The 72089-nt window shown below is 34.2% G+C and overlaps 3 protein-coding genes across 3 annotated transcripts; 1 reads left to right on the forward strand and 2 right to left on the reverse strand.

Annotated features, from left to right (window-relative positions):
- Positions 1 to 4613: 4613 nt before the first annotated feature.
- On the reverse strand, positions 4614 to 31688 carry LOC133194199 (uncharacterized). Its single transcript, XM_061330213.1, has 20 exons — positions 31592 to 31688; positions 30892 to 31196; positions 30503 to 30736; positions 28685 to 28810; positions 27994 to 28130; positions 27728 to 27869; positions 26654 to 26782; positions 26421 to 26535; positions 26044 to 26241; positions 25226 to 25462; positions 23805 to 24028; positions 23592 to 23688; positions 22001 to 22144; positions 13443 to 13550; positions 11641 to 11757; positions 10056 to 10144; positions 8770 to 8895; positions 6706 to 6801; positions 6504 to 6592; positions 4614 to 5375 (listed from the first exon to the last, which is right to left on the reverse strand). The coding sequence occupies exons 2-20, from the start codon at positions 31183 to 31185 to the stop codon at positions 5231 to 5233; spliced, it is 2847 nt and encodes a 948-aa protein (XP_061186197.1). The 5' UTR covers positions 31186 to 31196; positions 31592 to 31688; the 3' UTR covers positions 4614 to 5230.
- Positions 31689 to 34746: 3058 nt separating this feature from the next.
- On the reverse strand, positions 34747 to 39190 carry LOC133194212 (large ribosomal subunit protein uL24-like). The gene is made up of 4 exons (XM_061330219.1): positions 39136 to 39190; positions 38737 to 38912; positions 36132 to 36272; positions 34747 to 34890 (listed from the first exon to the last, which is right to left on the reverse strand). The coding sequence occupies exons 2-4, from the start codon at positions 38902 to 38904 to the stop codon at positions 34768 to 34770; spliced, it is 432 nt and encodes a 143-aa protein (XP_061186203.1). The 5' UTR covers positions 38905 to 38912; positions 39136 to 39190; the 3' UTR covers positions 34747 to 34767.
- A 114-nt stretch (positions 39191 to 39304) lies between these two features.
- Positions 39305 to 45076, forward strand: LOC133198347 (protein O-mannose kinase-like). Its single transcript, XM_061334453.1, has 3 exons — positions 39305 to 39442; positions 40902 to 41165; positions 41338 to 45076. Exons 1-3 carry the CDS (start codon positions 39305 to 39307, stop codon positions 42094 to 42096), a joined length of 1161 nt encoding a protein of 386 aa, XP_061190437.1. The 3' UTR covers positions 42097 to 45076.
- The last annotated feature ends 27013 nt before the right edge of the window (positions 45077 to 72089 follow it).

Raw genomic sequence — 72089 nt, forward strand, 5'->3', positions numbered from 1 at the left:
TTCCTATATATTTCTATGTAAAACTTGGATCCCCCATTGTGGTCCCACCCTACCCCCGGGGGTCATGATTTGAATAAACTTGAATCTACACTACCTGAGGATATTTCCACATAAGTTTCATCTTTCCTGGCCCAGTGGTTCTTGAGAAGATTTTTAAATGATGCCATTATTTTTTCACTAATTCCTAAATATCTCCCCTTGAAAGAGGGCGTGGCCCTTCATTTGAACAAACTTGAATCCCCTTTACCCAAGGATGCTTTGTGGCAAGTTTGGTTGAATTTCGCCCAGTGGTTCTTGAGAAGAAGATGAAAATGTGAAAAGTTTACGACAACGACGACGACAGACAACGGACAAATTTTGATCAGAAAAGCTCACTTGAGCCTTTGGCTCAGGTGAGCTAAAAAGGTTACATCTAGGACACATCTCAAAAACTATTTTGATTATAACTTAAAGACATCCTATACACAGGTAAAATTGCAACGTATGTTCGACACACATTTATTGTATGTTCCAAAACATATGTTCGCCATAAGAAAACGAGCAACATTTGTCAGATCAAAATGTTTCTATACATATGTTCATCATACGTTTAACATATATTGCTTATATGTTTTGTATGATCATATGTTTCACATATATGTTTATGTTCATATGTTTTTCATATGTTGAACATATGAATTTTATTTCTTACTTACATTTATTTATTTAATTATTTCGTATTTCTTGGGATAATTGTTAATAGTTATGTTTGCATATTTATGTACGATCTTGATATGAAAGTGAAAGTAGAAACTTTGTTGAAAGTTATGAGGCACCTTTTTAATATTTTTTAGGTATTTTCTGATATCGCAAAATGATTTTTTGATATCAGCAATTCGAATTTTTGATATCAAAAAATCATTTTCTGATATCAGAAAATATATTTTTTGATATAAAAAAAATAAGCGAGATTTTTTGATATAAAAAATTTGAATTTCTGATATCAAAAAATCATTTTTTTTTTATATCAAAAATTCGAATTTCTGATATCAAAAAATCATTTTGCGATATCAGAAATTCAACTGGATTTTTTGATATCACAAAATCAATTTTTTGATATCAGAAATTCAACAAATATTAGTGTTTAGGCTCATATAGATAATCTATTCTCCCCAAGATTGTTTTCACAGAAGTAGGGCTCCCCCGTGTTTTGGTTTCTTACTATTTTCTATAGATCAGTGGAAAGGCGAACTTGTATATGTTACAAAATGAGGGTTACAAGTTTCGGTGTTTATGATGTAAAGAGAACTTACTGCATGCATAAAGTGTTAATTACTCTATTCATTTCTACTGTCATTTCCTACGAATCTCGTCATTACAACTCAAGGAGGCTTCAAGACTTATTTGGAATTCGGACATTTCAAACTTACCAGCATTGTAAATGCATGTATCAATTTATGTATATACATTTATTTCTCTACATTGATCTATACAAAAATTTTATTAAAAAACACAAGGCTTTAGGCTAGACAATCAACTATGAAGTTATAACACTAATCACAGTAAACATTACATACAATGTTGCAGCGGGATTGGTATTCAAGATAACACTAATACAAGTAAACTAATCGTTGATACAGAATAAGGGTGCATTTATTAATGTAAGTTCTATTTATTTCACTCATATTTTCTGCTATCAAAAAATTGATTTTTTGATATCAAAAATTCGAAAGCATTTTTTGATATTAGAAATTTATTTTCTGATATCAAAAAATCAATTTTCTGATATCAGAAAATGATTTTTTGATATCAAGAATTCGATTTTCTGATATCAGAAAATCTACATTAATTTCTGATATCAAAAATCGAATTTTTGATATCAGAAAATCATTTTCTGATATCAAAAATTCAAATTCTTGATATCAAAAATTATTTTTTGATATCAAGAATTCGAATTAATGATATCAAAAATTCTTTTTTTGATATCAAAAAATACCTCAAAAATATGAAAATGGCGCCTCATAGAAAATTGACAGCCAGAATTATGTAAAAATTTGAAAAATTAACACAGAATTAATGCTTAAGATTTTGTTCTTTTATTTTTTTTATTAAGTGTATTAAGGATGGAGGAGGTCACGTGACGGGCTACAAGATGGACGTGTCTATGTGAGCTCTGTTTTTGACCAAAAAACCTGAATTTATCTTGCTTTATGCACTCGCAAGTGCTTCTGTATATTGTGTATATGTGTTGTATATGTATATTACTGTAAATTCCTTATTTTACGCGAGTACTTAATATCGCGAAATGACCCAAGGGCGTCAAATCACGGGAACAATAATTCGTGAATCGGTGATTTTTCTAGAGATTTTACATACATTAAAGCACCATAAAAATAAAAGCGAGTAAATTTATTTCGCGAGTGGTGCTTCTCGCGTAATTACGCGATAATTTATTCCTAGTGTATATTTAGGAATTTACAGTATATCTAGATGTAAGTTGGGACGGATTCAAGAAACTATCTTAGGACAAATGTTAGTCTCAAGATACCTTCATAAACATGCTCACTGGCCACTTAACAACCATTTAAATGAAGACTAATTAAACACCTCTCTATATATGTAAATGTCGAAATCCACAACGACTCCGAGGAAATAACTTATAATGACAAACAATCAAGGACAAAAGAGTGTAATGTAGACACAAGAAAACTGGAAAAGAGGTTCAGCCATTCAAGGACTGAAATGACAACAGACTGGATCAAAAACAGAGTAATATACAGAAACTATAGTCTAAGACAGACACACTACTAAAGACCCAAACAGTGAGTCACAAAAGACAACTAGTGGGTATTGTTTTTTTAACAAAAAAACACATGTCTCCCCTTCTTTACCAACATTAACAAGTGCAAATATATGATCAGGTCAAAAATAATAATGCAGTGCATCTCAACTCAAATTCTGTGTACAAAATTTCAAGTCTTCATGTCAAACGCATCTCAAGTAATGGTCTGGTTGTGTTTTTCTTAATTTGACCTTGAAGAAAGTGGTCAAGGTCAAATATTTTGATGCAGTACATTTAGTCTCAATGTTGTCTTTCCTTGTTCCAAGTTTGAAATCTTAATGTCAAAAAGTTCTCAAGTTATGACCTAGACTATATTTTCATGTAAACGATTGACCTTGACTTTATTAATAGGTCAAGGTGAAAAAATGTTGCCATTCACCCTTCCTCTATACCACCTCTCCATGTTCCAAGTTTGAAGTCTTAATGTCAGGGTTCTCAAGTTATGGTCTAGTCATGTTTTCTCTATTTGACCTTGAAGAAAGGGGTCAAGGTCAAAATTTTGAAGCATTGCATCTTGTAACAATGTCTTCTTTCTATGTTACAAGTTTGAAGTCCTAATATCAAAGGGTACTCAAGCTAAGGCCTGGACTCTATTTTGATGTAAAAGATTGACCATGACATTATAATAATTGGATCAAGGTCAAAAATTGTGGTGGCATGCATCCTTCCTTCATACCACTTCTGCATGTTCCATGTCTGAAGTCTTTATAACAAAGGATTCTTAAGTAATGGTCTAATCAAGTTTTTTCCCTATTTGACCTTGAGGAAGAAAAGAGGTCAAGGTCAAAAATTTTGGTGTGTTGCATCTTGTATCAATGTCTTCTTTCTATATTACAAGTTTGAAGTCCTAATATCAAAGGGTACTCAAGCTATGGCTTGGACTCTATTTTGATGTAAAAGATTGACCTTGACCTTATAATAATTGAATCAAGGTCAAAAATTTTGGTGGCATGCATCCCTCCTTTATACCACCTCTGCATGTTCCAAGTTTGAAGTCTTAATGTCAAAAGGTTCTCAAGTTAGGTCAGATCGTGTTTTTTCCCTATTTGACCTTGAAGGCAGAAAGGGGTCAAGGTCAAAATTCTAATGCAGTGCATTTTGTCTCAAGGTCTTCTTCCTATGTTACAAGTTTGAAGTCCTAATATCAAAGGGATCTCAAGTTATGGGCTAAACTCTATTTTGATGTAAAAGATTGACCTTGACCTTTTAAATAGGTCAAGGTCAAAAATGTTGGTGGCGTGCACTCCTTCTCAATGTCATCTATCTATGTTCCAAGTTTGAAGTCTTAATGTCAAAGGGTATTAAAGTTACGGCCTGGACAAAATTTGGATGAAGAAGAAGAATAAGAAGAAGAAGAAGAAAATCGACAAAAACAATATGTCTCCCCTGGAAGGGGAGACATAATTCTACCCTAATCACAGATCCTACACAAAAGACACCAGTCAAAATAGACAAAAGAAAAGTCTACTGTAATTACAGATCCTTTAAAACAGAATTGCCAGTCAAATTAGACAATATGACAATTCTACTTTAATCAAAAATCCCATATAAAAGACATATTTAGTCAAAATGGATGAAAGACAATTCTACCTTAATCACAGATCCTGTATAAAAGAAACACAAAATTCCGGAAGATAAAGGAACTAATTGAAGATTGCCAAGATTAAGTAAATAAAGACACAAACACGAGACAAATAAAAAAATACCAGCTATACATAGACATTAATTAACAAAAGACATAAGCATAACAACAAAGACACCAAGCAAAGTTAGACATAAGACAAAGACTAGATCATTTGGAACATAATTTTTTCAAAGAATTCAACAAAGACAAGTACAATGATTCAAAGTGTGATATTTCAAACATTAAACAATGCTGAGATTCAAATTAACAGGGGCAATTACTGAAATAAAATAAATATCATCCAAGTTTGATGACCTCTAATATGTCATTGCCTTTCTCTCAAATATCTTAATACTCTCAAAGCTTGTGAATTATTTTGTGGACAAGGAAACAGAAAAACCATTACCATCTTACAATTAACTCTGTTATAGTAAGTAATGAATAAACAAAAAGAAATATCACAGAGTTCTTGAAATGAGACATGTAAGGAAAAAACAAGGCATTAATTTCAAATTATCACACTAAACGGCAATTAAGGTATATAATGAAAAGTAATCTTTAATTTGTGTTCCTTGTCGAAGTGCAATTGAATAAACATTAATTATACTGTATAAACTACATCTGATTCACCATCTCAACTGGATGTTGTTCACGCTTCTAATTGCTATCCTCATATTTGAAATGGAAGTATCTGTTTTTCATTAGAACATAAAATAGATAAATCACAACTGATGGACATGTATACCACTGCTGCCTCAACAGAGTTATGCTCCTTGTTGCCTTGACTACCAGATCCTGCCGTCAGCGTAGGCTGGGTGGGCTAGTCGGTAGGCATGGCGTTTCCAAGACTCTTCTGTTGTCCTCTGAATTAACCGTCTAAGGTCCTGCTCCTCTTTTTGTCTTAACTTCATTCTCAACTCTAGGTCTTCCCTGTTTGATTACATATCAAAATGATGTATACTGCATTTATAATGGTGACTTGTTATAAAAATTATTGTTGCTCTTTTTTTGTTCAGGTAAAAGATGTTTATGCATAACAAAATTCTCATAAGCCTTACTAGTCACTGGAGTGAAACAGGTAGGTTTCTTTCTGAGTGACCTTATATTAAAGTTCTCTTTATTTTTATCTGTCCCTTTGTAAACTTGAGGACTTGTACCTATCTCCACTTAATTATGACATGATAAAATATGCCCCCCCACCCCACCCCCTCAAAATCCAACAAACATATTCAGTGAGATATTCTACACAGCATGAAAATAAATGGATATCTAATTTGACTGTTTTTATCCAATACTTGGGAAAAACACCTTTAAAGACCTTCCCTATACAATAAAAAAAATGTATATACATTTCTTTGTAAAATCTGGACCTCTGCTGTGTGCTTTGCCTATCCTTGGGGTCAAAAATTGAACAATTTCAAAATTTCACTACAAAATGCTTCAAATTTGGCATTTTGTAGCCTTGTGAATTGAGAAGATGATTTTTAAAGTTTTCCATTACATAATCTCTTTGTTAAACTTTGGAGCCCTCATTATGACCCCATCCCTAGTCCCTGCCTCCTTCTTTACATTAAGATGCCTGTTAGCGTAAAACAATTTGATTCTTCTAGATATCGAGATGACACTTCCAAAAACATTTCAATGTAAAACTTCAGACTCCTTCTTCAGTAGCCAATTCTCAATCCCAGGGACCTTATTAACTATAAAGCACAACCTAATTAAGTTCTATTATTTCTTTTGCAGTGTTTTATAATTATTTTTTTGAATGGCCCCACTGTATCTTCACTCTCTCTTAATTGTATCTTCATTTGGAAGAGGAATGGCCTCTCATTACAACATTTTCATCATCTAAAAATGCTTAAATTGTGCCAATTTGCCCCATGCATATGGTGATGGGGAAGCAAAAAAAAAAAAAAAGGTCAAAAGTTTACAAATGTTCAGCTATGAACAAATAAAGAGGACTCTTGGATTTAATTTTTCTCATATAATTAACAAACCTGTAGTCAGATGAAAATGGCTCTGAAAGAGATTATGATGAAATTAACAACAGTAACTTACTTGGCCTTCTGAGCTGCCACTGAATGTTCATCATCATCTACTTTTACTTTCACCCTTGATATAATAAAGGATTGTCCAAAGACCTTTGCCTGCAAGAAAATTCATTTTAAAAAGATTAATACTTTTTTTTTTAAACTTTAATTAAAGGACACAATACAGCAAAGCCTCTTCAAACTGATTCCTGTAGAGATTTTTTTGTGACCTCTCCTGAGTTGTAGAAATCCACTGCTTTCTGTAGCGACTCTTCATCTGCCATCAGTGCCCACCCAACACCACTAACACTCCGAGTCACTGGGTCCTGCCAATACCAAAAAATAAATCTCAGTGTTTTAGGTTAATATTATTCAAGGTATGAACACCAACTTATCGTGTCACCTGCAGAGCAGAATGACGCTTAGGGATCAATTTCCCCACTGTCTGTTTGCCTGTCTGTCTGTCACACCTTACAGCTTGAGAACTGTACGAGGTAAGGATTTGAAAAAAATTGTTCATTTATGGCTTGTCATAATGGTTTTTGTAAAATACAATGGTTACCTTAGATGCATCAATGGTTACCTTAGATGCATCATCTATGCAAGTTTAATCATAACAGGCCATAATATTATATAGCTACTCCAAAAACATTACCCTGGTCACTCATCTGGAAAATGTAGCTAGGTCAGATTCAGAATCCAAAGCAAGTCTGAAAGTGTCCATCCCTAGATACATCACTCATGCTAATTTGATTAAAATATGGCTAAAATTACAATGTAACTCATGTGGAAAATCTAGGTCAGATCCAGCATCTGAAGCATGTTGGTTAGTGTACATCTCTAGATGCATCATTCAAGCAAGTTGGTCCAGATAGGGCTTATAGTTACCTGGGAAAGGACCTGTTCCAAAAACCTTAACCTGGTCACTTATCTGGAAAATCTAGGCTAGATCCAGCACCCGAGGTAGGGCTTATAGTTAGGTACCTGCTCCAAAAACTTTAATCTGGTCACACATCTGGTAATCTAGGTCAGATCCAGCATTTGAAGCAAGTGTGGTAGTGTCCATCCCTAGTTTGGTCCAGGCAGGACTTTTAGTTACTTGGGAATGAACTTAAATTGCTCCTAAAACTTTAACTTGGATGCCAATGCTGGGGGTATAACATAAGCTCATCATGACTTTGTCGAGGTGAACTAATAAAAAAAATAAGGCTGAAACAGTTTTAAAAAAAAAAAACATTCACCTTTCTTTTTTGATTATGTTCAGATTTTGCAGTATTAAAATTGTCAAAAATATCAGCACCCCCCCCCCCCCCCATTGTATCGACATACTGACGAGTGTATATTCTATTACTAAATCAACAGAAGCCTAATGGTGTGCATTTTTGATATTTCTTGATGATAACATGAAACTTACTACATACAGACTACTTTGGATATATTAAAATTCAAGGGACCAACACATTTTTTTCAATATAAAAAAAGTTCAAAATTATCGCTGGACTTCGAGGTTTCAACAACAGTGGCATTAGCTGCTTGTAAAGTGTATCATTGCTAGTGTATGCTCGGATTTCCAAAAATACATTGCAAAATTTGGATTTATATCCCATTTTTTATTATGGCCAACATTAATTCATTTTAATTATATGTAAAGTCAAGGTTTTTCATTATTGGGGATTAGCAGCTTACACAAGAATGTGTTCAAAAGTGATGTCAATATAGAATGAGATACCAGAGGCATTACAACAATTTCTGTCTCTGCAAGATCCTCTCAGTAATTATTTCTAATTAAAAAATCTGCAGTGAAAATATATTACTGATGTCAAATCATGAAAATATATCTACTGACACCTCAGCATATGATATGTCAATAACCGTGACAATGACTGGCCAGGAGGAGAAGTTCAACAGAACTCAATATAAAAACCACTCATTATCAGCTCAGTAAACCAATAATTGACTTCAAAATGGTGATAATTCAAATTAAGTGATTTCAATTTAACTGATATTTTATTGCAAAAATAATGAGACTTCGAATTTAGTTTTATTCAAAATAAGCAATTTTTCACAACAATTTCAAGGGGACTAGGATGTACCAGGTAATTGACATTTAGCAGAAATGAATATACTTAACTTTTTAGTTTTGTAAAAGTTTCAAGGACACGACTTTTTGATGTTTTGTTGACAGATATAACAAGAAATTGTCTATGATAAAGAGTCAGAAACAAATTGAAATGTAATTTACATATTAAACAATGTTATTTGTTCAAAAAGGTGGATAATTGTGTGAGACAAACCTTCATCAGACAGACTTCCTGTAGGTTACAGTCAGCATCCATTTCTAGTATGGCCTCCAGTTTCTGTGTAGTGGAGCTAGCAGGGAGATTACTGAGATACAAACACCGGTCTCTGTTGTCTGGTAACTGTAAACACAGGAAAACAAGTTACAGTTTGTAAGTCAAATATTACATTACAGTTTGTCAGTCAAATATTACATTATAAATTGTCAGTCAAATATAACATTACAGTTTGTCAGTCAAATATTACAATAGAGTTTGTCAGTCAAATATTACATTACACTTTGTCAGTTAAATATTACAGTTTGTCAGTCAAATATTACAATACAATTTGTCAGTCAAATATTACATTACAGTTTGTCAGTCAAATATTACATTACAGTTTGTCAATCAAATATTACATTACAGTTTGTCAATCAAATATTACAATTGAGTTTGTCAGTCAAATATTATGTAACATTATACTATGGAAGTCAAATATTATATTACACTTTGTGTCAGTCAAATATTATATTACACTTTGTGTCAGTCAAATATTACATTACAGTTTGTTAGTCAAATATTACACTACACTATGTAAGTCAAATATTATATTACACTTTGAGTCAGTCAAATATTACATTACAGTTTGTTAGTCAAATATAACACTACACTACACTACAAGTCAAATATTATAAAACAGTAAGTCAGTCAATAATTGCATTACAGTTTGTAATTAATTATTACAATACAGTTTGTCAGTAATTCATATAACAGTTTTTTTAATCAGATATAGTACATAACAATTTTATGTCATTAAGATTTTACATAACAGTATGCCATTCAGATATTACATAACATTTTGTCAGTCAGATATGACATAACATTTTACCAGCCTGATATTACATTCTGTCAGTCAGATATAACATTACATTTTGTCAGTCAGATATTACATAACAGTTGGTCAGTCTAATGTTATATTACAGTTTGTCAGTCAAATATTACAATACAATTTGTCAGTCAAATATTATATTACTTTTTGTCAGTCAGATATTACCTTCTGTCAGTCAGATATTGCATTAAATTATGTCAGTCAGATATTGCATTACCTTCTGTCAGTTAGATATTACATTTTGTCAGTCAGATATTACATAACAGTTGGTCAGTCTAATGTTATATTACAGTTTGTCAGTCAGAATTATAACATACATACAGGCCAAAATACTTGCTCCCTCCTAACAACTTCTCTATGATGATCCAGTTCTATAGTGACTGTATATAAATGTAAATGTTCACAGGTTACCTACCTCTAGCCAAGATGGAGCATCAGCTGTTGGTCTATTCAGCCCTGTTATCATTCTCCAATGCTCACTGGACCACACAGGAATCTCTGATCCTTAAGAATGGATTAAAGTTTTTTTCCCTATAATCTCTTTTCTATGTACAGTAAAACATGCTTATAATGAAGTGCTAAGGACAGACAATTTTGCTTCATTATCAAGTAAATTTGTTATATCCATTAACTCAAAGTATTTTATACATTTTAAAGCTACAATGAATTGAAATCACTTCGTTGTAAGCCTCAATTTATTATCACCGTGTTTTAATGTATTCACTTTTTAAGTAGATTTTACGAGTAGTTTTTTCCCAACTCTGTAGTGTTTGTTTCAGATCTGCCCTAAACAGGCTAAAGCTGCTGCAAGTTTTGAAAAAACAGCAGCTTGCATGAAGATCAATTGTGGCCAGCAGGCTCCCACTTGATGCTTTATAGCCTTTGTCCAAATACAACATGGCAGCCAAAAATTGAATTTTGGCGGTCTGTTGTTGGGTTCCTGTTGTTTATATTTGTTGATCATTGAGCCCAACATTAAAATTTCTCTTGAACCCAATCAAATTGTACAAGGTAACTGCTTACAAAACTGCTTAGGAAAACTGTCTTCTCCTCAAGCACAGGCGACCAAGATATAACTGCTAGGGAAACTGATTACTGCTTAAAAACTGCTATGGAAAACTGTTTACTCCAATGGCACTAGCAGTCACAAAAGAACAGAAAAAGCCAAACTGCCTGAAACTGTTTGAAAACTGCTTAAAATTTGCAAAACTGCTAAAGAACTGTCTAATAACTGCCTATATAGGCAGTTCACTTTTCCATGGGGAATTAGCTTTCTTTTCTGTAAGAGTTCTTTATTGGCTGTGTTTTGTATTGAATATAGCACTTCCTGCATCTAACGTGAAATCGTGAATGAAAACCAGAAATGTCTTAATATGACTAAAGTACTGTCACAACAATTTATGTATGTTAAAATATGCCCGCACCAGTGGAGAAAAAGAGAAGGGGCATTTTATGAAAAAAAATTTCTTGTTGAACTGTAATTGGTTGAAAGATTTAACAAATCTGGTTGTGAGCAGTCTCTTCAAGTCCAGTCAAAAGAATGACCCTTCATAGGCCTAGCATTAACCTAGGATTTACATTAGACCAATCCTTTGTCATGGACAGCAGGGTAAATAATAGTGTGTTGCATAATTCTAGAAGAGGACTCATCTAGCATTACAATTTAAAGTGAAATTGCTACTTGTGAAGGAGTACTGTACATGTAAATGCATTTTCATACAATAAACTTAATCTAATCTGGGAACCCAGAACCCATTGGACATGAATTAGAAAACTACATATTACTCATTGTAATCTTGTAAACATGACCGTGTTTCTTGTATGTTTGTTTGTTTCTTCTATGTCAAGATTAGATTACTTTGAATAAGTTAAAAATATAACAAAATCACGTACAGGTTCTTTTTAAATAATCTTCTCGTGTATAAACACAATTTATAACAATTTATAAAAACAAAAATTACAGAATATGGTTTAAATCACCAATAGTAACATGTATATACCTGAACCTTTCAGAACGGCACAAATGGTTAGGATGTCAGTGTAAGTCAGCAGAGGGGGTTTCTCAATGACGTAATCTGTCTTAATCCGAACGCTGTCCAACATCTGACCAATGTCACCTACAAATTACATATTATAGAGTCTCCACACATTCAGTAGAATCTTATAAGGGGTCTTACACCAACATGCTTCAATGTATAGTATATGTTAATTGTATAAGAAATAAAAAAAGATTTTATTCCAATTAAAGCAAATTTCTTTAGTTATTAAAAAAAACAAAACATTTTGATTACCAATATAAGTTGGGAAATTTTTACAATCAATTTTTTTCAATGAATGGGGAAACAATATCTGAGGGGGGAAATTGCATCATTATTAAATGGATTAGTGTTCATTTTAAAAATTTCTACACAATTACTGTGTAAGGGTTGTCCAAAAATTCTGTAGACTAATGTCACAATAATTTTGTTTGAACCCAGTGTCATAAATTAATGAAACTTTGTACATGTACAAAGATTAAACCAACAGTAACAATAAATTCTAAGGCACAGATATGGAGTAATTACAAGTGTAAATTTAATATTTCACTGTCTTACAGGTGTCTAAAAAAGCAGTGCAGTACCCAAAAATTGCAATTAAAAATTGTGGCCCGACACTACCCAAGGGGGCCATGATTTGAACAATTTAGAATCTTCTCTACCTCAGGAAGCTTCCATATAAATTTCATGATTTGAATAATTTAGAATCTACACTACCCCAGGATGCTTGCATATAAGTTTCAGCTTTTCTGGCCCAGTGGTTCTTGAGAAGAAGACAGATTTTTTCCATTATATTTCAATGTAAAACTTGGATTCCCTATTGTGGCCCCACCCTACCCCCATGGACCATGATTTGAACAATTTAAATCTACACTACCCCAGGATGCTTTCACATAAGTTTCAGCTTTTTTGGCCCAGTGGTTCTTGAGAAGACTTTTTAATGACCCTAGCCTATATTTGTCTTTTCTTGATTATCTCCCCTTGGCCCTTCATTTTAACAATATATATTTCCCTTCACCTAAAGATGCTTTGTACCAACTTTGGTTAAAATTGGCCCTTTGGTTCTTGAGAAGAAGATGATGATGTGAAAAGTATACAGACGGACAGACAGACGGACGAAGGACAACAGGTGATCAGAAAAGCTCACTTTTCAAAATTAATAATAAATTCATATCATGATAATTTATTGCACACTTATAACTAGAATCCTTATTATATGATAAAAGATATGAGCTCAGTCTACGGAATTTTGGGACAACCCTTGTATATGATACAAGATAAAATCATTGTAGCACGGAGTGGATAGTTCTTGCCTATATACCCCAGCTCAAGCAGTTATTGTAGGGTAGAATAGACAGTTCTTATCTATAAAACCCCAGCTCAAACAGTTATTGTAGGGTAGAATAGACAGTTCTTGCATGTCCCCCTCCCCCTCAATAGCAGTCATTGTAGGGTAGGGTAGAGAATTCTTGTTTGTGTTACCCTCCCCCCCCCCCCCAGCAGTCATTGTAGGGTAGAGTAGAGATTTGTTTTCATCCGTGTTGCCCCCCCCCCCCCCCATCCCCAAAGCAGTCATTGTAGATTGTAGGGTAGAGGAGTGATTTATTATCTGTGTTGCCCCCCTCCCCAGCACTGTAGGGTAGAGTAAAGAATTCTTATCTGTTCTCCCCCTACCCCAACCCCAGCAGTCATTGTACGGTAGAGTAGACAGTTCTTATCTGTGCCCCCTTCCCCCCTCCCCTGCAGTTTTTGTAGAGAATTCTTACCTGTGTTGCCCCCCAGCTCTGTCAGTCGGACCACCAGACCCTCAGGTAGTTTGGGAAGATCACAGGATCCCGGCTGTATCTTGTCTCCTGTCTTCTTTATTTTAAATCCTGTTTGTTGTAATTAAAAGTTAGTGGAGACTGTCAACACTAGTGACAGGAATCAGTAAGAAGGTCATAATCAATGATTGGTTTTCTGTAAAAGACTAATTATGAGTTTTAATTAACACAAAATCAAATATTTTCATGATAAACTACTAAGAGAGAATAATTAATTAAAACATAATGTTTCCTATGCAAAAAAAGTTTTTTCTTTGGTGGTTACTGCCAATAATTATAAATGTTCATTTATATAATTAGTTTAAAAAAATAACTCAATGTCACCTTGAAAAAATATACTAAATACAAGTATGAAGGCTGATATATTTATAGGAATGTGCATCAGTGCAGAAAAAGCCTGATGCGCTTTTAGGATATTAGATAGATCAGGACTGGAATCTTGTACTACATATACTGTACATTGGCAAATAATCACGATGGTTTTAATTTCACTATGTTCACAATTCATCATTTTTCCGTGAAATTAAACGCATAGTGAATGCTATCATTAGTTTTTAACAAGAGGCCCAGGGGCCACATCGCTCACCTGAGCACTATGGCTAGGAAAAAGCAGAAATCACTTCAATCTTGAAAGGTTGAAAAGTTTAAATATAAAAGTGGTTGGGGGGGGGGGGTGTCATGAATTGAACAAATTTGAATCTACATTATCTGAGGATGCTTCCATTTAAATATGACCAATCATGGCTATGCTGTTCTTGAGTAGAAGATTTTTAAAGATTTAACCTATGTATTCCTATGTAAAACTTTGATCACCCATTGTGGCCCCATCCGACCCCCAGGGGTCATGTTTGAACAAACTTGAATGTACCCTATCTAAGAATGCTTCCATATCATGGACCAATCATGGCTTTGCTATTCTTAACAAATAGTTTTTTTAAAGATTTTTACTATGTGTTCCAATGTAAAACTTTGATCGCCCATTGTGGCCCCACCAGACCCCCGGGGGTCATGATTCGAACAAATTTGTATGTACACTATCTGAGGATGCTACCATATAAATATGACCAATCATGGCTTTGCTATTCTTAACAAATAGTTTTTTTTAAAGATTTTTACTATGTGTTCCTATGTAAAACTTTGATCGCCCATTGTGGCCCCACCCGACCCCCGGGGATCATGATTTGAACACATTTGAATGTACACTATATGAGGATGCTACCATATAAATATGACCAATCATGGCTTTGCTGTTCTTGAGAAGAAGATTTTTACTATGTGTTCCTATGTAAAACTTTGATCGCCCATTGTGGCTCCACCAGACCCCCCGGAGGTCATGAGTTGAATAAATTTGAATGTACACTATCTGAGGATGCTTCCATGTAAATATGACCAATCATGGCTTTGCTGTTCTTGAGAAAAAGATTTTTGAAGATTTTTCCTATATATTCCAATGTAAAACTTTGATCGCCCATTGTGGTCCCACCCAACCCCCGGGGGTCATGAATTGAACAAACTTGAATCTACACTACCTGAGGATGCTACCATATAAATATGACCAATTATAGCTTTGTTGTTCTTGAGAAGAAGATTTTTAAAGATTTTTCCTATATATTCCTATGTAAAACTTCGATCGCCCATTGTGGCCCCACCTGACCCCCGGGGGTCATGATTTGAACAAACTTAAATCTACACTACCTGAGGATGCTTTCAAGTAAATATGACCAATTATGGCTTTGCTGTTCTTGAGAAGAAAATTTTTAAAGATTTTTCCTATATATTCCTATGTAACACTTTGATCGCCCATTGTGGCCACACCCTACCCCAGGGGTCATGATTTGAACAAACTTGAATCTACACTACCTGAGGATGCTTCCAAGTAAATATGACCAATCATGGCTTTGCTTTTCTTGAGAAGAAGATTTTTGAAGATTTTTCCTATATATTCCTATGTTAAACTTTGATCGCCCATTGTGGCCCCACCCGACCCCCGGGGGTCATGATTTGAAGAAACTTGAATCTACACTATCTGAGGATGCTACCATATAAATATGACCAATCTTGGCTTTACTGTTCTTAAGAAGAAAATTTTTAAAGATTTTTCCTGTATATTTCCTATGTAAAACTTTGATTGCCCATTGTGGCCCCACCCTACCCCCGGGGGTCATGATTGAACAAACTTAAATCTTCACTACCTGAGGATGCTTCCACATAAGTTTCATGTTTTCAAGCACAGTGGTTCTTGAGAAGAAGATTTTTTAATGATGCCATTAATTTTTCACGAATTCTTAATTATCTCCCCTTGGAAGAAGGCGTGGCCCTTCATTTGAACAAACTTGAATCCCTTTTACCCAAGGATACTTTGTGGCAAGTTTGGTTGAAATTGGCCCAGTGGTTCTTGAGAAGAAGTCGAAAATGTGAAAAAGTTTACAGACGGACAGACAGACGGACTACAGACAAAATATGATCAGAAAAGCTCACTTGAGCCTTCGGCTCAGGTGAGCTAAAAACAGATGTTTGATATGCAATTCCTTGATAACATTCTATGTATACACGGCATATCTCGTTGTTAATATACTGTAACACTTGGCTACAATTGGTTAGGTTTACCAAAAAAAAAATCATACACTAGGGTTGTCCTAGAAAATCGTAGATAGGGAAAACAGTATATTTTCTCTTTGCTAAATAATATTTCTTTTTCTCGTTATAGTAAAAAGCAACATTTTATGATCACAAATTTCAAGTTTTATGATGGTAACACACTTAATAAACAAGAGGCCCAAGGGCCTCAACAGTCACCTGAGCACAACAATTTAGAGGATCCATAAACTGATAAATGAAGCTTTGTTGCAAAAAAGCAAGAAGAATAGTACTATTAAGATCAACAAAATAATTCTTCTAGTATCTATCTATCTGTCCCCCATTTATCACTTTTATCTTGCAGACTTTTAACAAAATGTCAATTACCTCTCACACTGACCTCACTTGGCCTTTGAAGAACATTTAAAAAGATAAGTTATTTTTGTTTCATTTTTATTTATGTATTATTTCCAAGTCTACCTGATCATTTAGACTAAGAAAGTACTTTCTGTATTATACAATAAATGTTCTTGCATACTTCTGTTATTCTATTAACCTTTCAAATACATTATCTACAGTGATTAATTCTCAAAGGTGAATGGCAAAGAGGAATAACATCACTCAGTAGAATACAAATTAATAGAGCCCTGGTCAGGACCAGAGCACTTGACTAAATGGTCCAGATGTTCAAAATTCTGGTACAAATACTCTTGCTTATTAAAACTTTTTACTCTGTTTGCCTCCAATATGCCCAGGAGCAGATAAGATCTTCAAAGAAATAATGCATTTTCACTATTTAAAACAGCCCTACCCTAACACCAGAACACATGACCTAGGGTCATGAAATTTAGAAATTTGGAAGAAGTACCCTCATCATCATAACTATGCAATTACATGTAGTTGAAGATTTTCAAAGAATTCACCCATTTTCACTAGATTATCAATAGAGCCCCCCCCCCCCCCCCTTCCCCGCCACAGACACAACAGAACCCTGAGACCACAGGTTTTAAAAATTTTGTAATAGCATCCTTGCTCATCATAACTATACACTTGTTTCTTTGCTTTATAACCAGTAGCAGAAAAAATATTTTGAAAGAAATTAAGAATTTTCACTATGTAATCAATAGAGTCCCCTCCTCTTTCACCAGAACCCCTGACTCTGGGGACATGAATTTCACAATTTTGGAAGAGGTATTCTTGCTTATCATAACCATGCAATTCCTTTGTTTAAATAATATCCAGGAGCAGAGAAGAAGATTTTCAAAGATTTAATGCATTTTCACTATATAATCAATAGAGCCCCACCCTAACACCAGAACCCCTGACCCAGAGGCCATAAAAGTCACAATTTTGGAAGAGGCAGTCTTGCTCAACATAACATTGTACTTAGTTTATCTAATACCCAGGAGCAGAGAAGAAGATTTTCAAAGAAATAATGCATTTTCACTATGTGATCTATATAGCCCCACCTAGCACCAGAACCCCTGACCCAGGGGCTATGAATTTCACAATTTTGGTAGAGGACTCAATGCTTATTACAATCATGCCAACAGTTTGACTTCTTGATGTCCAGGAGTAAAGAAGAAGATTTTTAAAGATTGCATTAAATTTGGTGGTTTTAGCCCCACCCCTCAGGCCCCAGGGGGGCAGGGACCATGAAAGTCACAATTTTGTCCCCCTTCACCCATAGATGTTATATACCAAAATTGGTTGGAATTGGTTGAGCGGTTTCAGAGAAGAAGCTGAAAATGTTTAAATGTTAGCGCATGACGCACAGATAAAAACGGATAGCAATAGATCACCTGAGTGACTCAGGTGACCCTAAAAAATGGGAAAATGAAAGAAGCAAGTATTAATCGGCGCACGAAATCGAGGAAAAGAACGAGGGCGCTTTTGATTGGCATTCGGCAGGAATCTGGGCGCACTTGAAAAGTGAAAATTTCATTGATCTGTCACATGAAATTTTAGCATTTTCTTGATGTCACGGGTTCCTATGAAATAGGAAAGGGACATATTTTCCCGATATTATATTTTGATTTGCTAAAAAAGAACGTTAAAATTGGCTAAATGAGTCATATGGTACAAAATGTTACATTTTTAAACACGTTTTTCTAAAAATTTGCTACCTCTGAGTCATCTCTCTATGATTTTGAGAAGTTATTTGTGTGCATTTTAATTCAGAGAAACAAACAAACATTTGTAAAAAATAGAGAGAGGACTCAGAGACGATAAAAAATTAACTTTTTGAGTTAAATATATTTAAAATTACATACATGTACTTTTGTACTGTGTCAGTGTTCTTAACTCAGAGGATTACTATTGTTTAATAATTATTTTGAATCTTTCATTGCAAATTGCAGAATGAAGGCAGATATTAATAATATTTTAACTTGAATGAACATATAAATCCAGTTTCCCCGGAAATTTTTCGATATATTTTTTTTTATCTGGGTACTTAGATTTTGTATATCAGTGGTTTAATTTACATAGAATTGAATATTTTAGTTCCAACTGGATATAGTACGTTGTATTTCAAAATGAAATAAAATTCTTCAAGCTTTAAGCTTTCTTTGATCCTTTACAGGAAAGAAGAGTTTAAAAAGGGGTGAAACTCTTAGATGACTAAATATTATATATATATATATATATATATATATATATATATATATATATATATATATATATATATATATATATATATAAATAAAAATCCAAACAAGAGGCCCATGGGCCACATCGCTCACCTGAGCACATTGGCTAGGAAAAAAAGCAAAATCAGTACAGTATTGAAAAGTTTACAGGGAGGGGGGGTGTTGAATTTTAAACTACCTGATGATGCTTTCATATCAATATAACAAATGGCTCTGTTGTTCCTGAGCAGCAGATTTTTTTCCCATATATTCATTTGTTAAAATTTGATCCCCCATTGTGGCCCCACCCTACCCCCGGGGGCCCTCATTTGAACAAATTTTATTCTACACTACCCAAAGATGCCTCCATATCAATTTGACTAATCATGGCTTTTCTGTTCTTGAGAAAAAGACTTTTTCCTATATATTCCTCTGTAAACTTTGATCACCCATTGTGGCCCCAACCTATCCCCGGGGTAATGATTTGAACAAACTTGAATCTTCACTATCTGAGGATGCTTCCATATAAATATGACCAATCATGGCTTTACTGTTCTTAAGAAGAAGATTTTTAATGATAATTTCCTACATATTTCTATGTAAAACTTTGATCCCCAATTGTGGCCCAACCCTACCCCCGGGGGTCATGATTTGAGCAAATTTGAATCTTCACTACCTGAGTGTCACATTAAAATCATCCTAACATATTTTAAATTTCATGTACATATCCCGTGGGGAACCCCTTCGTTTTAAATGTGTTATTACTGTACATATCCTTCACTGAACCTCAGTTCACTGGACCTTAAAACCCGCCAGTCCGTGCCAGTTAGTTTGGACGCGGCAGTCCAGAGAGGAGGACGCCTTTATCTCCTCTTATATCTTTGTTTTTTACATGTATGTACCCTTGTGATTCATGACAGTGCTTGCTCTGGTGTGATATTATTTTTAACAGTGTAATGGTCCAGCTTTTCTGAGGTAAGGCTTATATTTATAATTCTATTTTAGTTATTTCTTATATATTATTCATTTGTCCTAAAACATCCAGTCACCGCATTTCTCATCATTTTTAGCATGTGTGTTTCCTTTAATTTGATTTCTATCTATAGTAACACGTATTTAAATATTTCAAAGTACGGTGTACAATTTCTGTCAAAATTGTTGTCCGTAAAGTAGCAATTCGCAATATTGCATTTGTGTAAGAGTTGTATGTATAATTTAAACAACTCATGTGTGTGTAATTGAGTCTTATCTAAGACGTGTCCATTATCTATAAATCTGATAATGAGTGTAATGTGTATTTGTGTAAAGCCACTAGAGCTTGTAAGTAAAACTTGTATGTATATGTTGGAGCAGGTTCCATCCATATGTCAGAGTTTTTGTACAACAGTGAGGCCACCCAGTGCCTAAAGTCCGCCCGTGGCGTGTAGTAGATAGGCCAGCCAGCTTTGGAACCTAGAGTCCATCCTCCAGCCTGTGAGGTGGAAAAGCCAGCGGCGAGACGGGAAATTACGACAAACAACAACAATGACATTTGTATATAGTATCATCATTAATTAAACATGTAAATTGTAAACAAAAGCATTTGAGTTGTATTTTAATTAGTTAAAAGATAAATCCGCTCGACAATCTGTGACACTGAGGATGCTTCCATATAAATATGACCAATCATGGCTTTACTGTTCTTAAGAAGAAGATTTTAGAGATATTTTCCTATATATTTCTATGTAAAACTTTGATCCCTCATTGTGGCCCCACCCTACCCCTGGGGGTCATGATTTGAACAAACTTGAATCTTCACTACCTGAGGAAGCTTCCATATAAATATGACCAATCATGGCTTTGCTGTTCTTAAGAAGAAGATTTTGAAAGATATTTTCCTATATATATCTATGTAAAACTTTGATCCCCCATTGTGGCCCCACCCTACCCCCGGGGGTCATGATTTGAACAAACTTGAATCTACACTACCTGAGGATGCTTCCATAAAAATATGACCAATCATGGCTTTGCTGTTCTTAAGTGGAAGATTTTGAAAGATATTTTCCTATATATTCCTATGTAACTTAAGTGGAAGATTTTGAAAGATATTTTCCTATATATTCCTATGTAAAACTTTGATCCCCCATTGTGGCCCCACCCTACCCCCGGGGGACATGATTTGAACAAACTTGAATCTACACTACCTGAGGATGCTTCCATATAAATATGACCAATCTTGGCTTTACTGTTCTTAAGAAGAAGATTTTGAAAGATATTTTCCTATATATTTCAATGTAAAACTTGGATCCCCCATTGTGGTCCCACCCTACCCCCGGGGGTCATGATTTGAACAAATTTGAATCTACACTACCTGAGGATGCTTCCATAAAAATATGACCAATCATGGCTTTGCTGTTCTTAAGAAGAAGATTTTGAAAGATATTTTCCTATATATATCTATGTAAAACTTGGATCCCCCATTGTGGCCCCATCCTACCCCCAGGGGTCATGATTTGAACAAACTTGAATCTACACTACCTGAGGATGCTTCCATATAAATATGACCAATCTTGGCTTTACTGTTCTTAAGAAGAAGATTTTTAAAGATATTTTCCTATATATTTCTATGTAAAACTTGGATCCCCCATTGTGGCCCCACCCTACCCCCAGGGGTCATGATTTGAACAAACTTGAATCTACACTACCTGAGGATGTTTCCACATAAGTTTCATCTTTCCTGGCCCAGTGGTTCTTGAGAAGAAGATTTTTAAATGATGCCATTATTTTTTCACTAATTCCTAATTATCTCCCCTTGAAAGAGGGCGTGGCCCTTCATTTGAACAAACTTGAATCCCCTTTACCCAAGGATGCTTTGTGGCAAGTTTGGTTGAATTTGGCCCAGTGGTTCTTGAGAAGAAGGTGAAAATGTGAAAGGTTTACGACAACGACGACACCAACGACGACAACGACGACGACAGACAACGGACAAATTTTGATCAGAAAAGCTCACTTGAGCCTTTGGCTCAGGTGAGCTAAAAACGTTTAAATACTTTTACGAAATTTAAATTAATTTCTTGCAGCGTGAAATTAAAACCATCGCGACTGGTACTTTTTGAGAAATCGTGAAATTTTAACACTGTGGAATTAAAACGACTTATAGTATATGGCTTATTGATAAAAAATGGAACAACTGATTAAATGAAATAAACTTTTTATGATGGGGTGCTTGGATTATACCAACATTTGACTGATTTTTGATAATAATTCACTTTAAAAGTACATTTGTACAATGACAAAAAAATCCTCCAAACAAACCGAGGTTTTGGGCCAGTTTTGTGTAGACCTCTACCATGTCTGGGATAGTCAGCTGTGAGGCAGTGGTCTGATTCTGTAGATACAGAGTCCTTAATGGGGATTTCCCCCCAATCACAGACACTATAGCGAGGAGACCTGTCTTACCTACAATTACAATATTCACATGACTTAGGATTCCAAAAAGAAATCAATAGTATTACATTTATATGGCTACTTTTGGGATGCTAAAGCAGCTGTAATTTATTTATTTTTTTGGTCTTGGGGTATTTTTCAAAGTTAGACAAAGTACCTCATAATTACTTATATAAAAATCTTGATTTTGGTCACTAATATAGGGAAATCAAGGCAGCCTAGTTTGGTGGTTGTGAACACTTTTTTTTCTGAATCAGAGAACATGGAGAATAAGGATATAATTTCTTATCAAAAGGCATTTCTATAATGTGATAAACTGTATCATAACCAGATACCTAAAAACCTAATGAGACTGGATACAAGTTTAAAGCCTGGATTACTTTTAAAAATAACCCACATAACTGTGCCTGAGATCCTGAGATACAGGAAGTAAGCCTGGGTTGCCTTAACCATATTTTTGTGACTGAGATTCTGAGACAGAGGCATTGAGTTTGAATTGCCTTACCCACATTATTGTGACTGAGATTGTATTTGAGATTCTGAGATACAGATACTATTTTAGCCTGGATTGCCTTACCCACATTACTGTGACTGAGATTCTGAGATACAGGTCTGGATTGCCTTACCCACATTATTGAGACTGAGATTCTGAGATAGAAGTACTGAGCCTGGATTGCCTTACCCACATTATTGTGACTGAGATTCTGAGATAGAGGTACTGAGCCTGGATTGCCTTACCCACATTATTGTGACTGAGATTCTGAGATAGAAGTACTGAGTCTGGAATGCCTTACCCACATTATTGTGACTGAGATTCTGAGATAGAAGTACTGAGTCTGGATTGCCTTACCCACATTATTGTGACTGAGATTCTGAGATAGAAGTACTGAGTCTGGATTGCCTTACCCACATTACTGTGACTGAGATTCTGAGATAGAAGTACTGAGTCTGGATTGCCTTACCCACATTACTGTGACTGAGATTCTGAGATACAGGTCTGGATTGTCTTACCCACATTATTGTGACTGAGATTCTGAGATAGAAGTACTGAGCCTGGATTGCCTTACCCACATTATTGTGACTGAGATTCTGAGATAGAAGTACTGAGTCTGGATTGCCTTACCCACATTATTGTGACTGAGATTCTGAGATAGAAGTACTGAGTCTGGAATGCCTTACCCACATTATTGTGACTGAGATTCTGAGATAGAAGTACTGAGTCTGGAATGCCTTACCCACATTATTGTGACTGAGATTCTGAGATAGAAGTACTGAGTCTGGATTGCCTTACCCACATTATTGTGACTGAGATTCTGAGATAGAAGTACTGAGTCTGGATTGCCTTACCCACATTATTGTGACTGAGATTCTGAGATAGAAGTACTGAGTCTGGAATGCCTTACCCACATTATTGTGACTGAGATTCTGAGATAGAAGTACTGAGTCTGGATTGCCTTACCCACATTATTGTGACTGAGATTCAGGCTATGGATTTGTGTCTTGTGCTTTTTATTTGTAAATAAACTTGCTATCTGTTTTGCTCCTTCATCACTGAACTGAAAATAGACAGAAAAACTATTTGATAAGAGTACACATATTCAGTTAGTTATGATCATTGCATGAGGAAACAACTTCAAGTCCTCAGAGAATTTTTACTTGTAAATGGTTGTACCGTATTATCAGAGACATCTAACACTGCCAGTGGGTGTGTCTTGTTAGCTGCTACTGCCTCCACTAAGACCACTACCCCTGGATCCTCCAATCTGTTTCCTGCTAATTTTAGCATCTGTAGTTTTAAGCCTTCTTTGATGACACTACAGAGTGGTTTGATATCTTTGGCTGACAGTGCACAGCTACTCAGACTTAGAGTTGTCAGGTGCCCTTTACTAGCTCCAGCTGAAATAATTACAGGATTTCAGTATTACACACAATTCTGATTCTCCCCATGGGTCAAGCACTCCAATTAATCCATGTCATCAGTGGGAATTTGTTTTCATTACAATAAAGCACAAAAATCTGTTTCAATATTGCCTCCTGCAAAGTCATCTGTAAATTCAATCTTGATATACAATGTACAACGTCTTTTTTTAATCACATCCGATTTTTTACTGACAATTAATACGAGTGGCATATTGAACATATTTAATCAAGAATATATCTTAACAATTTAAGCTGGGGTGTTTTTGAGTTGCCTGCAGAGCAGTGTCCCTTAAGGATCACATTTTGTCTGTCTGACTGTCTGTCACACCTAATGAAAACTGTAAGAGGTATGGATTTGATATTTCGCACATATATTGCTTGGCACTATGGCTTTTGTAAATTATTACAGTTACCAACGTTGTAACCCTTGAACTTGACCTTTGACCTACTTTTCAGAATAGTTCTTAGTTTTGATATACAGCATATTTTTGACATTTTAGAGGTAAATTTATGCTATTTATAATTAATATGTGCACAGTTAGTCAGAAAATATTATGAAAAATACCTGCCTTACAGATCACATAACTTGACCTTTGACCTACTTTGCAAAAACACTCTGGACGAATAATTTAATTCGCATGCTTTGAATATGTAGAGGCAGGGTTTTGATAGTTAGCATTTATGTCACATGTTTATGAGCTTATGACACTGTACTTTGAAACTGTGTGGTATACAGTTACCACACAAACTGAAATTTAAATATTGTGCAAATGAATTGGGATCAGTATACCATAATGGATTGTTGTAGACTGACAATTGCAGTAAAGACAGTCTGAAATCTCTTTGGAGGATTGTTGACTTAAACACATAATAAAATGATAAAAAGTTATTTTCAATGATTTCAATTTCATTATTCATTTAGCTTTGAGAGTGGGGGAATCATATTTCTAATTCCATCCCAGTCTTTCTATCCATGGATTATTATTATTTTTTTTTTTTTGCAAGCAAATTCATGAATAATAAAGTTAGTAAAAAAATAAATAGCTGACCGCTGAAATATTTACTTGCATCTCTAATGATGCTTTAAAGGAGGCAACACAAGATTCCTTGGAATGCTCTAGTAACAATTATGTTTTATATATCACCCCCTTTCTCTCTCTCTCTCTCTCTTACCTAGAAGTTTTTCTAGTGTGTCCATGTTGGCAATTTTTTGTCCATCTAAGATCAGTGTTGTCAGGTTTTTCTCAATAAACAGGTTAGACAGATTGTACAAATCTGGTATCTTTGACTTTCTAACATTGAGATACTGCAGAGAAGGGAGATCACTGCTGATCAACTCCTCGGGTAAACTTTTCACACCACTGCACAAACCAAGTCTTAGTTTCCTAATTGTTGATGGACTCTCCTCTCCTGACAGTAAGATTTAAAAACTGATTTTTAAAAAAGTACACAAATTATTTTTAAAAAATAGTAAAAAGCTTTATTCTATAGATTGATTTATATTAAAAAAATAAATTTCAAAAAGTTTAAATGCTCATTTACATGTATAGGTAATTTTCACAACTCTGGACAACTGTTGTGTAGTCTTTGTTCAACCTTGTTCTTAAACCAATTACAATTTTAATGTGCATGAGCAAAGATCTACATAAATGATACAATATAAGTTACAAATCAAAATTAAAGTTATCATGTGATATACATAAAACCTCTATTTATTCCAATATTGACTGTAGTACTGTCAACTGGCAAGTAGTTTTCTTTCCTGGTTGTCCGACTTTATCATCAAACATTTTACAGTTACTGACTGGGTCTTTGGACCAAAGCCCGTTTTGTTTGATCCCAGAATGGATTTGTTGCTCAAAGTCACTTCAAGCAATAGATCCATTCAAGGGTCAAACAATATCACTTGTTTGTTTAAGGTATTATACATATTGTACACTAATATGACATGCATGGTGCACTCAATCCAAATTTATTTAAATAATTTTTACCTTTTGTTAATTCAGCGAGGAAATGTACACATTTTCCTGTTAGGCCGTCGTTACTACTGATGTCAATTTCAGTCAGTGGAATCTGTCTTCCTTGGTACAGTGTCTGGAAAGCATCAAAGAATTCATCTGTCAAGTGACTGTCACTCAAACTCAGAATCTGTAAGGAAGGCGGAGCATCTCTGGATGGAAGAGCTATATCTGTGTAAATATTATTGTGTTCATCATATAGTTATTTGTAACTGTCTTTTATAAATCTCTATATTCTTTTGAATTTGCCATTTAAATTATCTATCATAAAAACTGATTTTTATTATGAATAAATGAAAAAGTTGTTAAATGCCTATTTTAAATTTGAAAGCATTTTTGACCCACAATACCTTTGGTATCAACAGTTGTGTCTTTAAACTTGGCACCATCAATGGATAAAACTTGTAAATTTGGGTTATTGGCGGCGACAGCAACAAAATGCAGTAAGTGGGAGAGTGACTCAAACTGTTCAGAGAAAACAGAATCAAAGCTAAATCAACAAATCATTTACATTTATACATATAAGAGATATAAATAAATGACGATTTAATAATTGGTATGAATGGATGACAATTTGTTGTACCTCCAGCCCGTTTACATTGAGTTCATTTAGGGATGTGTTCTGTTTCACTCCATCAAGAAGATGGGCAGCTCCTGTCTTGTTTATTTCACAACCAGCCAGTGCCAGAGAGATCAAGCCACAATTCTCCCTCTGTAAAGTGAATTCTACAGTATCAACAACAAGATTAAAACAGAGCGTCACCTCTTATTGTTGATAAAAGAGTCTGTATACATGTATATATTCTAATTTGTCATCTAAAGATGTATCGATCTGTGTCACTGACATGGTATGCCAGACTGATAACAGTCTTATCTGTTACCCAGTTGTTACTGAAGTCCATTAGGACTAACCTTTAATACTTCCCCCAGACCAGCACCTAGTGCAGTCTTATCTGTCACACAGTTATTACTGAAGTCCATTAGGACTAACCTTTAATACTTCCCCCAGACCAGCACCTAGTGCAGTCTTATCTGTTACCTAGTTGTAACTGAAGTCCATTAGGACTAACCTTTAATACTTCCCCCAGACCAGCACCTAGTGCAGTCTTATCTGTTACCCAGTTGTAACTGAAGTCCATTAGGACTAACCTTTAATACTTCTCCCAGACCAGCACCTAGTGCAGTCTTATCTGTCACCCAGTCCAGCACCTAGTGCAGTCTTATCTGTCACCCAGTTGTAACTGAAGTCCATTAGGACTAACCTTTAATACTTCCCCCAGACCAGCACCTAGTGCAGTCTTATCTGTCACCCAGTTATTACTGAAGTCCATTAGGACTAACCTTTAATACTTCCCCCAGACCAGCACCTAGTGCAGTCTTATCTGTCACCCAGTTGTTACTGAAGTCCATTAGGACTAACCTTTAATACTTCCCCCAGACCAGCACCTAGTGCAGTCTTATCTGTCACCCAGTTGTTACTGAAGTCCATTAGGACTAACCTTTAATACTTCCCCCAGACCAGCACCTAGTGTAGTCTTATCTGTCACCCAGTTGTTACTGAAGTCCATTAGGACTAACCTTTAATACTTCCCCCAGACCAGCACCTAGTGCAGTCTTATCTGTCACCCAGTTGTTACTGAAGTCCATTAGGACTAACCTTTAATACTTCCCCCAGACCAGCACCTAGTGCAGTCTTATCTGTTACCCAGTTGTTACTGAAGTCCAGTTCTGTTAGAGAGGTGTTCTCTTGTAGTCCTGCTAGAAAATCCTTCACATCAGTGGATCCTATGTTTTCTGCTCTGTTTCAGATAATAGGGGAGTTATTCTCAGTATATGTCATCATACATAAACAATATCCAAGCATTTATTTGTATATATTTTCTCTATGTTTAATGTATGAAGTCCTTTATTTTTATGGCTTACCTGAAATTCATCAGTGATGTGTTTGTCTTCAGAGCTGGTCCAACACAACGTGAGAAATAATCTTTTCCAAAGTAATTATTTGAAATGTTGAGATAAGACAAGCTCCCATTATGACTCAGCATCAATCCAAGACATTCCTACAAAATAAATAAGTATAAATAACAAATAAATGTATAAACCTTTCAAATGAAGACCATTGGCCACAATGTCCACCTGTGACAACACTTTCTTTTGACACCAGAATACTGCTGTAAATCACCAAATATTTGTGACACCTTATTTTCACCAGAAGGGTATATGGCATTTATAAGCGAGACAAAATTTTCACGAATTCTAACTACATGTATTGACAAAATTTTCACGAATTCTAACTATTGTCCTATATAATCTTTAATAATAAAAATAAAGGCAAGAAGGAAAATTTCGCAAAGAGACAGTCTTATTACACGAAAATAAAGTTCTCGCAAATAAAAAGTTATTTACAGTATGTAAAAATGTATGTTGTATGTATATGTAGAAAACAACTTATTGTAGTCATCACCATAAAATTTGTTAAACTTGAACCCTGATACTGCCATCTAGAATTGACAGCCCTACGTACTTACAGCACTGTCTGTGTCACTAGAATTGACAGCCCTATGTACTTACAGTGCTGTCTGTGTCACTAGAATTGACAGCCCTACGTACTTACAGCGCTGTCTGTGTCAGTTTTGTTGTCGGAGAGATTCAGACACAGAATAGACGTATTGGTACACATGGCCAGACAGAGACTGCGGAAACTCTGGGGTCCCATGTCATTGTGTGATAGGTCCAAATCCTGTAAATATGCCACTACATATTTAATATATCTGTGTAAAATATTACAATTCCACATATTTAACATAACAATATCTGGAAAATATTTACAACAATTTCAAAGATTTTATCTTGAAATGTATATATACATTTTTTACTACTGAACATGTTGTATAAATTATTTAGTCAAGAATTCTAAATACAGCTTGATGTTCAGTTTAATCTAAACCTCAGTGCATCATAAAAGCTATCTCTTGTTAAAATGGCTAATGAAACATTTCTCTGTGGATTAACTGAATTGAAAGTTCATGCTTTTATGAAGTTCTTTTTTTTTTGGGGGGGGGGGGGGGTAATATATTTATTGTTTCAATATAGAAAAGGACATTTTGACTTAAACTATCATATCTCAAAGGGGCCTGTTTTTACCAAATAAACTGAGGGGGCATTTGGATGAAAAGGACTTGTAGAGGACTGTATATGGAGAGGACCATTTTGTTGACACACATTTTCATTTCAGTGTTAAGGAGAAAAAAATTTGTGACCACATACATATAGCATAATTTAGTATCACACAGAAAAAGTACTTCTACAGTATACGCACTGTAAGCTCTGGGTAAAGTGTGAGCTACACTGGTGTAAGAACAGGAAATATATACATGTACTTCTGACATAAGATTTTACAAAAAGTTCTGTAGCCCTTTTCACAAAAAATCTTAAGTTTTTGCGTAAGATTTTTAACTTAAGAATCTCTTACGACAAATCCTAAGTGCGTTTCACGAACGCATTCGTAGCAGATTGAACTTAAGATTTTACTTACGACAGACTTCATCCCTAGCAACGACTTCAATATGCTTTATAATCCTTAAATAAGTGGGTGAAAATAAAAATAAAACATAGTTTTCAACATTTGTCAGCATAACAAACATCATAGACAACAAATATTGAATGCAATCGTTTGTGAAACAAGAAAGTTTAAAATCTGACGTCACAATCACAAGTCTGACGTAAAAGTAGGTCATACGAATATCTTAAGTGAAACTTACATCGTAAATGTTTTGTAGTGTATTTCATTTAATTTTTCGACATTGATTGTGAAAAAAATATAAAATATTATTGGAAAATGCTTTAAAAAGTTCAATGTAACGTGTATTTTGGTTTTTACGGTTATATTTTTACAATAAAATCGGTTTTAAAATACTTAAGAGAGGGTTGGGGCTCTCGTAAAGTTACGACAGATTTTGCACTTATGACTTTCTTAAGAATTTTTGTGAAAACGATTTTTATCATAAGTTTTCACTTAAGATAAAAATATGTCGTAAGATTTTTTGTGAAAAGGTCCACTGCTCTGATCTTGAATTCTGACCTTTTAATATACTCTATATTAGTGGAAATTTTAGTGAGACACAAATTTAGAGATGTCCTTAAAAAATCAGTTTTTAATATTAGTGAGAATAAATTATCACGATTTAATGGTGTGTAGAAAGATAATGGTAACTACTAATGCAGAATAAAATGTTAGCAATATTTAATTTAGCGATCTCAACGCTGTTGCTAAAAATGCCAAAATTGAATCCTCACTAAAATTTCTGCTTATGGGTATACGGTATACACAGAGGTCCGTTTTTACCTTAACTTTGACGTAGACATTTTGTTCAAGGTAAATACTTTACTCACAAGAAATCTATGGATGAAGCATGAATGAGATCAGCATTACCTGTAAATTGGTCATTTTCTTGAGGAGCTCATACAAGGAGAACCCCTGAGGGAGGGCTCTCTGGAGGCAGAGGGAGGTGACATTCTGGGTGACCAGCTTCAGTAGACTTTGACTCTTGACCAGCTGACAGGCAGAACTAATAGCATCATCAAACAATTGCTGGTCCTTGTGAACCTCCGGTATCAATCGTTCCTCAGATTCTCCTGGAGTGCCACCCTCTTTTGGTTTTGATGTCTGAAAAGTCAGAACAAAGACACTGACAAATGTCATTTTTCATGCAAACTTATGAACAGCTGCTTTAAGTCATAGATATCAAATGATCATTCAACGTCTACTTAATGTCTAATTTAAAAAGGTCAGAAATTAGTAAACCCCCGATCTTCACTTACTGGCATTGTTGCTTCTGTACTCTTTATTTGTTCTTTATTGTCTTCACTGCCTGATGCTTTCTCTGGGAGGACAGATTTCTCACTGGGTTTTAGTTCTCCAGATTGCTCTAATTTTTCCAGACTCTGATTGGGTGGCCTAGACTCTGCTGTATTCTGATTGGTGGACTGCCCACCACTATTAACATTTACATTTGTGTCCAGAGGAGCAGGGCTTGGTGAAGAGGATTCTGTTTTTTCTTTGTTGGAAGTTAAAGTTTCCTTGACTGGTGGACTTTTACTGCCACCGCTTCCCATTACCTGGTACACTACAACATAAACCGTGTCCCATAACTTCATTACAACTTTAATTTTTTTTTAATCAAAATCGGGATTATATGTACAGTATATGTCGTTTTGTTTGTGTTGGAGAGGACAATCTAAGTTAACTTGTGTCCAATCCCATTGATTATGTTTCAATAAAATATGTTTAAATCACAAATCATGATTATATTACGTCATTGTTAGAAAAATTAAGGTTCAGTTCAAGAGTTTTCTCCGGCTGTTGTATGTTTTATGAATTAATCTTTAAAAATAAATATAACTGCCTGTAGCATCTGCATGCTGCAACTCTGTAAACGCTGTACTCGTGGATCTTCCTATACTTTATTCACACTGCAGTGTCTGTACACAAGCAAATCATAATAAAGTAAAGATATCCTACCTCATTTACATATGTCTCTTGGTCTTCACAACTATCATGAAAATTTTTCATGTGTAAACTAAATAATGTCAATAATTTGATAACTGACCACAGCGTCGCAATTGCCAGGGACACGAATGCTGATCCCGAGCCCGATGCAAATTAATTGAAGGTACACGAACTCTATAAGTCGTTCACCAAACATTATCAGTGGTTGATGTTTTCTTCATATTATTATAATTTGATTAAGACACATGCTCAACTTAAAGTTACAGTCTCTTCTGTCCCAGAGAGAGAGAGAGAGAGAGAGAGAGAGAATTCACTTTTGTGAACAAAAATAAAACACGTCCATCATCAAATTAAAAAAATAGCTTAAAAAACTTTCCGAGTCTACTTGTTTCAGTGCAATGAATAATTAACAAGGTGTTTTTGACAGTTTTCAGTTCTACTGAAATAATTATGAAAACATATTAAATTGTCATCAGCAGCAAAGTGACAAATATGATGTAACAACTTCTACATGTACGTACAAAAGCCTATTAGGATCAATCTATGGAGAGAAAAAAAATGAAAAGGGATCAATCTAGGGAAAGAAAAAATTAAATGGCGTTATATTCCTATGATTCAAGTACGCGTATATTTATTCCGGCTTCCTGATATTTTTCGCAGACCTAGCTCTGGTTCTATAACATTTGAACGTGGCCTAAGACCCCCTATAGATGTAGAATTTGGCCTCACTTCCATAATGTTCACTCTTTTATTTATTTATTTTTTAGCATTCTTCGCAGCCGTAGATCCAGGAATTTTTATAGGCGTGAAGCACATCAACTCTAACAAATATCAAAGTCAATTTTCTTACGGATACATGGCTTTTCTTCCAATTTTAAGAGAGGTCCGTGTTTCCGGGGGTGGGTGGGTAATTTTTTCCTTAGATTTAATAACTCTTACGTTCGGAAAGGGGGAGGGTCTACACATGTTTTTCGATTGACAATGAATAGCAGGATTAAAGTGGAATGGACAAATAAATGGAACTATTACTATATGTATTAAATACAAAAATTCTACTAAAACAACGTATAAAGACATATATTTTAGTGACATTATGCAAGTTAAGGATTTTTTTAGACCGATATCCAATGTAAACTAACCGAAGTGATTTCTCCATTTTATAATAGCTTTAAAAAGAATATTTTTTTGTAAAAAAAAAAAAAAAATTCATAAAACAATTTATTTTGCTCAAAGAACCACGCACGCTAACTCCCGATTCCCGCCTACATTTTACACTCAATTAATTCAATATAAACGGCATTTTATTAAAACCTGTTTGAATGCAAAGAAGAGTTCATTAGTAATTGATTATTCATTTTAAAACCAATGTCGAAAAGTTAATTGCATGGAAATAGATGAATGACCCTTGAACCTTTCCGTATGATTAAACTATGGTAAATTCAATGTATAAGATTGATAAAATTTTCTTTTTTACATGTAATCTAATTTGAAATTGGTAATAAAATAACCATTTTTGATTTTTTTTTTGTCTGTACACATATGCCCACCCACCCCTCCCCCGTGAAACAACAAAAGCTTTGGTATAAATTTGTGAAATAAGAAATAACAACCTGTAAAAGGGAATTTTTGTTTCACGGGGGATGTTTAAGAATTTTTTCCCCCGTTGATTTCTATAGTAAAAAAACACAAGTTTTACAGGAATTGTAGAGTTATCTCTCTTTGTTTTCCCAAATAAATTATGTTCGATAAATATCTATATAAATATGAAAAATCGTTCAAATATATTAACTTTTGAAAATTGACTTGGAGGTAGGCGGCAGAACAATACAGTCGTTCGCAGTTCTTCATTCATATATTTTTTTAAAGGGGGAAGGGGCGGGGTATAGATGTTTGTGAAACACTTAACCCCCCCTCCCCAATAATTGGAATTTTTCTTAGTCCAAGGGGCATAACTCTGTCAAAAATTGCTCGATCGTACCCAAAACAGAACTTGACCTAGATTCTGTATACCAAATTTCATTTCAGTATGTGCAACCTCAGCGAAAAATATGAACGGAAACTGTTGGTGGACCGACCGACTGACAGGCAGCAGCAAAGCAATATGCCCTCCCTTCTTCGAAGGGGGGGGGGGAGGCACAATTACGAAACATCCATTTCTGAACCAGGAAGTATATATATTGGGGGGGGGGGGGGTGTCGTGTAATCAAGTACCTTTGTTTGATAGTACTATAGCTGTTTTGCTATATATGTGTTGATAATTTAAATGTATTTCAATTCTTTGAAAACGAAAAAATCATGATACAGCAGTAAGACGTTGAACCATACGAAAAAGGACACTCCAAAGTAGCAAATACAGTGCCAAAAGTCGCATATAAAGCAACCATACTTGCACTGTTGTCAGAAAAAATTATATTGCATCAAGGAAATCATTAACGATTAAATCATTTTATACACATATCAGTTCTAAAACAATGTTTTGTAATTTGTGTAAAACGTACACTGCAAATATAAGTATGAACTACATGTAGATTGCTCCTCTACTGCATAAAATCATCTGAACGTTTGGCCTATGCTGCCTCATTAATGTAAAGCAATAGAAGCAGTTGTCCGAAACCAATATTTTCTCGATTAGCTCTTTACCAGTAATGATATTCAAGCGAGATCACTTTTGAACACAACTTTGTATGTTGAAATTTACAACAGAGTGAAATCCTTTGCAAGTTGGACAATGCAAAAATAACCCTGTTTACAGTAAAAATCAAGCAAGAAAGTCCATGAAAATTAGAAGCAGTGCATGTACATCTGTAAATTCTACCAATTAATTTTTTTCCTTCTTCTCAGTTTTTACAATACATGTTCAAAATAAATGCATTACAACCCCCCAACACAATAAGTTACCAAGTACATATCCTAGCCTCCTAACCTTTATATTCGTTATACCATTACATATCCTCTGTTCTTATTGACAACTGTTGCAACTTATACCATTCTTATCTTTTTGCAACCACAAAATCAAAATTTCTCGGGTTCTAAACCATCAAATCATGACAGCTTTCCCAATGCTATAGGAGGACTGGGGCGTAATTTAAGGAGAATCCTGACAGTGATCAGGATGATTGAGCCCCCTGTACTTTAATGTACAATATATTTCAACAAACAAGAAAAACTGCTTTCTCCCCAATAATTTATTACGATTCCATTGCAACACTTTCTTCTGTGTGCTTGCCCTTATCAGCAACTTGTCTAGAACGAGCCTTTCGGTCCAGAATCCTTTTGCGATCTTTATCAATCTTTAATTTCACTATCACCACCTACAATGAAATTATTACCATGAAATAATGGAGAATGATGAATCAATGCAGTGAGAAAATTTTACACATGTAGTACATTTCTCTGTGACAGTCTCACCGAATCCCTTTGAAGATGGATTGAACGGTTTGATTCTACATCACATTAGAATCTTTGCTTACAATTTTGACAATTTGTAGCCTGGTAGTTCTTGATGAAAACTAATATTCATATACTTCTACTTTTCATTTCTTTGGAAAATTCAGACCCTTTTTGTGGCCTTATATAAAACGATAGTTTGATCAAAGTTGAATCCACTAAATGAAAATTCTATTTTTAATGACCTAGGAGATATTCTCTTTTCATTCAACCATCACCAAGATGGAAAAGGATTGTACATTTTTTCATGGATTGGGACTATGTTGGAAAGGACTATGGCCCTTTTCTTTCAACAAACTTGTTTCCCCTTGATGTTCTGTCATTGTGGCAAGTTAGTTGATATTTGCTCCGCCCCCTGCTTCTACTCAATTGACATAAGTTCAGGACTTTTTCTCTTCATTTTCAGCTGTTATTGTGTGAGAGTACCAACACTTTTTCGTTTTTTAATGAATTTCCATTACTACATTACCTTGGAGGGGTGGAGTCCCACGTGGACAGAATCAATTTCCATTACTACATTACTTTGGAGGGGTGGAGTCCCATGTGGACAGAATCACTTTCCGTTTCTACATTACCTTGGAGGGGTGGAGTTTCACATGGACAGAATCACTTTCCATTACTACAATACCTTGGAGGGGTTACGTCCCATGTGTACAGAAGCACTTTCCATTACTACAATACCTTGGAGGGGTGAAGTCCCATGTGGACAGATTCATTTTTTAATATTATATTACCTTGGAGGGGTGGAGTCCTACATGGACAGAATCACTTTCTGTTTCTACATTAACTTGGAGGGGTGGAGTCTCACATGGACAGAGTCACTTTCTATTACTATATTACCTTGGAGGGGTGGAGTCTCACATGGACAGAATCACTTTCTATTACTATATTATCTTGGAGGGGTGGAGTACTACATGGACAGAATCTTTTTCTGTTTCTACATTAACTTGGAGGGGTGGAGTCTCACATGGGCAGAGTCACTTTCTATTACTATATTACCTTGGAGGGGTGGAGTCTCACATGGACAGAATCACTCTCTGTTACTATATTACCTTGGAGGGGTGGAGTCCTACATGGTCAGAATCACTTTCTGTTACTATATTACCTTGGAGGGGTGGAGTCCTACATGGACAGAAGCTCCATTAGCCTTCTCCCTCTGGATTCTCTCAATATACACAACAAACTTTTTTCGATACACCTGGACGATTTTCCCAACTTGTTGTCCTTTGTAATGACCACGAACAACCTAAATAAAAATTACAGTTTACTAACACCTTGAAAGATTTCTTCACTATCAATGACAATTTCTTTTTTTCTTTGTTCACTAACAGAATTAATATTGTTCTATCTAGAGTTCAAATAGATTGCTAGACCTGTCTAGTACAAATATCAATCTACTAACAAGTTTGACAATGCGACCATTTAGGGTGAGTGCAGTTTTGTATTACAGGTTACAGTCTGACCTTTATATACACTTTAAAAAGTCAGGACAGGAAATCTAGATAAAATTTTGTTTTATATGTTGTATTTATCAATAACATTAAAAACAAATCAATCAAACTTGTATATAATGGACTTTATTTTAAAATTTTCAAGTTGACAGTAGTAGATCTTTATTGAAAATTTTTCAGACAAGTGAAGTTGAAGTTTGGACAAGTAAATGTCTTGGTCACTTGTCCGAATGGACAAGTAGGGAAAAAAGTTAATGTCGAGCCCTGCAAAGTGTCCTTAGTTACTTATTTCAATCTAAAACCCTGACTTTAGGTTGGTTATCATAGTTTGAGCATCCATATACAATACAAGGGTGATTCTGGATACAACAACCTATGTTACTGTGGAAGAAATTTATATTGATCAATGCACAAGTCTGAATTTTCTCTTTGCGCTGGGCATTACCGCAAGAGCTTGCCTTTTAATAGGATATGATGTAAAAATAACTGCTTGTTCAGTCCAATAATGGAAAAAAAAAAAACTACTTAAAAAAATGCCTATGATAACATAATAATCATTTGGATATATTTGAAATCAACATAAAATTAAAAGGTGCTGTAATAAAATAAACTGTGGGTGTAATGAGCCTCCTTAAACAGGTTGGGCTCAGTTCCTTTTTGGGGGAAGTATTACTATAATTATTAGAGGATTATTCCTCTTTTCAGTAATGAAAAACATTACTGTATACGGGAATTTTCACTCGTTTACCCTCTATTCTCGTGTTTGCTTTGAATAAAAGATTAAGTGCAAGAATATTTTCACATCCTCTAAATATTTATAGTCTATTAAGTGTATGTATGCTCAAAACTACAATATTTATCGCTGCAAAATGCTGAAAAAGAGTGATGAAATATTTCTACAATACAAATTTCTTATGGAAGCTTATCTGTGTTAAAATTGTGAGATTGAATACGTTCAACACTTGAAAACTCATTCATGAAATTATTCATTCTAATTTAATTTTATATCATTTCTTTCAAAGACATCGTAAAAATAATTTTTTATACCACTGCTTCTATTACAGATGAAAATAATTCTTTGATATATTAAATTTTAAAACATAGTCTTTCAAAGATGGTTTTAGCATGAATGCCCTTATAAGATTCCACACTTTTCGTATCATTTATCAACAGGGAAAAATAAAGTAAAAGTCATGGATTACTGCTTCATGTGAGCTTAAATTCCTATGCATGTTCAAAAGATGTCACCTCCACGAAAACAAACATTACCATGAAAATTTCCATTTTTGAACAAATAATAATATAACTTATATAAGGGAAATATTCACATCCGTTTGAAGAAGACTCGTGATGTCGTACGATTAAATCTCATCTTACTCCTGTCTGCAGCACTAAAGGACTGAATTTTTTGGTCAGCGAGGTTGGTTTAATAAAGTTTAAACACATCACATCATATTTTTCATGCACTTTTTATTTAATACACAGATTTGGTGCATTATTTTAAAAATATGACGAAAATTCCCGTATACAGTAATGTTTTTCATTACTGAAATTGAAAGAGGTATAAGCCTGCTTTATAGTAACACTTCCTCGAAAAAGGAACTGTGCCCAACCTGTTAAATGCATTTGAATGAAAATTCTCATACTTAACACAGAAAAAAATATTCAAAAAAAAGTGCCAATTGAAAATGTGTTTTGCCTACTGTAAAACTTGACTCCAAGAGTGAACTCGTAACCAGGATCTTGGTTATGAGCTGACTTTGCTGTTTGGTTTTGAGTTGACATGAGTTCGAGTTGACTTGGTCATAAGTCAGTCAGGTTACGAGTTGACTTGATACCTCCTTATCTGCATTCTAACATTACAATATAATTCAAGTTTGAAAAACCACTGAATATACAAGGTTGTACACTTTGATGTCTTGAGTATTTTTACGATAGAAAAAAATGACATTTGGTTTACAGACGGTGCCTTTCTTGTGGCCACTGGGTATTGGATACGACAGTTTTAAAAATCCATTTTCAATTTGAAACATAAAAAAAAATTCCAAATCCTTGCGTGTTTTTATTACATGTTATACGAGACTTTAATGGGATCTTATCATTCATTAGACATTACAGACAAAACTACAGGTTCATGCGACATTTCTACAAAATCATGGTGTCAAGCCTGGAAATCCTGCAAACTGGTCTTCAGGGAGAATTCATAGTTGACACAGGGTTCTTGGTAAAATTCTAACAAAAAACATCTTCGAGATTTACCTGCACTTCATCATCCTTTCTGATGGGCATACTCCTCACGTTGTATTTTTGGCGAAGTTCCTTTGATAGGGGAGAACTCATCATCTTCCTACGAACGTGTGAGGGAGCATTAAAGTGACGCTTTCTGTTCTTCCTCCTTGAGGAGGAGACCATTTTATTGAACTTCATCTTCAGGCCTTAAAAACAAAACATATACATAGTCACCAATGCTGTCAAATCACCCCCCCCCCCTCTTTAATTTTTTCCAGTTCTTATCATAAATATCTTAATCTAGCGCTAATATTGTGATCAAAAACACAAAATAATCTGGGTATTCATTAATTGGAAAAGTTATTTTCGCAGATTTTACTTTATTGCAACATGGATGGTGACTGATTGAGACACAAGACTCACTCGCACCTTGTTTACTTATGGGCCGATAACCGGAAAAGGAACGTATCACGTGATGCTCTTTTAAACCAACTTAACATTTAAAACGGCATTTAAAAATATTGTTAAATAGACTGTTTCAAAGAAATTAATTAGTTTTCATGCATAGAAGCAAATAATTTGTGTATACGATGCTTATATGATTTATCTTGATAGACCATGGCATATAGTTCATCACGTTCAGAAAGTGAAAATAAGATGGTATGAAATCGAAACTAGAGACCACACGACGAGGTTTAAAAAAAAAATAAAGCTGGAAATTTCAACACTCTCTACGGTAATGATATTTTTTTTTACTCTGAAGTAAGAAAAATAATGTTTTTGTTCTTCCTAAACTACTTCGAAATAATATCTTCGCCACTGAAGCATCTGACAGAGCAACAATTTTCCATCATTTTGCAAGGACAAGCATATATCATGACAAGGCTATTCTCTATTGAGAAGTTGATGGCTCGTTTCATACTCCCCCTCAGAGGGAGTATAAAACGAGCCATCAACTTCCCAATAGAGAACAATGACAAGGCCACAGCCTGACACGGCTACATGTATCTAACAGGTTGGGACCAATCGCCCAAATGGGATATAAAAGCCCGTTTGGGACAGCTGTGGGATATAATGTCCCAAATGGGATATAAATTTACAGTGCAAAAAATGAAAATTTTTATTCTGTAAATATCATCAATCAGCATCAACATACTTATAAAGGAATAACTTTTGGTTTACAAGTTTTTCTGTATGCCCACTGTTTAGGAGAATGATCCCTTGGAAGTTCCTAAACTTCTTCGGGATCAATCTAACAAACTGTTGGGTTGCAGAAAAACTTGTATGAAGTTGGTAATTAAATAATGATTTCATGAATATTCATTATCGAAAGACCTCAAATGGCCACACATAAATGACACTCACCAATAAGAAGTGAAACTTTTACTGATGACCAAGCTTTTGTGTGGCATGAAAGCAGTGATATATGCTATTCATTGTGGAATTTATTTCTGCAAAAAGTATTCTGTTCATGCTTGAGCCCTCTTTTGTTACTAAGCCAGTGTTGATGACCCAAAGTTTTGACGACCCAACATTTTGCCTTTTTCCATTTTTCCCATCAGAGCTTTGCATGACTCAGTTTTTAAATTTTGTAATTTTCAAAATTTACTATAATAACTTAATTTTGCTAGAAAAGGAGGGGAAAAAAATTTCTATGCTGAGTATTTTTCTTCTGCAAAATTAACATTAAAGCTAATTGTACCCTATTACTTTAACATATTTTTCTTGAAGGAGGTTATATGTAAACCAAAATGCAAAAAATGTACTTCCATGTGGTTCATTATAGCTTCTTCTAAGTCCTTTGTAGACCAAGTTGCTTGAATAGAGCTGAGTACTTGCAGTCTTACTTTGAATGATCCAAGCAACCTACATATTATTTTCTGATAAGTTTAAATTATTTGGAGTGGGTCCATTTCTTACAATTCTTATCAAACTTTACATGTAACAGGATGGATCAAATTTGTGAGTAACATTGAATGCATTAAACCTTATATCAGCATTTTGCAGTTGTTTAACACTGAAGGCCTCTTGTGATGGGTTATTGATAATGCATCTTAACTTCCATTCAGTGTGATGCATTTAGCAGCAACATTAACATTTTAATTTATTAAAAAAATTAATAGGGAGATGTATTTCTACCAAGCTTTGTAGATCACAAATAATTTTAAAAATAATTTGTTAAATTTTATTTTCAGTTTCAAACTATTTACCTGACGCTTGGTGTCATTGTGCACATACCAATATTGTATTTAGTATGGTATTCATCACATAAAAACAAGCACTCGCTTGAGCCTATTTGCATCCAGAGCATTATACAGGGGAAGGAACTCTGTCGACCCCTCTGTCAGTATGGACAGTTCAGTCTGTACGGGATGCACCAGTGTCGACCCTGGCTTACGTGTGACGACCTACAGCAGGTGGAGAAAATCACCAGAATTGGCAGAGGGCTCGTGAAAGAGGTAATCCCGAACGACAGCTCACTGAGGAGAAATTCTCATCTGAATTTTGTATTAAAGGTTCTATATTCTTTGATTTCTGAAATACATGTTTTCATCAATTTAGAATAGATTTAAAGAAAATGTTGTAAATAAGTTAATAAGCTGGGCTTTGAAGAGTTTATCAATTTTACAGGTGTATGTTGCCAGGTGGAAGGATTTTGTTGTAGCCTACAGTCAACTCACATCTCCACATTACCAAGCAGACTTTCAGCAAGGAATTCAAGTTCTGAAACATTTCCATGGACACCAGAGAATTGTCCAGCTGATAGGTTTCTGTGACAATATTATGATTACTGAATTTCACTCCCTTGGTGAAGCTACCAAGTTTAACAAACATCTAGAAACATTCCCAGAAGTGAACAGTATCTTCAGAAGATTCCAGTTTTGTATTGACTATGTGGAAATTCTCTCCAAGCTCCACTCTACTTCAGATGACAAGGCATACGTGATGTGTGATACAAACAGCTTAGACAAAGTATTTACACAGTATTTACTGTCAGAAGATATGCGACTGGTGCTGAACGATGTGGATTCTGTTGCTATGACAACCAAAGTCAGTGGGAAATGGAGAGGTATCAAATGTGGAAATCGGGAGCTAGATGGTGAGTTTGTGGCTCCAGAACAGAGATGGAGCAGGATTACGGACTTCAATGACAGTGAAATGCAGACTTATGATGAGAAGACTGACATCTGGAAAGTCCCAAGTGTGTGTAATTATTTCCTTGGAAATAGTCTCCAAGCAACAAATCTTCAGATGAGACTGTTAGACATTCATATGGCATGTAAACATGTGAATCTAAGCAGAAGACCTACTGCTCTTCACATTTTGTGGACCTACAGAAATTTGTTAAAACAACTACAAGATCAAGATTTATTTGTAAAAGAAGTTTAGCATTTTTTGTATGTACTGTGTATTTTTTTGCATGTGTACTCTGTATTTTAGCTCACCTTAAAGAAGTTGGGGGAGCTTATGTTAATACCCTTGGTGTCTGCATATCAGGTTAAAGTTTTTGGAGCAAATTTCTTTTCAAGTACTTCTATGTCTTATATATTTATCAAAGATGCATGAAGGATGCTTTTAGTGTGTTTCATTGTACCAGTCAAGGTTTCAAATGCTGCAATTTCAGCTAAAGAATGACCAAATTAATGTTTCTGTAACAGGTTAAAGTTTTTAGAGCAGGTCTCATTTCCAAGTAACTATAAGCCCTATATTGATGAAATCTAAGGATGCACACTACTGGACTTGTTCCGGATGCTGAATCTGACCTACACTTTCCAGATGAATGACCAGATTAAAGTTTTGGGAGCAGGTTCATTCAAAAGCAACTATAAGCCCTATGTTGACCAAACTTGGATGATACATCTAAGGATGCACACTATCAGGCTTATATAACACTTCCGTGGAATATTATACGTCGCAAGTAGAAGTTGTGAACGATTGTATACATGTAGTGGTATAAACCTTTAATTAGAATTCATGAAAACATTTATTGTACAACCAAATTCAGGGAAGTCAGAGAACTTTTTGCCCAATAGAAATCAGAATCAGATGAGTGACCAGGTTAAAGTTTTGGGAGCAGGTTCATTCTAAAGTAACTATTTGCTACCTGGATGAGTTGCATGGATGATACACTAAGGATGCACACTACACTGGACTTGCTTAGGATGCTGAATTTGACCTACATTTTCCAGATGAGCAACCAAGTTAAAGTTTTATGAGCATTTTCTTTCTAAAGTGACCATAAGCCCTATGCAAACCAACTCTGCACTGATGATAAATTTATTGATGCACACTACCAGTGTTGCTTTGGATGTGGGATTTGACCTACATTTTCCAATGAAGTTTTAAACTGGTTGTTTTTGGAGCATGTCCATGACCAAGCAACTGTAAGGCCTACTTGAACCAAACTTGCATGGATGATGCATCAAGGGATGCACACTACCAGAGTTGCTTCAGATGCTGGATTTGACTGACATTTTCTAGATGAGTGACCAGGTTAACGTTTTAAGAGCAGGTCCATTAACAAGAAACTATAAGGCCTATCTGAACCAAACTTGCTTGAATGATGTATCAAGGAATGAACACTCAAACTTGCTTCAGATGCTGGGTTTGACTCGCATTTTCTGGATGAGTGACTAGTTCAAGTTTTTAGATAAGTCAATTCCTAAGTAACTGCAGGACCAAAATTGCATAAATGTTGCATCCAGGGCTGCACACTTCCAGATCATTAATTTAGTGTTGGACTTTACCTTTACTTAAGGACAACATTCGTTGAGGTGAGCTCTGTAATCTCTGATTACCTATGTTTTTGTATGTGTACTGTGTATTTTGTTGAGGTGAGCTCTGTAATCTCTCATTACCTATGTTTTTGTATGTGTACTGTGTATTTTGTTGAGGTGAGCTCTGTAATCTCTCATTACCTATGTTTTTGTATGTGTACTGTGTATTTTGTTGAGGTGAGCTCTGTAATCTCTGATTACCTATGTTTTTGTATGTGTCCTGTGTATTTTGTTGAGGTGAGCTCTGTAATCTCTCATTACCTATGTTTTTGTATGTGTACTGTGTATTTTGTTGAGGTGAGCTCTGTAATCTCTCATTACCTATGTTTTTGTATGTGCACTGTGTATTTTGTTGAGGTGAGCTCTGTAATCTCTCATTACCTATGTTTTTGTATGTGTCCTGTGTATTTTGTTGAGGTGAGCTCTGTAATCTCTCATTACCTATGTTTTTGTATGTGTCCTGTGTATTTTGTTGAGGTGAGCTCTGTAATCTCTCATTACCTATGTTTTTGTATGTGTCCTGTGTATTTTGTTGAGGTGAGCTCTGTAATCTCTCATTACCTATGTTTTTGTATGTGCACTGTGTATTTTGTTGAGGTGAGCTCTGTAATCTCTGATTACCTATGTTTTTGTATGTGTCCTGTGTATTTTGTTGAGGTGAGCTCTGTAATCTCTGATTACCTATGTTTTTGTATGTGTACTGTGTATTTTGTTGAGGTGAGCTCTGTAATCTCTCATTACCTATGTTTTTGTATGTGTCCTGTGTATTTTGTTGAGGTGAGCTCTGTAATCTCTGATTACCTATGTTTTTGTATGTGTACTGTGTATTTTGTTGAGGTGAGCTCTGTAATCTCTGATTACCTATGTTTTTGTATGTGTCCTGTGTATTTTGTTGAGGTGAGCTCTGTAATCTCTCATTACCTATGTTTTTGTATGTGTCCTGTGTATTTTGTTGAGGTGAGCTCTGTAATCTCTGATTACCTATGTTTTTGTATGTGCACTGTGTATTTTGTTGAGGTGAGCTCTGTAATCTCTGATTACCTATGTTTTTGTATGTGTACTGTGTATTTTGTTGAGGTGAGCTCTGTAATCTCTGATTACCTATGTTTTTGTATGTGTACTGTGTATTTTGTTGAGGTGAGCTCTGTAATCTCTGATTACCTATGTTTTTGTATGTGTACTGTGTATTTTGTTGAGGTGAGCTCTGTAATCTCTGATTACCTATGTTTTTGTATGTGTCCTGTGTATTTTGTTGAGGTGAGCTCTGTAATCTCTCATTACCTATGTTTTTGTATGTGTACTGTGTATTTTGTTGAGGTGAGCTCTGTAATCTCTGATTACCTATGTTTTTGTATGTGCACTGTGTATTTTGTTGAGGTGAGCTCTGTAATCTCTGATTACCTATGTTTTTGTATGTGCACTGTGTATTTTGTTGAGGTGAGCTCTGTAATCTCTGATTACCTATGTTTTTGTATGTGCACTGTGTATTTTGTTGACTTGATGCTGATTCAGGTCTCTAAAGTCTAAAAAATTGTTTACACATTTTTATTTCATGATTTTGCTCCTTTTATTAAAACATCAAAGTCGTCTTATTTTTGATTAATTATTGTTCATTGTGTTAGTTTAAAATTTTCCTACATTTTTTTTTCACTGTCTTCTCCCTCTGCTCTGTGAAAATGACAAAACCACATTTAAAATCTATTTTTTTTCTGTCCCTGCTTTCACTAAAAGAGGGGTAAATGAATTTGGGTCCATCTGTCTATTTGTTCGTCTGTCTGTCTGTATTTCAGTCTGTGTGTAACACTTTCATTTCTGTACAATATCTCAAGAAGCCTTTTAGCTTTATACCACAACTCCCTATGGTCCAAAGAAAAGCCCTATAGATTTTGAGGTCAAAGGTCAAGGTCATAAATTCATTTATTCTGTCTGTGTTTAACACTTTCGTTTTCCAGGCAATATCTTTAAATGTCTGGGCTTTTGCAATGAAATTTTATATCATTACTCCTTAAGTATTGCCTAAAGAAGATCCCTTTTGAGATCAAAGATCAACTGAAGGTAAAAAAAAAATCATACATTACAAATAACATTTTCCAGATGATAACTTTAGTTTCCTTTGAGCTTTCTTCAACGAAATGTAATATCACAACTCCCTATGATGCAAAAAAGGGCCCTATCAATTTTGGGGTCAGAGGTCAAGGTCATAAATTCATACATTCTGTTTGTGTGTAACTCTTTCATTTCCAGAAAATATCTTTAAAAAAGTCTGAGCTTTTGCAATGATTTTTTTATTTCACAACTCCCCATGGCCTTAAAAATAGACCCGAAGGTCAAGGTCAGAAATATATATTGCATATATGCAGATAACAATTTTAGTTTTTCTGTAAGCTTTTGCAATGAAACTTTTGGTCATGATTTTTTTAACTTTAAGACCAGAAGCTGAAAGGTCAAGGTTGACCTTTTCTCCACCTGTAATTTTGTCCAGTTTATCCATCTCTTTTTTTCCCTTACGCAGGGGACACATATTCTCTGAATTAACCTTTTTTGGCAAGATACAGAGTAGAAAAATTTGAAAATAAGGCCATCTTAAATTTATTTTCTTGCCCTCTCCCAACTCAGAATAAAGAAATTTGGTAGGAAGGAAGGAGGATTTTCATACTTCACATATGTAATCCTTGTGACGAGACCTTCCTTTGGATACCAACAACGTTGACCCTTTGACTTTGACCTTGGAGTTTGACCTACTTCTGAAAAACGTTAACCTTAGCCATAATTTTTGAACCGTTGGTGCTAGGGCTTTCATACTTCACATATTTCATTCTTGCGACAAGACCTTCGTTTGGATGCCAACAACTTTGACCCTTTGACCTGAACTTTTGCGTTTGACCTTCTTTAGAAAACTTTAACCTTTTCCATATCTATTCAATGGTTGCTGCTAGGGCTTTCATATTTCACAGCTGTATTCCTCGAGACAAGACTTTACTTTGGGTACCAATATATTTGATTTGCATTTGAGAAAGTTTAACCTTTGCTATAAGTTGCCATACGGGGGCATCAGTCTTTCACAAACACATCTTGTTTTTTGTTTTGTTTTGTGTGTGTGTGTGTGTTTTTGTTTGTTTGTTTGTTTGTTGTTGTTGTTTTTTTTAACAGTATAGTTAATAATAGGACGAGAAAACTTTGGAATGAATTTTAAAAAAAAATGTTTCCTGGAGGTTAGAAAACGCTTTGAGTCGGGCCATTAGTTGGTCGCTAGAGGGCAAACATATTTTTTTAAGATGGCCTAATTGTTTTATTATTATTGATATTATTAATCTTCATTAAGAGGATTAGCCCTCATTTAAAAACACAGAATAATTTACGAAATTGTGCACAGAATGTTCCCCATTCTCTATCCAGAGTTGTCTACCGCTACGCTCCCAACATCTCTGTCAACCCTACAAGATTCTTGTAGAAGTTTTAAACGGTGAAATTTTGAAATTGAAATAGTAATTTTAAAATTATTGTAATTATCAATAAAAATGAAAATATATCACTTATTTTAAATCTATCATCCCTCAAAACGATTTATTTCTAATTTTTTAGGGAACTATTTTGCGAAGTAAAACTTAAAAACTTTATAAAAAATCCTTTTAAGGGGTAATAGATTAAAATAAATCCTGTTTTCAGATGAGAAATATAATTAAAATCGATAATTAATACAATTTTTCATCATTTACTATTTTTCCAAGAATCTTGTATTACAAGGTATATGGAAGCGTGAATGCATGTTCCGGAGTAAAGTATGGCAGGCATATGGAACACTGAAGCTGTTTTATATAACATGTAATACGTATATACATGTATATAGGTAGGGATTATATACAATATGTGTCTTTTAATATCTGATGTATAACTGTTTTAATATAACTGTATGATTTATTTTTTAATTTGACAATCATATCCTATTCAGTGTACTTATCAGAAAGGAAAACGATCTACTAAGTTGTATCCAAAACTTTTTTAAAACAATAAAATATTTTTAAAATTATATATTCTCTGGTTCCATTATATTGTGGTTTGTGTGCTGTATGCTGTGGTTAAAAAAACTACTTAACTTTTCTATGTCATTGAATTGAAACATACAGGATCCATGTATATGTGCCTCTCTGGTCAAATTGTCAAGTAACCTCAGCATATAATCTTCACCAAACTGCAATATTCTTTGTCAATGACTTAATTTTTCTCTTTTTTATGCCGATATATTCTTATTATCTCTATCATTCCAAACATAATTTCATCTGCTTACTGAAAAAAAAATGGCTATATTATCAGTTTATGAACCAGATCTGTCATGTAAGACAGTAATTCCCACGCATAATTGTTTGTCTATCTCTATGTACTCTCCTTGGTACCCGAGTAATTAGTAAAAAAGCCATTATACCGGGTACATATACAATGTAGTCATTGATGACACCACCGAACATATTCCGAATGATTAATTGGTTACTGAAGATAACAACTGCATGTATATAACCGGAATTTTTTTTTTATTTTTGTCACTCATTTGTTCTAAATTATAAATCTACGTTCATTTGCTTAGTTCTTAGAGAAAGGAGGTACATATATGTATATGTAACAGGTGGATATGGTGGGAAAGAAGATGGGAGAACAAGGCGTCCAGAGTGCCTATACCTTTAGATACATAAAAATCATATTCAATTTACGAATTTGGTATTTAGAGTGAAGATCTTATTATTGAAATTCATGAAATTATGACAAACAAAACTTTTCTCGGCAAAAATTATTCTATTTTTAAAAAATAATGTATTCTTGGGGTTCCGACCCCTTAGCAATAAAAAATCCTGATCGAGTATCGTTTTTCTTTGAGACTAACACGCTAATCACTATGCTGCACAACTCATGACAAATTATGGAACGCCGCAGCTGCCTTATGTGGAGAACATTCATTATATGCTGATACTTTAACATTATATGCTGATAGTTTGTCATTATATGCTGATACTTCAACGTTATATGCTAATACTTCAACATTATATGCTGATACCTTAACATTATATGCTGATACTTTAACATTATATTCTGATACTTTAACATTATATGCTGATACTTCAACATTATATGCTGATACTTTGTCATAATATGCTGATAGTTTGTCATTATATGCTGATACTTTAACATTATATGCTGATACTTTAACATAATATGCTGATAGTTTGTCATTATATGCCGATAATTTGTCATTATATGCTGATACTTTAACATTATATTCTGATACTTCAACATTATATGCTGATACTTCACTATATGGTGCTTTAAAAAATAGGTTAAACATCGGGATCTTCATACTAAAATTCTTTGACAAGAGAAAAAATCCAAAAAAAAATTGTTTTCAATTGCAAAGTTTTAGTATATATATATACACGTACATGTATTGGTTTATATACATGTACATGTATTGGCAAATTGATGGGACGAAAAGGGATAGGATGCACGTGTAAGCAGTCTTGAATATACTGGCGTATTTGGGAAGGGGTAGAGAGTACATATATAATATTAAGAGTGAACTAAACGAAGATAACCTTGCAAAAAACGCGTGTACTGCACGAAAATTTAAGATATTTTGGAAGTTCAGAAACTCTTCATGGTATTAAAACTTCGCTTTTTTTAAACATCAATGATATTACAGGACATCAAAGCAGAATAATATAATTTATAGGGGACAAACATTTGATTCGTTTGGGGAGGGGGTGCAATTTTTTTTTCGAGTCAGATTATTTATTTTCATGTCACTTCGTGAATGATAGATTATTCATTTTCTAGATGACCAGGTACAGATTATTTATTTTCACACAAAACAAAAAAGTCTAACCAAACTCGAAAACTCCATTTCTTTGGGGAGAGGGGTGGGGCTACCTCCACGCCAAAGTCATCCTAGTACAGATGATTAATTCACATAATATGATACCCCCCCCCTTTCCCACGCGTATTGCATGGTCGTTCCGGCCTCAGAACCACTCGTCAGCACTTAAGTTTTCGATAGGTCTTTTATATGTAATTTTCAAATCGGTAGGACGGGGGTTGTTGTTCAGGGATTTCATTGTTATGACATCGACATAGTAATTTAGGCTACTAATGACTCAAAAGCTTTTCCAGAATCTAGCTGCCATTGCATTTTAACTGGACTATTTAAGCTGGTCTATACATCCAATGCCATGCATGCGATCATTCTGGAAAACTGTAAAATCACCGAAACTGAGATTATGAAGTTAGTTTGAACTCTGTGAATATTGACGGAGTTGTAATCTTCCCAACACCCCACCCCTCCCCCTTCCAAAAAAAAAAAAATTATAAATTATAAACTCAAAAATAATATTTTTAACATCCAAACAACTAATATGATATTTCACTAAAAATTCTTCAATTTCAATTAAATTATACCTCATGCAGTATAAATTCATCTATAAGAAATCATATTAAAATACATGTATTTACTAGTATTTATATATTTTTTGCAATAATACATATAATCATGTAACTTGTAAGCCAGTAAACACATTCCAGAGGGGTATACAGGATTTCAAGATGGGGGGGGGTGTTTGTTTGATTATTGTTTAACGTCCTTCTCGAGAATTTTTCACTCAGATTGAGACGCCACCACTTGCCGGTGGAGAGCTGCAAATTTTTTACCTATACTCGGCACTCAGGGCCATTGAACAGCGAGGGATCTTTTTCGTGCCAACACCTACTGCGACACGGGGCCTCGGTTTATACGGTCTCATCCGAAGGACCGGTCTCCACGTCCCACAGTGGGATTCGAACCCGCGACGTAAGGACCAACTCCTTACTTCGCGATTCTAGAGCAGACACTCTAACCACTGCGCCACGTGGGCGACGGGGGGGGGGGGTGATATTAATGACAAAATGACAACATAAACTCAAAATACTACTAGTAAAAATGAGTATATAGGAGCAAAGATTTTCTCAAGATTCAGGTTTTCTCTATTGAATATTAAGAACATAAATGTTTTCTAAAACTTTTCTTTCTTTCAACCTCTTACTTTTTTTTCTTCATTTTTTTTTAAAGACGTACATATAACACATATATATATATAAGTGTGGTACGTCTTTTTTAAACGTGGGTTTTCTTGACTGAAAGTGTTAGAATCTAAGTGTATTTAAAGTAGATTCAAAATTTTTTATCAACAACCCGAAAGATAAGCCATCATGATTACACATACATATTTTGAGATACAACGTTAGTTTTCCTTGAAATGATGAATGTGAACAACAATCAAAATGTCAATATCCACTTGAACCTTTAAAATCCGACCAAAGAGACCTTATTAGCTGAGAAAAGGCGTGCATACGTCGAACAACCTGCAATAATCATTTTAATAAAAACTTAATATTCTCACACATTCTGTTAAAACATGCGTTTTGGACGATTTTCGTATCACGATCCCGATGTTTTACCTATTTTTAAAACACCATATAGTGAAGTATCATCATATAATGTTAAAGTATCAGCATATAATGTTGAAGTATCAGCATATAATGTTAAAGTATCAGCATATAATGTTGAAGTATCAGCATATAATGACAAACTATCCGCATATAATGTTGAAGTATCAGCATATAATGTTATAGTATCAGCATATAATGACAAAGTATCAACATATAATGACAAACTATCAGCATATAATGTTAAAGTATCAGCATATAATGTTAAAGTATCAGCATATAATGTTGAAGTAACAGCATATAATGACAAACTATCAGCATATAATGACAAACTATCAGCATATAATGTAAAAGTATCAGCATATAATGAATGTTCTCCACATAAGGCAGCTGAGGCGTTCCATAACAAATCATTGTATTTAAATCATGTTTGTGATGTGACCCTTGATTAAAAATGGACTTAAATATTTCTTGGAAATATACGATTGCTGTGCAATAAAAGAGTATTTTAGTGGGTCTTTGCTCCATGTTTTTGTTCACCAAAATGTATATATTTACGCATACTTTGAGGATAAACTCCCCCCCCCCCCAAAAAAAAAAAAATAGAGCCAAGACCCACTCATATATGGTAAAATTGTGTTATAATAGGAGAAAATTATCCTTTTTACCCTCTTTGGTGTGTTCATGCTATTTCATAGAGAAATAATTTCAATCTTTGTGAGATAGTTGCAAATTTTGGAGTTTTTACATAAAGTATATTTTAATATCATATGAAATATCAAAGAATTTGTTATTATTGAGATTTGATTTTTCGCTTTCATATTTGTCTCAATATAAGCATTTCGCTCGCCTTGCTCGCCCATTTGATATTGAAAGACCTCGAGTGGCTACATATCGTTCTGACGAAAACCCGAGGCTTACTGGACCAAGAATTTTAAGGTTTTGTGTCCATCAAACCAGGTTTACGTCGTATTAATTCAAACTAAGATTTATTTCTGTCCATGTTCACGCATTGCTTTTAATGCTTAACTTAGCTAGAGTTGACGTGTAGCTAAACTTCATTGTTAACTAGTATTAATTGTAACGGGGACCGTTACAGATGTTCCCCAAACGCTCCCCAACTTCCTTTTGGTGTCTTATTCCCTGTAAGCTTCATTAAATAAGGCAGTCAAGTATACTGGGTATTTTACGCATTACACGCGCGCGCACGGGCATGTATGTACAAAATGACCATGTCAACTTGTCTACACTTTTAATACATCTTTATATTTAAATTTCATTAAAAGATTTTAAAAAATCGGCTATATTAAGTATATCTGTCATTTTACGCATTGCATGCGCGCACGTGCATGCATGTCCATGATGACCGTGTCATCTTGTCAACACTATTAATATATCTAAATATTTTTGGTATCAAATCATTTCATCAAAACGTATAAAAGATACAGCTATATCAAGTATATTGGTCATTTTAACATTGCATGCGCGCGCACGTGCATGCATATGCATGTTGACAATGTCGTCTTGTCTACATTTATAATTTGTCTATATATTCTGAATATCAAAGCATTACATCAAAAATGGAAAAGTTATGGCTATATCAAGTATATTGGTCATTTTACTCACTGCACGCGCACGCACGTGCATGCAAATGCATGCATGTGCGCGCTGATCATGTCATCTTGTCTACACTTCTAATATATATTCATATTCTGAGTTTCAAAGCAATTCATCAAAAAATATACAAGTTAAGTCTATATCATTTGTATAGGTAATTTCAATCATTGCGCATGCGCACACGTGCATGCATATGCATTCTGACCATGTCATTTTGTCTACACTATTAATATATCCTGATATCCTGAGTATCAAAGCATTTCATCAAAAGATATGAAAGTTATGGCTATATCAAGTATATTTGTCATTTTACTCATTGCACGCGCACGCACGTGCACGCACGTGCATGCATGTGTGCGCTTATCAAGTCCTCTTGTCTACACTTCTAATATATATTTATATTCTGAGTGTCAAAGCAATTCATCAAAAAATGTCCGAGTTAAGTCTATATCAATTGTATTGGTTATTTCAATCAATGCGCATGCGCGCACGTGCATGCATATGCATTCTGACCATGTCATCTTGTCTACACTATTAATATATCCTTTTATTCTGAGTATCAAAGTATTTCATCAAAAGATATGAAAGTTATGGCTATATCAAGTATATTGGTCATTTTACTCATTGCACGCGCACGCACGTGCATGCACGTGCGCGCAAAATGACCTTCGTTCCGCAAATCTACATAACATTCCTATTAACCATAAAAAGGTTTCAACTCAATCGGATGTATAGTTTCGGAGATCACTCACGGACAAAAAAGTACCCAGGAAGAAAAATAATAATAACTAGACTCTTGTTGCCATGGCAACAAAAAAGTCTTCCGTTCTTCTAAATCTGTAAGAATTTGCTTTTTTCTGTGTAAAAAACATACATATCATATTTACTGTGAAAGAAAAAAATAACTGGAAAAAAAGTCCTTTCAGTACTTAAGGTACTTTGATTTTCATTATCAATCTTGTATAATGCATTTGGCACCTATAAGAGATATACGTAATATATCATTAGCAATTAAAAAAAAAATGTTTGCAATCATTTCTAAGACAAACAAACAGACGAACACCGTACTATCATAAACTTCACTGTGTGTATGTTTTGGCATAATTGTGTATGGTGTTATAAAAAAATATAATGAATTAAGTTAGTATCACATTAACCTAAAGTATCTGAGTTTTGTAAAGTTATAATATCAAGATTTGACAGCAGACCTATAAGACAGATTATTCAATTACAGTAATTCTTCAGCAATCGATTGATTGATTATACGTATGTTGTTTAACGTCCCTCTCCAGAATTTTTCACTCACATGGAGACGCCACCACTCGCCGGTGGAGACTGCAAATTTTTGTCCCATACTTTGGCACTTATCGCAATTGAGCAGACGGGAATCTTTTTTATGCCAGCACCTTCTGCGACAAGGGACCTCGATTTATACGATCTCATCCAAAGGACCGGTCTCCACGTCCCACAATCGAAGTTCATAATACCGAGATATTTTATTTTTTATTTTATTTTATTTTTTCACAAGTTTGTTGCATCAGATGTACTTAAAGATCATACTTCAAGATCATTTCGAACTCAGGCTACTTTTTTGCAGTGCATACAGCGTCAGGTTATTTTGATTGACAGGTCAACACAAGTGCACTTCGTGTAATACTTTTTAAGCAGAAAAATATACAGGATGTGACCATGACTGACTATGAAATCAGAAAACATTTAATAAAGAATGGGTGTCACTGATATAGAACTAATTTTTGCTCTATGTAAATGGATAGGAGGACCGGGATTAAGAGGGAATCTCTCTCTCTCCCCCCTCTCTCTCTCAGACGTAAATTGAACATTTCATAATGACAAATCTACCATTATAGAATATGAAATTCTGTATACATGTAAATGGTAATTATATTCACATGTTACAGATTTAAATCTAAAACGAATATATAATTCAAATGCCTAGCTGCACGAACGTCTCCAAATATTAATCAAGACGGGGGTGGGGTGGGGGTGGGGGGGGAGTCTTCAAAGGAATTAGATAGTTTTATGTTTTATGAATTATAAGGAAAAGTACGGACGTCAGTTGCATGTACATAATTATATATCATTGCATAAAATTGTGTTCATTCAGGTATACTTATCCCACATATCAACAGACCTGTGCAATTTTTTTTCATGTTTTTTTTTTCAAAAGAAACATATAGCGTACCATTATTTCACACAGAATCGCGTTTTCACATATTTTTTTTTAACTCTTTGAGTATTTCACAAGAATCCATGCCCAAGAATCGTCTTTTCACATCTTTTATAATTCCTTGGGTATATAGAATATAGATCATGTGTCATAAATAATTTAACTTTTTATCAAATTTACATGTAATAACAAAATCTTATCTACAGATTGATTTTCTTTCTTTTAAGTGGCAGATATCAATTTATTTATAAAGGCTTTAAAACAGTACTGTATTACAATTTTCTATCGCTCAATTCCTTTTTGAGTGTATGTAATATTTTTTTTAATATCGAAAATAAAACTCGGAAATCGGGATAATTTCGCATTCAAATCATAGAGAATAATAAATCGTCTGCATTATAGAAGGCTTATAACTATCGTATTCTGAACTTACTATACGAGATAGATAAAACTGCATTCCTGTCCATCACTATAAATGTATACTCAGTGCTTATAATATATTTACTTGAATTAGGTACCTAGCATATATATTAATTTTTTTTTTTAGATATATTCATGTGTAAATAAATTAACTGTCAATACAGACTTACACTACACTGGCAACTTTAAACTATACATGCATTGGAAGTGGTAACCAACGTACTCTTATATTTAGAAGAGTGAATATGGAACGTCTAAATATTTTGATATGGAGAGTGTACATGTCTCTTACGTCATCGATACTATTTCCGCCTTTATCTCGAAAGTTCTATTTTCACTTACAAGTCAGAGTTATCTTTCTTTGCCCATTGTTTACACACTAGGTAAATAGGGAAAATGAGGGTACCGAAAATCTGCAAAATGTGGAATCTGATTTCAAAACAAATTATATATTTAATATTTGTAGAATAACCTCTGTTATACATAATAATATCTTGAAAAAATATTAAAAAACAAAAAAGTTGAAAATTGACCAAACACAAGTTCACTTCCGGTTCGGACAGGAAGTACCGGAAACACACGAAAACAACTTCGAAACAAAGAGAATGTCATGATCTAATACTCCTGTAAATTTCACATCTTTACCTCAAACCGTTTCCGAGAAAAATTCCGGACAAAAGTGCATTTAAAAAGTGGAAATTCGGCCGTAACTTCGGACCGGAAGTGAATTTTTCAAAAAACGGAATTTTATATAAACTTCATATATCAGCCTACTATCATGTGAAAAATTGTGAAAATCTATCCAACCATCTCTGAGTAATCGCGCTCACAAAATTTGGGAGGAATAATAATAATAATAATAATAATAATAAAAAGAAACAATACAATCACTATAAGTCTTCCGTTGTGAACGGAAGACTTAACTAGACTCTTGTTGCCATGGCAACAAAAAAGTCTTCCGTTCTTCTAAATCTGTAAGAATTTGCTTTTTTCTGTGTAAAAAACATACATATCATATTTACTGTGAAAGAAAAAAATAACTGGAAAAAAGTCCTTTCAGTACTTAAGGTACTTTGATTTTCATTATCAATCTTGTATAATACATTTGGCACCTATGAGAGATATACGTATATCATTAGAAATTTAAAAAAAAAATGTTTGCAATTATTTCTAAGACAAACAAACAGACGAACGAACACCGTACTATCATAAACTTCACTGTGTGTATGTTTTGGCATAATTGTGATGGTGTTATAAAAAAATATAATGAATTAAGTTAGTATCACATTAAACGTAAAGTCACTGAGTTTTGTAAAGTTATAATATCAAGTTTTGACAACATACCTATAAGACAGATTATTCAATTACAGTAATTCTTCAGCAATCGATTGATTGATTGATTGATTATACGTATGTTGTTTAACGTCCCTCTCCAGAATTTTTCACTCACATGGAGACGCCACCACTCGCCGGTGGAGACTGTAAATTTTTGTCCTATACTTTGGCATTTATCGCAATTGAGCAGTGGGGAATCTTTTTTTTGCCAGCATCTTCTGCGACAAGGGACCTCGATTTATACGATCTCATCCAAAGGACCGGTCTCCACGTCCCACAGTCGAAGTTCATAATACCGAGATATTTTATTTTTTATTTTATTCTATTTTTTTCACAAGTTTGTTGCAGCAGATTTACTTAAAGATCATACTTCAAGATCATTTCGAACTCAGGCTACTTAATTGCAGTGCATACAGCGTCAAGTGATTTTGATTGACAGGTCAACACAGGTGCACTTCGTGTGATACTTTTTAAGCTGAAAAATATACAGGATGTGACCATGACTGACTATGAAATCAGAAAACATCTAATAAAGAATGGGTGTGACCGATAAAGAACTAATTTTTGGTCTGGATCGGGATTAAGAGGGAATCTCTCCTCTCTCTCTCTCTCTCTCTCTCAGACATGTAAATTGAACATTTCATAATTATAAAATATGAAATTCTGTATACATGTAAATGGTTATGTTATTCACATGTTCCAGATTTAAATCTAAAACGAATATATAATTCAAATTCAAGACGGGGGGGGGGGGGGCTTCAAAGGAATTAGATTATTTTATGAATTACAAGGAAAAGTACGGACGTCAGTTGCATGTACATGATTATATATCATTGCATAAAATTGTGTTCATTCAGATATACTTATCCCACATATCAACAGACTTGTACAATTTTTTTATCATGTTTTTTTTTTTTTCAAAAGAAACATATAGCGTACCATTATTTCACACACTCTTCAACTCTTTGAGTATTTCACAAAAATCCAAGAGTCGCCTTTTCCCATCTTTTATAATTCCTTGGGTATATAGAGTATAGATCATGTGTCATAAATAATTTAACCTTTTATCAAATATATATGTAATAACCAAATCTAATCTATAGATTGATTTTCTTTCTTTTCAGTGACAGATATCAATTTATTTATAAAGGCTTTAAAACAGTACTGTATTACAATTTTCTATCGCTTAATTCCTTTTTTGAGTGTATGTAATATTTTTTAATATCGAAAGTAAAACTCGGAAATCGGGATAATTTCGCATTCAGATCATAGAGAATAATAAATCGTCTGCATTATAGAAGGCTTATAACTATCGTATTCTGAACTTAATATACGAAATAGATAAAACTGCATGCCTGTCCATCACTATAAATGTATATTCAGTGCTTATAATATATTTACTTGAATTAGCTACCTAGCATATATATATATTAATTTTTTTTTAGATATATTCATGTGTAAATTAACTAACTGTCAATACAGACTTACACTACACTGGCAACTTCAAACTTTACATGCACTGGAAGCGGTAACCAACGTCCTCTTAAATTTTGAAGAGTGAATATAGAACGTCTAAATATTTTGATATGGAGAGTGTATATGTCTCTAACGTCATCGATACTATTTCCGCCTTTATCTCGAAAGTTCTATTCTGACTTACAAGTCAGAGTTATCTTTCTTTGCCCATTGTCTACACACTAGGTAAATAGGGAAAATGAGGGTACCGAAAATCTGCAAAATGTGGAATCTGATTTCAAAACAAATTATATATTTAGTATTTGTAGAATAACCTCTGTTATACATAATAATATCTTGAAAAAATATTAAAAAACAAAAAAGTTGAAAATTGACCAAACACAAGTTCACTTCCGGTTCGGACAGGAAGTACCGGAAACACACGAAAACAACTTCGAAACAAAGAGAATGTCATGATCTAATACTCCTGTAAATTTCACATCTTTACCTCAAACCGTTTCCGAGAAAAATTCCGGACAAAAGTCCATTTAAAAATTGGAAATTCGGCCGTAACTTCGGACCGGAAGTGAATTTTTCAAAAAACGGAATTTTATATAAACTTCATATATCAGCCTACTATCATGTGAAAAATTGTGAAAATCTATCCAACCATCTCTGAGTAATCGCGCTCACAAAATTTGGGAGGAATAATAATAATAATAATAATAATAACTAGACTCTTGTTGCCATGGCAACAAAAAAGTCTTCCGTTCTACTAAATCTGTAAGAATTTGCTTTTTTCTGTGTAAAAAACATACATATCATATTTACTGTGAAAGAAATAAATAACTGGAGGAAAGTCCTTTCAGTACTTAAGGTACTTTGATTTTCATGATCAATCTTGTATAATGCATTTGGCACCTATGAGATATTTACGTATATCATAGAGCAAGGATAATTAGCATTTTTAAAAAAATGTTTGAAATCAATTCTAAGACAAACAAACAGACGAACGAACACCGTACTATCATAAACTTTACTGTGTATATGTTCTGGCATAGTTGTGATGGTGTTATAAAAAAAATTATAATGTATTAAGTTAGTATCAAATTAAACGTAAAGTCACTGAGTTTTGAATATAATATAATATTAAGATTTGACAGCATACCTATAAGAAAGATTATTCAATTACAGTAATTATTCAGCAATCGATTGATTGATTGATTGATTGACTATTCATCTTCTTCTCTTAGAATCATTTGGCCCATTTATCACACTGGTCAAATCCTCACATTATATGACAAGAAAAACATTTAGCGTATTAGATAATCAAACGCTCTCGTGTTATGATCAATCCATTCTATTCATGTGAATGATATGTAGAATTCAAACGTATGCTGGAGATGCCCGTTTTCATAATTGTATTAAATGTTTAGTCAGTAACACGTCTTTCCGATGATGGCAAATTCACAGCTAATTAATTACCTATTTAAAATTCTAATATAAGCCTCGTATTGCACCACCGAAACACTAAATCTGTGTCAGAGTCAAGTGATTTTAGTGCGTTACTGTTGGGACCCACTTTCTTTGAAACAGGTCAAAGTGTTAACAATGAGTAGGTTGTTTGCTTAGTTCATTAAAATTTCTAATTAAATTTTTCTTGGTCATCCTTCCAAAGTTTAAATAAAAGTGATGCACCAACTACGGGTGTATATATGATAAATTCTCAAATTTGATTTTTTTGTTTGTTTGTTTGTTCTTTAACGTCCCTCTCGAGAATTTATCACTCACATGGAGACGCCAGCACTCGCCGGTGGAGACTGCAAATTTTTGTCCTATACTTTGGCACTTATCACCATTGATCAGTGAGGAATCTTTTTTGTGCCAGCACCTTCTGCGACACGGGACCTCGATTTAAAGGATCCAAAGGACCGGTCTCCACGTCCCACAATCGAAGTTTATAATACCGAGATATTTTATTTATTTTATTTTATTTTATTTTTTCACAAGTTTGTTGCATTGGATTTACTTAAAGATCATACTTCAAGATCATTTCGAACTCAGGCTATTTTATTGCAGTGCAGACAGCACGGGTGATCTTGATTGACATGTCAACACACGTGCACTTCGACTGATACATAAAAAGAGAGTTATGTATCAGTCGAAAACGATATATTCAAAAACAGCTTATAGAGACAAAAGAGTTACATTATTGATAACATACAGTGAATATTAGAATACAAAAATAGGAAAAAGGTGACTCGACCCCAGATTTAAAAAGAAAAAAAAATGGAAAAGGGGGGGGGGGGTCCATACCCCAAGTGCTCTCTTTTTATGTATCAGTCGAAAATGATATATTTAAAAACAGCTTATAGAGACAAAAGAGTTACATTATTGATAACATACAGTGAATATTAGAATACAAAAATAGGAAAAAGGTGACTCGACCCCAGATTTAAAAAGAAAAAAGAATGGAAAAGGGGGGGGGGGTCCATACCCCAAGTGCCTGTGGACAAATCTACCATTATAGAATATGAAATTCTGTATACATGTAAATGGTAATTATATTCACATGTTCCAGATTTAAATCTAAAACGAATATATAATTCAAATGCCTAGCTGCACGAACGTCTCCAAATATTAATCAAGACGGGGGGGGGGGGGGGGGGGGAGCTTCAAAGGAATTAGATAGTTGCATTATAAATTTATGAATTATAAGGAAAAGTACGGACGTCAGTTGCATGTACATAATTATATATCATTATATAAAATTGTGTTCATTCAGGTACATGTATATACTTATCCCACATATCAACAGGACCTGTGCAATTTTTTTATCATGTTTTTTTTTTCTCAAAAGAAACATACAGAGTAGCATTATTTCACACAGAATCGCATTTTCACATATTTTTTTTTTAACTCTGGAGTATTTGACAAGAATCCAAGAATCGCCTTTTCACATCTTTTATAACTCCTTGGGTATATAGAATATAGATCATGTGACATAAATAATTTAACTTTTTATCAAAAATACATGTAATAACCAAATGTAATCTACATGTATATACTGATTTTCTTTCTTTTAAGTGACAAATATCAATTTATTTCCAAAGGCTTTAATACAGTCTGTATTACAAATTTCTATCGCTCAGTTCCTTTTTAAGTGTACTTAATATTTTTTAATATCGAAAATAAAACTCGGAAATCGGGATAATTTCGCATTCAAATCATAGAGAATAATAAATCGTCTGCATTATAGAAGGCTTAGTAACTATCTTATTCCGAACTTACTATACGAGATAGATAAATTGCATGCCTGTCCATCACTATAAATGTATATTCAGTGCTTATAATATATTTACTTGAATTACATACCTAGCAGATATAGTAATTTTTTTTTACATATATTCATGTGTAAATCAATTAACTGTCAATACAGACTTACACTACACTGGCAACTTCAAACTTTACATGCACTGGAAGCGGTAACTAACGTACTCTTAAATTTTGAAGAGTGAATATAGAACGTCTAAATATTTTGATATGGAGAGTGTATATGTCCCTGACGTCATCGATACTATTTCCGCCTTTATCTCGAAAGTTCTATTCTCACTTACAAGTCAGAGTTATCTTTCTTTGCCCATTGTCTACACACTAGGTAAATAGGGAAAATGACGGTACCGAAATCTGCAAAATGTGGAATCTGATTTCAAAACAAATTATATATTTAGTATCTGTAGAATAACCTCTGTTATACATAATAATATCTTGAAAAAATATTAAAAAACAAAAAAGTTGAAAATTGACCAAACAGAAGTTCACTTCCGGTTCGGACAGGAAGTACCGGAAACACACGAAAATAACTTCGAAACAAAGAGAATGTCATGATCTAATATCCCTGTTAATTTCACATCTTTACCTCAAACCGTTTCCGAGAAAAATTCCGGACAAAAGTCCATTTAAAAATTGGAAATTCGGCCGTAACTTCGGACCGGAAGTGAATTTTTCAAAAAACGGAATTTTATATAAACTTCATATATCAGCCTACTATCATGTGAAAAATTGTGAAAATCTATCCAACCATCTCTGAGTAATCGCGCTCACAAAATTTGGGAGGAATAATAATAATAATAATAATAATAATAAAAAGAAACAATACAATCACTATAAGTCTTCCGTTGTGAACGGAAGACTTAATAAAAAGAAACAATACAATCACTATAAGTCTTCCGTTGTGAACGGAAGACTTAATAATAATAAGAAGAAACAGAGTAAAAACAATATGTTCCCAAACTTCGTTTGGGGAACATAATAATGTGGTTATCTTTTTCTTTCTAATCAGCCCACCGGTTTAAAATTATATGATCATCAGAATCATGGATACAAAAGTTTAAGCATTGAGAAATACCAATGAAGTAGGAAAATTGAATACTGAACTGAACAGAAGAAAAACAAAGACTTCATAGTATTTTTTAAACGTATTTTATTATACAACATATTTTTATTAATCACGACAGTATGTTACAATACAGAAACTAAAAGAAAAGCATAGCATGACAATATTTTACATTTCTGACACAAAAAATGTTAATAACAAATTGATATATTTCTACTGAAAGCTCGTTAAAATTTCCTAGTGATCTCAAACAACAATGCAACGTAAAAAGAGGTCTTTTGGCCACAACGCTCACCTTAGCCACTTTGGCCCCGCTGTTCTTCATCAGCAGATTTTTTTTTTCAAATTTTCTCTCTAATCTTAAAGAATCATCTATGATTTTATCAAACTTGAATCTACACAACATTGGATGCTATAATATGATTATAATAATCACGGCGAAGCTGTTCTGGAAGAAATTTTTCCCAGTACGTATGTATTAATATAATGTGTAAAATTTGGATCTCTGATTTTTGCCCAACATTAACCCCGGGCTCATAATTTAAATCTAAAACAAAATGTTTTCGTCAATCTTAAGAATGTTTTGCTTTCATATGTTTTAATGTTCATGTTGTCCTCCAATCAGGAAAAGATTTCTTCCTATATACTCCCTTTTAAAACTCTGATCACCTATTGTGGTCCCACCCTAGTTCCAGGGGGCATGTGTAAACAAAAACTTCAGTCTACACTACCTAAAGTTGCTCCATATGAATATAATCAATCGTGATTTGTTGACCTTGAGAAGAAGACTTTTTCCCTGTATATTCCTATATTAAAACTTTAATCGCGTTATGTGGCCCACCATACCCCCTGGGATCATGATTTGAACAAATTTTAATCTTCATTACCTGAGAATGTTCCATATCAGTATAACTGACATTAGCTTGGCTGTTCTTGAGAGGAAAACTTTGAAGATTTTTCTCATATATTCATATACAGAACTTTGATCTCCTATTATAATTCTCACCCTACCCAGGAGACTATATGCTTTGATCTAAATTGAATCTACACTGCCTGAGGATGCTTCCATATAAATCTGATTAATCACGGCTTTGCTGTTCTTGAGAAGAAAGATCTTAAGAGTTTTTTTTTTTTTTTTTGCTATATATTTCTAATAAAATATGTAAAATTTTGATCTCCTATTATAACTTCCACTCTACCACGGGGATCATAATTTGAACAAACTTATAACTACACTACCTGAGAATGTTTCCTATAAATATGATATATCTAAGCTTTGCTGTTCTTCAGAAGAAAAATGTTTTCCTATATATTCCCTTGTAAAATTTTGATCGCCCATTGTGGCACCACCCTAACCCCACTGGGCATGATTTGAACAAACTTAAGTATTACTTAAACTATATAATGAAGCTTCCACATTAGTTTCATCTTTTCTGGCTCAGTGTTTCTTGAGAAAATTTCCCTAATTTCTAAATATCTCCTCCTTGATAATGGCGCAGCCATTCATCTAAACAAATTTTTGATCAGATGTGTCAGACTCTGTGGTATCTTTTATTTCAGGCTTACTGGGATTTATCGAGTCGACATATGAAATGAAGCAACTATTGTTAATTGATAATATGTCGTCGATATCTTAATGTCCAGTTGAAGGCAACGGCATGTGTTTATTTCTTCTTCTCATGTAAAGTTTCTGAATAATTTATCTTTCATATGAATAAAAATATATGTTTGCTTATAAGGGGGCGAAATTGGTACACATGGAATTCCAACAGATTGTTGGAAGACCTGATCTCCAAAAACTACATACATATTGTCAATCAGAAATTCAATCATCTTTACAATGTCAACTTCAGAGTACTAGTGTGTACAATCAGAATTTTTTTTAACAAAATAATTTTGCAGATGACCTATGACAAGGTAAGTAAATCGATTTTTTATTGAAAAAGCAGCTGTCTATGGTGTCAAAAAGCTGGACTTTAATTCATCGTGGGGTATGGTTGTATTCTTGATTCTTTAAGGAGTAATGGTATGTCCATTCAATGCAACAAATTCAAATAATCCTTGCAAAAGAATGCTTTCCGTCCGATTGGCTAATTCTATAAGAACTAAGAAGTAGACAATATTAAATTATAGACAGACAAAAGACAACAAATCAGAAAAACTAATCTCACCCTTTTGTTTCGCTTTTCCAAAGGTGAATACAGAGGAGTCAAAGTGGAGAAAAGACTTTCCTTTTATTTATTTATTTATTTTTGCAGTAATTGTCCAAATATGAACTTTCAGCTGTGAAAAAACTTGCTTAACTCACTCCCCAATCGGATAATAATAAACTTCATATCCAATGATAAAATTTACGATGTCAAAGTTGAATTCGTTGTCGGATCTCTTTTGGGAGAATTCTTGAAAATCAACCTCACCCCGAAGGCAAAGAATATAAATAAGCCTTGTGAACCAGTAATTAGGATATGCAAGTAAGAAAACAGTTGAATCTGGAAAAACTGATGCAGAAAACCAAAAACCCACGCCCCTCCAGTAATGGTGGACAATCTGCAGAAAATCAAAATCATTTGTCTGTCAGTGTCTGACTTGACAACAGGGGTGACCCTTTTGGCGTTGATTTCACGTACTGTTAGGATAAACATAAACATATTCAGGGTTACCATAACAGCTATTGGGATGGCAAAGGTGTAAATGATCAACTCCGTTCTTGAAATATAGCAAGTAATCATTGAATAACCGTAATTGGAATCATGATACACAAAAAGACTTATCAGGATATTTGCAAAAACCATTAAAACTGGAATAAGAAAACTGCAAAATACATTGAACAGAAGTCGATGTCTTACACTCCGAGATTCGGACTTCTTTACAGTCAAGGATGTAAAGGCACGAAAGATTGGAAGAGATGAGACTGTCATCCACATCATGACCGACAACCACAGGAAGTGAGTGAGTGCTCCTACCGACACACACAATGTAGGATAAATAGAAGACACTCTAGAGAAGGTATAGATAGTGTTCGCCAAGAACAACGTAATGGATAAACCTATCATATTCAATCCATGCAGGTGCTTGACTTCATCAAATATGATAAAGGTGACCACGGAGCCCAGGCACCCAAAAGAGGAGAGTGACAGGCAAATTACAGATAAAACCTTTTCTTCTGTTAATGATGCTGCTGAAATACTTACCCTCTCAAGATACTGACTTAAACAAACCTCTACTTGACTTCTGTCCGATGATTCTTTAAAATATCGAGATTCCAAACAAAACCCAAAGTCAGCAAAACAAAGGGTGAAATTTGACACAACAACCTTTGTTTGACTTTTATGTATAACTATTCTCGGACATATGGTGACTGGAGCAATCGTTATAATTGATGACGAATCATCGTCTGTAGTGCATTTTAGTTCTTTATTTTTACCTTTTAGTGTAAAAATGCCGTGAATAACATCTTGAGACATGGGGTTCAGAAAGCACTCAGTGACGCTCTCACCAGGATTGGAGAAGTGCTGAGGCTTAGCGGTGTTATACCGGGATTTAAAGGATTGGCTGATAATTTCAATTTTAAAGTTATTACGCAATCTTTGTGTAAATCTAAACTTTTCAATCATTCTCTCCGTAAACTTTTTTAAATCGTGAAACTCACTTACACTAAGCTTAGTGTAGATCATGAGATAGAAGCCAGAATTATTATCTATATTCTCAGGGTTAGCAGTCAGTGTCTGTGCAAAACATAAATGCTCAAAAATCTCCTCGTCTTTCCTAATTGTAGTAATAAAATCTATCTGACTGTTCATCAAAGATACATTGTTTCTATATGTAGGTGTTGCCAGTACATTGATCTCGTATATTTGCTGATTAATCTGTTTGTGAATTGGAACACATTCAGAATTTTCATATTTCATCCCGGCTTCACAGACCACGTGATGACATGTTTTCTGAAAAGAATTAACAAAAAATCGACAATAATAATAAATATTCTCATGACTGATAATAGTTGTCAATGTTATCATGATATATAATAATAGTTAATATTCTAATGATTGATAATAATAGTAAATATTCTCGTGATTGATAATAATACTAAATATTCTAATGATTGATAATAATACTAAATATTCTCATAATTGATAATAATACTAAATATTTTAATGACTTAAATCATAATAGTTAATATTCCCATGATTCAATACAATGAAAATTGTTCACTTAATATATGAAATTCTACTATGTAGATAGATGCTCGCATAATGATATATTGCATATATATAATATGCAAATTAGTATAATTTAAATCTAGGATAACAATAGATACCTTCAGACAATTCAAATATGGGCGACAAAGACAATTTTCCTTTCTATTGCATCGAAATCAGGGCGCCTCTAGTGAAATTAAAATTTCCATGAAAGGTTACATATTTATTTTTTTTTTAGTTGTTAGAAACAAATTAAGTTCCATTAAAAAAAGATTTCAAATTTCAACAACCTTTCACCTTGACAAAAACAACAAACAGATCTATTGAATGAAGGTAGAATATCCTAGTAAAACGTATCAGTTCTTGAAGATTTTCATCGCAAATAAAATATCCGTCAACCACAAATATCATTTCCTCGAATATCTGTTGCTTACAACTGCATTTCAAGATACTCGTCAATACTACTTACCAATAAAGGGTCATATATTGCACACCTTTGGTAAGCTTCTTCTTTATAGATCCCTCTAACATCTAGTAAAGCTGAAAATGAGCTCATATGATCGGAGTCCAGATAAAATTGCTCAATGCACTCCGTAACCAGCTCTGAGGTCCAGTTATTAACATTGCACATGGCACAGAATATGTTTTTATATATTTTATGACTTTTGGAACCGAATTCTTTGCAATGAGTATACGGATCAACGTAATCCATGTTGCAGCCTTTTTCGATGCTAGCACTATAGACTCTCCATTCACTCGTATCATTACATTTCTTAATAATGAATGATCCCTGTTTAATACAGGCTTTACTTCTGTCTTCGAGAACAAAGGATGGTGGATTGAAAATGATATTACAAGTTGGTAATGGGGCAAATACCCGTTTTTGTAATTCTTCGACAGAGTTAAGTTGAAAAATGTCGGCGGACATTTTGCAGTTTAGCTGTGCCTCCCAGAAGACCAGGGATTCTGGCGATTCTGCGTTGCAAAGGGCACAGTCCAGATTTTTGAAAGTTTCATTTGAATGTAACGAAGTCACGGGTTGGAACACGCGAAAATCCTTTTTATGATCAAGCCCTTGACATTTTTTGACAAGATCTTCATTGGTAAACCCATCTGGACATTTAGAAATCATGAAATAGCCGTGTATATCTTCATCTTCGAAATTAACCGAGGGTCGTATGCAGTCTAAAGAAATGTTGTTATAACGAGAAGGTGTCAAAAAGTTGTGATCTTTGTAAGTTATAAATGGAGGAGTGTTAGTTCGATTCTGGACATACAGTCGCCAAGGACAACAGTTTTTCTTTCGATGACAATCATCATTACAGCCGCAGAATGAGCAACTACGCACTTTCAGTTGATACGTGTAGTTTCGCTTGAACTGGTCTCCAAAACACATGTCCTGGTTCGGACAGAAAAGCAGATGGGCGGAAACATATGTTTTTACTGTCTGATTTTGTATCCATGTTGTCATGTTATCAACCAATTTTTCTTCTGTATAAGAAACTTTTCTTGCTGTGAAGCCGAAGCCAACCGAGGGGAAAGCTATCGCTTGAATCATAGGGAGAAAAGTGACACTTGTCCACAAGAAGAAATTCTGTAAATTAAACTAAATGGTTGTATGTATATATATATATATATATATATATATATATATATATATATATACATATATATATATATATATATATATATATATATATATATATATATATATATATATATATATATATATATATATATATATATATATATATATGTATGTATGTATGTATGTATGTATGTATATATATGTATATATATAAAGCACTAAAAACCAACAACACTGTATATCCTAAGTGTCGGATCTACTAAGTAGATACAAGGTCACGGATGGAAATTTATACAAAGCACTAAAAATGACCAACGACACGAACAATAATAATTATCAAATTTTCGGGACGACCTGCCCCTTCCTCAGGACAAAGAAAAAGCTAAGAAGTCATGAAAACAAAGGAAATAGAGAAACAAAAACAACTAGCACTACTACTAAACTACCAAACACTAAATATTTACAGTGTTACATCTTTAATTTCAAGTTAATAAACAGTCGTGAACAAAGAAATCCGGAGCGTTATGAATTGCGTCCGGTCTATCGGGTGAACTCTGGTGAAGTGCGATTTACATAATTGAACGAATTAATTATCGCTAATTAATTACGACAAGCAGTAAATCGTACATTGTCTTATTCCCTCAAAATAGCGTAACTATACATGATAAAAAGAAATTAAAGAAAGATAATATGGAAGGGCAATTTTAAAAATATGAATTTGGATATATTATAAATTTGGAAATCGGATAAAAGAAATACACAAAAATGTAAGCTGTAAATATCTGGGTAGGTTGTTCCAGAATTGCTAATGCGAATTAACGGTAAAGTTTACACTATATAGAGAGAATGAACTTGTTTGTTACAATCCGGGATTGGGTCTAGTTCACGTTCATCCTGGTGAAGTCATTAAGTTTGTTAATACCATTAGGGCGGAATGACTTCAGCCTGTGCATCCAGAACATTTCCTTGCCTTTTCTCTGAGCGTCTGTCCATCTTGGATTATGGTCAATAACCACTACTGTCATGTCCTCCCATTTGTGATCTTCAAGGTTGAAATGTTCCCCAACGGGTTCATTGAGTTTTTTGGTCCTAATGGTAGAACGGTGATTATTGACTCTCATGCGGAGATCTCCTGTTTCACCAACATACTGTTTGGAGCAAACTTTGCAACTGATGAGATAAATGCAGTTGTCTGTTTGACAGGACAAATTCCCTAGTATTTTATAGCTGCGGCCTGTAACAGGACTGTTAAAGCTGTCTGTGTCAGAGCTGTGCTTACAGAGAAGACATCTTCTGTCAGAGCAAGTTTTAAAGCCCCCGTTAGGTAATGGATTGTCCAATCTGGTTCTTACTACCATGTCCTTTAGATTCCTCGGACGTCTGTATGCAGCCAATGGCGGCTCCTTAAAGACCTCTGCTATTGATGAGATAGCAGGACATGACAGGCAAAACCTGCCATTGATGAGATGGCAGGACATGACAGGCAAAACCTATTACGCTACAAGGAGAAAGACAATAGCGGCAGGGTCCCTCTGGTAACCACATACCATCCCGTCCTTAAGAACCTCAGCGGTATCCTTCAAAAGAATCTGCCAATTCTCCACTCAAATAAACGAATGGCAGAGGTCTTTAAGGAGCCGCCATTGGCTGCATACAGACGTCCGAGGAATCTAAAGGACATGGTAGTAAGAACCAGATTGGACAATCCATTACCTAACGGGGGCTTTAAAACTTGCTCTGACAGAAGATGTCTTCTCTGTAAGCACAGCTCTGAGACAGACAGCTTTAACAGTCCTGTTACAGGCCGCAGCTATAAAATACTAGGGAATTTGTCCAGCCAAATTTATAATTTATAATCCAAATTCATATTTTTAAAATTGCCCTTCCATATTATCCTTCTTTAATTTCTTTTTATCATGCATAGTTACGCTATTTTGAGAGAATAAGACAATGTACGATTTACTGCTTGTCGTAATTAATTAGCGATAATTAATTCGTTCAATTATGTAAATCGCACTTCACCAGAGTTCACCCGATAGACCGGACGCAATTCATAACGCTCCGGATTTCTTTGTTCACGACTGTTTATTAACTTGAAATTAAAGATGTAACACTGTAAATATTTAGTGTTTGGTAGTTTAGTAGTAGTGCTAGTTGTTTTTGTTTCTCTATTTCCTTTGTTTTTATGACTTCTTAACTTTTTCTTTGTCCTGAGGAAGGGGCAGGTCGTCCCGAAAATTTGACAATTATTATTGTTCGTGTCGTTGGTCATTTTTAGTGCTTTGTATATATATATATATATATATATATATATATATATATATATATATATATATATATATATATATATATACTTAGTACTTTAAATCCTGTATAAATATGGATCGATCTCGTAGTTTTGGCTAAATATAATTGACTATATATCTACAACAAATTCTTAAGAGGGCTGGGTGGTTGCGGCCATTTTCAGACTATATTGATCTCCTTTAGAAGAAGAGCTCCATATAAAGATATACAAAAATGATCAAATTTTAAAACTAAAATGTATGAAATTTTTGTTTGCCCCCAAATGATAGTTGACAGCGTAAGATATCATATCTAAAAAATTAAGTTATATCTGATGGTTACTTTGTTAACCCCCCAGCCTCCTTAAGTTAATCAATTAAAAATACTATCTTTATAAAAGTGAACATTATATTACGTTTTATGAAGTGAAATCCCCATCCCTGCCGCCCCCAAGCTTTTCCAAAATATGATCTCCCTTTTTAACGAACAATGTACATACCATCTTGAGTTTGCGGGAGTCCCTATTATTCAGGTAAAGCAATGCGTTAGAAACTGGAACCATCTGCCAATTATATAGTCTTGGGTATCCCTTCATTAGTTTTTCGAAGTGTCGGTGTTCACGAGGTATTGAATAATATGCCAAACTTGTGGAATATTGGCTTATCTAGTGTTGATTAAACGCTTTAGGTATTCTTATTATACCCACACTGATGAGAAAAGACACCAAGAAAACACGACTTCTCTGTAGATAATAATTACAATATAGCAATAAAATGAGTTTTTGAACAAACGTGGCTACAGTGTGTATGCATCAAGCATTTTTTCGTTCGAATGTGAAATCATATTTCTCTATTAAACGCTTTAGGTATTGTTTTAGTGACCTGTGCTGATGAAAAAAATCACCAATAAACCATGTCTTCTCGCCAGTGAATGATTATTCCAGTAAGGCGAAGAAAAGAAAAAAAGCTATTGTTAGGTCTTTATTTTTGTCTACTGATCAAAACATACGGTTCAGGGCGCGTGTGACCGGTCAACAGGGGATGCTTGCTCCTCCTAGGTACCTGGTCCCACCTCTGGGATTTCCGGAGGTCCGTGTCTTATGCCTTGGTCACAGATTTGTATTGTTTGTAGATTTTTTGAGATAATACCTGTTCGTTATCTTCACCTTATTCATTATACACAGACGTGCATGGCTTCAGTGTATATGCATACAGAAATTTCTCTAATATGTGAAATAATATTTTTCTAAAAATTCAAAATCTTATTATCAAATAATGAGATAACGAACATAATCAAGCTAAAATGTCCATTGAAACAATACTAATCGGAACAGAGCAATTAAAGCAAACACTGACTTCTAAAAACATCAGAGGTGGGATGTAGATAAAGGCCATAATTTTGCATATTTTGTTTTGACGGAGTGATGTACATGTCGAAAAATTATACGGCTTTGGTTCGTTCAAATACTTTTTTCAAGAAAGAGCTATATGCGGTATTAGCATATTTTTGCCCCAATAAAAGTCATATTTTGAAAATCTCTAGAAATGTACATAATTGTGTATATTGTATGAAAAATCTGCATTAACAAAAATATTAAAGTTTGGAAAGGATTATTGGCAATTCTTGCTTAATATGTGATGTCAAAAAGTTTATAGATTTT

The sequence above is a fragment of the Saccostrea echinata genome, unplaced genomic scaffold (genome assembly GCF_033153115.1).
Source record: "Saccostrea echinata isolate AGI-Se365-2 ecotype Australia unplaced genomic scaffold, CSIRO_AGI_Sech_v1 ptg000001l, whole genome shotgun sequence".
NCBI lineage: Eukaryota > Metazoa > Mollusca > Bivalvia > Ostreida > Ostreidae > Saccostrea > Saccostrea echinata.

Coding starts and splice junctions, on each gene's coding strand:
- LOC133194212 (XM_061330219.1), bottom strand. CDS start 38,904: ATGAAGTTCAATAAAATGGTCTCCTCCTCAAGGAGGAAGAACAGAAAG. Junction 36,273..38,736: donor GAAAGGATGATGAAGTGCAG/GTAAATCTCGAA, acceptor ATTTTTATTTAG/GTTGTTCGTGGTCATTACAA. Junction 34,891..36,131: donor TAGGACTCCACCCCTCCAAG/GTAATATAGTAA, acceptor ATTTCATTGTAG/GTGGTGATAGTGAAATTAAA.
- LOC133198347 (XM_061334453.1), top strand. CDS start 39,305: ATGATTTATCTTGATAGACCATGGCATATAGTTCATCACGTTCAGAAA. Junction 39,443..40,901: donor AAATTTCAACACTCTCTACG/GTAATGATATTT, acceptor TTTTATTTTCAG/TTTCAAACTATTTACCTGAC. Junction 41,166..41,337: donor GCAGAGGGCTCGTGAAAGAG/GTAATCCCGAAC, acceptor TCAATTTTACAG/GTGTATGTTGCCAGGTGGAA.
- LOC133194199 (XM_061330213.1), bottom strand. CDS start 31,185: ATGGGAAGCGGTGGCAGTAAAAGTCCACCAGTCAAGGAAACTTTAACT. Junction 26,536..26,653: donor TCAATGTAAACGGGCTGGAG/GTACAACAAATT, acceptor TTCTCTGAACAG/TTTGAGTCACTCTCCCACTT. Junction 24,029..25,225: donor CACACTAGAAAAACTTCTAG/GTAAGAGAGAGA, acceptor TAATTATTTCAG/CTGGAGCTAGTAAAGGGCAC.